Source organism: Homalodisca vitripennis, chromosome 7 (assembly GCF_021130785.1).
Source record: "Homalodisca vitripennis isolate AUS2020 chromosome 7, UT_GWSS_2.1, whole genome shotgun sequence".
Lineage (NCBI taxonomy): Eukaryota > Metazoa > Arthropoda > Insecta > Hemiptera > Cicadellidae > Homalodisca > Homalodisca vitripennis.
In genome coordinates, this window is record NC_060213.1 from 135,049,208 (window position 1) to 135,121,296 (window position 72,089).

The window sequence follows — 72,089 nt, forward strand, 5'->3', positions numbered from 1 at the left end:
TCATCATCTGATGATTCCAGTTGTAATAGTTAAAGTTGGAATATTCTTATCAATCATGCTTGTCTCAGTGGAAATAGTACACGAATCTGCAAGAAATCATCATCATCTGATGATTCCAGTTGTAATATTGAATGATGTAATATTCTTATCAACCATGCTTGTTTCGATGGAAAGTGTCACATTAAACTGCAAGAAATCATCACCATCGGATGATTCCAGTTGTAATATTGAAAGATGTAATATTCTTATCAATCACGCTTGTCTCAGTGGAAAGTGCCACATTAAACTGCAAGAAATCATCACCATCTGATGATTCCAGTTGTAATATTGAAAGATGGAATATTCTTATCAATCATGCTTGTCTCAGTGGAAAGAGTACATGAAACTGGAAGAAATCATCATCATCTGATTATTCCAGTTGTAATATTGAAAGATGGAATATTCTTATCAATCATGCTTGTCTCAGTGGAAAGAGTACATGAAACTGCAAGAAATCATCACCATCTGATGATTCCAGTTGTAATATTGAAAGATGGAATATTCTTATCAATCATGCTTGTCTCAGTGGAAAGAGTACATGAAACTGGAAGAAATCATCACCATCGGATGATTCCAGTTGTAATATTGAAAGATGGAATATTCTTATCAATCATGCTTGTCTCAGTGGAAAGAGTACATGAAACTGGAAGAAATCATCACCATCGGATGATTCCAGTTGTAATAGTGAAAGATGGAATATTCTTATCAATCATGCTTGTCTCAATGGAAAGAGTCACATTAAACTGCAAGAAATCATCACCATCGGATAATTCCAGTTGTAATAGTGAAAGATGGAATATTCTTATCAATCATGCTTGTCTCAGTGGAAAGATTACATGAAACTGGAAGAAATCATCACCATCGGATGATTCCAGTTGTAATAGTGAAAGATGGAATATTCTTATGAATTATGCTTGTCTCAGTGAAAAGTGCTACATGAATATCTCTTTTTCGTAGACGCTTATTATTCAAAATAAAACAAACCTAATAATTATGATCCCAACTGATGTGAATCCCAATAATTTCACAGTCACTTTCTGCTGTGTAAAACTTTCAACTTTCCCTCTGTTGGTATTTGTATTTGGTAAAAGAGGGTGGCGATTCATATTTTCTGAAAACATTTCCAAACACGAGACCCAAATTGAAGCAATAAACCACTGGGCTGAGTCGACAGAGCGGATTCCGCACTTGTTACATTTACTCGGTGTGTTTTTGTGATAAGCAGTAAGTGGGCAAATAGCGGCGAGGCACGGCGGTGGCTCGGGCGATACAGCACAATTTGGCGGCAAGATGCGCGCCATTTTGTCCATTTGTCAGTGAGGATTAAGTGTCCGGCGAACAGCAAGGGGTGCACGACGTGTCCCTAAGTTTGAAATTAAACTGATTTTTTTTAAGTAGATTGAGTGTAAGGTTAAGAGTTTTTTTTTATTTTTTTATATTTTTTTTTTTTTTGTTAGTTACGTTTCTTTTCTAGAAATGACATTGTTTTATATATCAAAAATAAAACAGACGATTTTGTAACATACACCGGTACTTTGGTATTGTCCGAAACCCACTCTGTCCCTATCTACTACTTTTCATTACGCGATATAAGTAGGTTTACATTTGATCGTAAATATGTTACTAGTAATACCAGGGCCGTAGCCTGCTTTGGTGGGCCCCGTCCATCGGCACGGCTCCTTCAAATAGTCTTGTGTCGAGGTCCGGGCCGGGCCCCCCTGAGATCCCGGATCCCAACAAAAACCGGTCTGAGTACGGGCCTAGTACCAAAGTTAAAGTTAACCTTTACGAATGCTCTTGTGGTTTGAACTTCAATTTGGGTACCATCTCGAGGGATATTTTTCTTTTTTTCGCCACAGGGGTGGTGCCGAAGCCTGCACTGATTGCAAGGATTGTTTCTTATCGGTACTTTCCCAATCTCAGATCACGTGCCAAATCGTTCAACGTGATCTGACGTCGGAATAGTCTGATGCGCCGCCTGGCACTTTTAGCGAAAAGAGAAAAAAATCATATTGATCTACATTAAGTCGAAATAATAACTATTTTACTAGTGTTGCTGTTGGTGTTAAACATAATAAATCGATATTACGAAGGATTCAAGAAAACGTAACGTATACAAAAGGACAGATACCCTTTGAGCTATTGACCTCAAAATACATAGCGTTCTTCCTTGGACCCAGTTTCAAGTCTCTAGGTCTCTCCCATCAAGAGAATCGTCAAGATAAACCGACAGCCCTTAGAGCTATTGACCTCAAAATACATAGCGTTCTTCCTTGGACCCAGTTTCAAGTCTCTAGGTCTCTCCCATCAAGAGAATCGTCAAGATAAACCGACAGCCCTTAGAGCTATTGACCTCAAAATACATAGCGTTCTTCCTTGGACCCAGTTTCAAGTCTCTAGGTCTCTCCCATCAAGAGAATCGTCAAGATAAACCGACAGCCCTTAGAGCTATTGACCTCAAAATACATAGCGTTCTTCCTTGGACCCAGTTTCAAGTCTCTAGGTCTCTCCCATCAAGAGAATCGTCAAGATAAACCGACAGCCCTTAGAGCTATTGACCTCAAAATACATAGCGTTCTTCCTTGGACCCAGTTTCAAGTCTCTAGGTCTCTCCCATCAAGAGAATCGTCAAGATAAACCGACAGCCCTTAGAGCTATTGACCTCAAAATACATAGCGTTCTTCCTTGGACCCAGTTTCAAGTCTCTAGGTCTCTCCCATCAAGAGAATCGTCAAGATAAACCGACAGCCCTTAGAGCTATTGACCTCAAAATACATAGCGTTCTTCCTTGGACCCAGTTTCAAGTCTCTAGGTCTCTCCCATCAAGAGAATCGTCAAGATAAACCGACAGCCCTTAGAGCTATTGACCTCAAAATACATAGCGTTCTTCCTTGGACCCAGTTTCAAGTCTCTAGGTCTCTCCCATCAAGAGAATCGTCAAGATAAACCGACAGCCCTTAGAGCTATTGACCTCAAAATACATAGCGTTCTTCCTTGGACCCAGTTTCAAGTCTCTAGGTCTCTCCCATCAAGAGAATCGTCAAGATAAACCGACAGCCCTTAGAGCTATTGACCTCAAAATACATAGCGTTCTTCCTTGGACCCAGTTTCAAGTCTCTAGGTCTCTCCCATCAAGAGAATCGTCAAGATAAACCGACAGCCCTTAGAGCTATTGACCTCAAAATACATAGCGTTCTTCCTTGGACCCAGTTTCAAGTCTCTAGGTCTCTCCCATCAAGAGAATCGTCAAGATAAACCGACAGCCCTTAGAGCTATTGACCTCAAAATACATAGCGTTCTTCCTTGGACCCAGTTTCAAGTCTCTAGGTCTCTCCCATCAAGAGAATCGTCAAGATAAACCGACAGCCCTTAGAGCTATTGACCTCAAAATACATAGCGTTCTTCCTTGGACCCAGTTTCAAGTCTCTAGGTCTCTCCATCAAGATAAACCGAATCGCCATCAAGAGAATCGTCAAGATAAACCGACAGCCCTTAGAGCTATTGACCTCAAAATACATAGCGTTCTTCCTTGGACCCAGTTTCAAGTCTCTAGGTCTCTCCCATCAAGAGAATCGTCAAGATAAACCGACAGCCCTTAGAGCTATTAATCTCAAAATCAATAGCGTTCTCCTTTGGACCCAGTTTCAATTCTCCAGGTTCCCATCAAGAGTTATCACACAGATGGACAGACAGCCCTTAGAGCTATTAATCTCAAAATCAGTAGCGTTCTCCTTTGGACCCAGTTTCAATTCTCTAGGACCTTCCCATCAAGAGTTATCATACAGATGGACAGACAGCCCTTAGATCTATTAATCTCAAAATCAATAGCGTTCTTCTTTGGACCCAGTTTCAAGTCTCTAGGACTCTTCCATCAAGAGTTATCACACAGATGGACAGACAGCCCTTAGAGCTATTAATCTCAAAATCAATAGCGTTCTCCTTTGGACCCAGTTTCAATTCTCTAGGACCTTCCCATCAAGAGTTATCATACAGATGGACAGACAGCCCTTAGAGCTATTAATCTCAAAATCAATAGCGTTCTTCTTTGGACCAAGTTTCAAGTCTCTAGGACTCTTCCATCAAGAGTTATCACACAGATGGACAGACAGCCTTTAGAGCTATTAATCTCAAAATCAATAGCGTTCTTCTTTGGACCCAGTTTCAAGTCTCTAGGACTCTTCCATCAAGAGTTATCACACAGATGGACAGACAGCCTTTAGAGCTATTAATCTCAAAATCAATAGCGTTCTCCTTTGGACCCAGTTTCAATTCTCTAGGACCTTCCCATCAAGAGTTATCACACAGATGGACAGACAGCCCTTAGAGCTATTAATCTCAAAATCAATAGCGTTCTCCTTTGGACCCAGTTTCAATTCTCTAGGTCCTTCACATCAAGAGTTATCATACAAATGGACAGACAGCCCTTAGAGCTATTAATCTCAAAATCAATAGCGTTCTCCTTTGGACCCAGTTTCAATTCTCTAGGACCTTCCCTTCTATAGTCATCGCACAGATGGACGGACAACCCTTTGAGCTATTGACCTCAAAGTAAATTGCTTTCTTGGACTGAGAGAAACGTGTATAGCGTCTATAAAGTCCCAGTCCGAAGGGCTGGACGATGCTATGTTTAAAAAAAGGACTTGTCGGGTTTACTTAAATATTAAAGAATACTTCCACAACGTCTGTATTACTAGTTATAAGGAATATAGTGGGAAAACAATTAACAAAATTGTATAATTTTGAATAACATACAAACGTACTAGCCGCCGTCATTTTGCAACACTCTGGTTTACATATTCTTGCAATGTTACCGATTTTATTTTTATTCGAAGTTTACTGAATTTTAAATTAAAATATAGGGTGAGGTAGACCACCCATCCACGACGTATAAGCGGCTGAACCAAGAAACCTCCATCTTCGTTTAAACGAAACCCTCATATTTCGACCCCAAAAAATTCAAGTAAAGTATTTTTAACACTCAAATATAGCACTTTTGGAGGTTTGGTGTAATTTATGAAAGATTTTTAAATGTTAAGGTAGGTCGTCCCGTATCTCGTGTTAAAGTTTTCTCTCTGTTCACTGATAATCAACTTTTGATGATTATATTGGATCATCAAAAGTTATCAATGTATTTCGCTTCTTTTTACAGGATGGTCCAAAATGTCAAAGTTTACGGTTTCACGGTGTTTTACTTTTAACAAGTTAGAAATTTGTGCAAGGTTGCTAAAGAAGTACTCTTTCTAAAAAAAATTAAGTGACTTTTCAGCAAATTTCAATTTTTTAAATAGTCCAAATTTAGGATGTTTCAATGCCGTAAAATCTAAAATAAATCGAAAAGCAATGTATGACTTTCATTACACCTATTACATACACAGCTCTCTCGGAAACTAAATTTTCTACGACGTTTTGTCTGGAAATAAATTTACTATAATATCTGTTCAAAGAAATGCATTATTTAAAATATATAAAAAAATAATAGGCCATAAACGTTGATAAACACATTTCTCAAATTCTCACCTTTCATCAAGCTTCTGGTCACAGTAACAGTCGAAACAACCGACTGGCCCTCATTGCAAAGCTGTGTTTGCAAAGCTTTGGCGTGTTTTCAACAGCTGTTATTTTTTATTTCACAACCGTTGTCTAACAAGTCACAATCCTGTCGCTTATCAGTCGACACATTGCGCAACATTCTGCAAATAATATCCCCGGCAATATTTTCTGTTTCGCCCACCTCCGCTAAGCCGGGTCGCCGGCTCTGCCAGTGCTTGCAATTCATTAGTCAGTCGGTGTTCCGTCGGTGATATAGATTACACGCTACACTCCGAGATCTTCAACGTAACTTGAAATATTTACTGATTATATGAAAAAAATATTATTGCTGTAAAAAAATACACAATTGTCTAGTAATTTTTCATTTGTTTCACACTCTACATCAAGGTGTAAAAATATAAATGTTCTAAAAATGTACAAAAATGTTCTAAAAGTATAAATATTTTAATAATTTTCAAAAAATTAATCAGCTCAATAAATCTTGATAATATATTTGTATAGATAAAAGGATAATAAATATACATATAAAAGTACGTAAGACTTTAGTCATATTTTTAAAGGATATAATAATTTTGAAAAAAAATACTAGATTACAAATACAAATATTTTAGCTGATAATTTATATTAAACTGTCAAATTATTTGCATTTATACCTCGCGATGGCATCTTGGGTACTTAAATGCTTCGTGAAATAAATTTAAAATTATTGGTTATTCGTGTTTTTTCTTTACAGTCAAAATTTATTTTTCAATAAGAAGACCTCTTTCTTCAATATAGTATCAACAATAAATATTATTTGTGTGTAGTTTATTATTGACGTAGGGTTTGAAAGAATACTATATTTTCGGAAATTTACCACCGTTAATGTGATAGAACACTACATTTCGGAGATTCTACCCTCTTCTTCAGATCCCAAAAAACCTTAAGACATATTGGGATCTTTGTTTTATTGGGATCAACAAAAACATAAAATGCACCTCCCGGCCTAAATTACATAATGTTATTCTATTTCATAAATTAGCATAAAGTTTTAGGAACAAGGTGTGTCCAAACTAGAGGCCTAGGTTCGAATCACAAACGTTTCAACTATAACTTGTGGCGTATGGTGTTATGCTTCAGTTAACAAAACCGTTATGTTCCAATTTGTTTTCAAAAATATGTTCATATTTTAAAAATGGCAGACTAAAACAACAACAAAATTTTTCTTTACATAAAACTCGGTATTTTTTACTAATTTAATACTAATTAATAAAACCAACAAATTCTTAATCTGTAATTAATTGTCTTTAAAATGGCATATCACATAAACACACCACAATTTCTCAATCCCACAAAAATTAATATTTAAAAAGTTAAAATGGGCATAATAATATAACTAGAAAAATGTAAATGGAAGGTTACATCATGTGATACCTCACTTAAAACTTAAGTCTGTCTCTCTGTCCGGATCTCGAAACCGTGTAAATCTTAGCAACATCGAGTTCGACGATGATGCATGTCACTTTATTGGTCTTACGGTAACCATGATGGCAACGAGAAAAAGCAGAACGAATCAATTTGTAAACAAACTGAATCCAATCATTTGAGATTTTATCGCGTGACTTTAACTCATACAGTAGAAAAAAGAGTGAAAAGTCAATGTTAAAACTCAATAACAAGACTTAATTTCACCATTGCAACTCACTCTTCAGCTAACCGGAACTTTTATTATTTGAACAATGCTATGAAACGTAGTTTAATGAACACAAGTGGGGATGCATTTTGTGGCGAGATATTCCGTGGAAGATTTCTTCTATCACATTAAAATTTCCGTGATACTTCAGATAACTATTTTTTTTTTTCGAAAATGGGGGTCTTTTTCGTTTAAGGGCCAGCACAAAAGACCCTAGCTTGCCTATTCAAAACTCAGATCACGCGACGCTTGCCCGCTGCGCAGCGCTTTGAGCTGCTTGCTCTTTTAGAAAAAAAATTAACTCGAGCTTGCAAAGTCCAAGCCCAGATCAACTCACCACGCTTTATTGAACAAGAAAAACTAAGTATAACTCACAGAACTAACGCAGGTTTCATTACAGGCAAAAGATAAGCGGCGCGCGTTTATCACTGATAAGATAAGACGAGTTTATACTAGAAGTAGTACCTGGACTACTGCCCTAAGAACTAATAACACCAAAAAAAAAAACGATTAAATGCACTGTCAGTCAGGAATAGTATGTTTGTAAGGTGCTGGCCCTTAAACGAAAAAGACCCGAAAATGGAACAATGGAATTCGGCTGAGCGTCATTGGAGGCTACGGCTCTGTAGGCTGACCAGTTTCTTTTCCCTGCTGGAGAGGATGTAAAATTTTCTTTATAATTGCCCGTCTTGAAGGTTACGTAAAAGTAAAGTAAAGATGCCTTATTTTACGAGGCGAAGTTAGGGCTAAGAAGCTCTCTCTAACCCAACCTGGGAGCCAACGGCTTAAAGGTGACTTCCGAACCACCACCAAAGACCGGGCAGGCGGGCTGCTTGCAAGGACAGGATCGCTCAGCGGTCAACCATCCAAGCAGCAGCCAAGCTCGACGTCCTTCTATCTATTTACGGGACATTTTAAGAATGAAATGAGGTGTAGATTTTAAGTGCAGGAAAAGTTAAGTGCGGCTCAGTCTGTATTTCTTCCATAGGCTCGGAATTATGTTTGGAGTGACGTCTGAATCAGAATTCCCTGTGGCTCTCGCTTGTTTTATTACAGTAGAATGTAAGCTTTTGAAAATTGTATTAAAGTAATGCAATCGCTTTTATTTTTATTTATTAAAAAACACACGTTTATTATAACACCTCTGTGAAAATGAGAATATACAGAACAGCAGAATTTGTTGATAATTCCACGAGGAGTTGAAGGCATTTCCAAGAAAGTTTGAGATATTGTGTAATCAGGCCACGGAAGAACTGATGCAGACAGGATAAGAAAGTGTTACGATATTTAAATAAAATAAGACTAAAGGAAGTAACCTTTTTTCTATTTCTAAACTTTTGAATTTTTTTAAGTAATGTTTTGCTTAACATATAAAATATTCTTAAATTGCCGTTTTTCTTAGAGCTTGTTCTTGGACTGATCAAAAAATTTTATTCATTCTTATCTGATCAAGGAAGTCATCTTTAAAAGAAATTACTCTGAATTTTAATAAAATAATGAATCGGCTAAAACCAACTGCACAATTCTAAGATTTTTACAATTTCAAAAAGCCAGAACGGCACTTCTCTGTTTTCTAAATTTGTATTCGTTTGTATTAACCAGCACATCGTTTTCTAATTTCCTACTTGGACATTTTGGGTTTGGTCGGGAAGATGGATACCACTGTGGACTAGCTCCACCAATATTATAACCACAGAATATTTCAAATAAACCAGATATGCAATAACATATGTATTTTAAAACATTGTAAATACTGAATTGGTCCAAATTATGAATTATCCGAACTTAAAATTAAATATAATAATATGAATACAAGTTTTGCATCAAAAATGCTCGGCTTATGAAAACATCTGTACATTTTCTAACGTGCATTTTCCCCACATGACTATAATGAGGCAAAATAATTTACTGTTCGTCCCGTTGTTCATGATTTGTCATGAATCCCATTCGCTCTACAAAAAGTGATAAAACATCAGCCGGTCGACCAGGGGTGGCGCGACCGGATATCCGGTTTGTACTCTGTTATCACCGCCCGCACCACCGTCATGTCGGTACACGCCAGCCAGTCTCGCTCGTCAAATCATGTCAACCTTCCAACAATGATCTGTAATTAGCCTGACCTTTCATTCCCCGCCATTTCTTGTCCGATCTTTTTATAATTAAGGGGTATACAGTATAGAAAATTATTTCGGAGAGGGTTGAGACTTGGGGAGGGGTTTAGGAGGTATAGTATACCCTCCAAATCTATGGGCTTCCTCCAAGAAATTGTTGATTATCAACACGTAATAAATGTGTTCTAGCTTTAACATTCTACTAGGTTCAATTTCAATTTTTTTTTTTCAAAACCTGCCTCCTGAGTGCATACATCTTTGGTGATATGCGTGTAAGTCAGTGCTATGAGTACGCTTGCAGCCTTTGGATACTCAATTCAAGAATTCTTTATTGTCCTGAAATTGAATAGTTTTACAAAATTTTATTTCTGGAGTTTTTTTGGAGTTTGTCTGGTGCACACTGGGTCGTCTTCCTTCATTGGCCACAAGCCTTTTTGGTGCCTTTTGTCAACCGTCTGAGTTTTTAAACGACCCAGAGCTCGCTCTAACACGACCTTGCAATGGCCTTCTGCGGAGTAATGTACATTGGAGCCAATGCACTTGCAGATTCTACGGACATCGTTGGTAGATCTTATTGTATTAAAACTAAAAACTAAGAATGTCTTATTTTAACATGCTAAGAAACTCTGTCTAACACAACCTGGGGACCAACGGCTTGAAGGTGACTTCCGAACCACCACCAATGGCCGGGCAGGCGGGCTGCCTGCAAGGACAGGATCGCTCAGCGGTCACTCATCCAAGCAGCAGCCACGCTCGACGTTGCTTTATTTGGTTATCTTGCGATAACCGCCGTAACAGTTACACTGCCATTGGCTATTAGTTATTGGTTCAGTGTTAGCGGATCCCACCACTCGAGAAGCTTGAAAAATGTCATTTCTGTCTGTCTATATGTTCTGTCTGGCCTGATATCTCGAAAACAGAATGACCTATATGCTTGAAATTTTGCATGAAGCTTCATTTCAATAAATAGTCAACACTGAGATTAATGACGGTGCATGTTTTTCCATGGAATTTGGTTGAGCATTAGCGAATATTATTAAATTAATCTTATGTTTAACAAGTATAGCAACGAGTAAATAGTAGAAAAACAAATATTTAAACAAACTGGATCCAATCGTATCAGATTCTAACATGTTACTTTTAGTCATAGAGTAGTTCTTCCTGTTCAGTCGGTAAAGTTTGTAGATTTTTCAAAACTGAAATATTATTTATTTATTCTTATAAGCTTTAGATGTGCTAAATATCTTGAAACCGTTCAATATAAACAAAGTAAGAAATGTTCCAGAACAGTTTTTTTTTTTACTTTTTCTGCACGCTTATAAATAATGGAATTGTGAATTTGGTTGAACAGACTCCATATTGAATCAAAATGGCGCCAAGCTGGCCAACAAACGTAGCCGAGATATTTATGAGATCTATTTTCTTACCAAGTTTCAATTAGTTTGGGATTTGGGGGGGGGGCAATTATGGTTTCCACGTCGCTTAAATAGACTTTTGAACATGGGGTGGTTTGGGATTCTAGAGGTCATGTTCGGTGAATTTATGTAGAAATCTTTTAAGAGCTACCACGAGGACACAAAACCACCACCAATGGCTGGGCAGGCGGGTTGCTTGCAAGGACAGGATCGCTTAGCGGTCACCCATCCAAGCAGCAACCACGCTTGACGTTGCTTGATCCGGTTATCTTGAGATAACCGTTGTACCCGCTACACTGCGCCATTGGCAAATACGCCTTTTGCGCTTTTCCAACACCCCAGAATGGGCGCAGCCTACCTGTCCCAGAGTCCGGCCCTAGCCGTCAACCCCACAGACGAAGAGGACTGCGCCAGCTTCTACTGGTCATCACACTACCAAACGACTAACCTGCCAAGGGTGGGCGTTGGCTAAAAAGAAGAAGAATCCTGATAAAACAACCGTTCTCTCATTAAAATCGCAAAGAAAAAATCAAACATGGTTCATTACTAAGATATAAGGATGTATAATTGAGCATTTCACTACACCAACATATTTTTTTTTTTTTTTTTTTTTTTTTTTTTAACCAATAATTACATGAAAACGCATAAAGTTAAATTGGAAGCTATATGAATGAATCAGTTGAAAGTAACATCTTGTTGAATTCTAAAAAGAAAAATAAGCCATGTTGACCTTAATAAATGTTAAGAATATCAACGAGAATACCGATTAGACGAACAAAGACGCCGAGTCGGAAGACGTCGTAGGGCTTTGTAACGTGATATCACGCTTATGACCATTTGAAATTATGTGTTATCATTGCGGTTCATTGCATTTCCCTGAGGAACGGGTTTTTAGTCGCATAAATAGAAATTCTTTTGGTGACTGTTGCTTTTATGGACGAATTTTAATGGAGCAACAGAAATTTTCAAATAATTAGTACGCCTTTTTTAAACCGTCACCCACATTCAGAATATTTTTCGTAAAAATATAAGAAACATAAACGCATCTTTTGCTCCAGCGTCGTTTAATGCAGAAGATGACAGAACAATAAATAGCCGTTGCAATTATAGTTTTATCGTTTGCAGACAATTATGTCATAAAATGAATACAAAATACGATTTATCAGAAAAAATGCCGAGCAAAGCTCGGTTTCCTGATATTTAGTTCTAATAGCATACCATTTATTAAATATTGAGAATTGTCTTATCTTGTCACACGAAGTTTTTATACCAACCCTCACACCAGTACACTGTTTACACTACGTGGAAATTACTCAGTTCAAACCGAAATCAATCAACCGATCGTAGAGCAGTCAGTAGAACAAAGTCGTCTCATTAATTATTTCTCAGTGATACCAACCTAGTAACAATGATAAGGAATGCGACAAGTGTATTTAATGTTTGACAAAAATAAAAATTCCCCTTTTCTCTCACCGCCGGGTGACGGATGTCCGCGGGTAGCTCGCTATCGCCTGTGTTTATACCGGTAATGATATGTGTCACATCATCCCCCTCCCCCACCCACCCCCTCACCGGTCTCGTCACGTTTGTTGCGTCAGTTTGTCTGCAAAAACTGCGTCATGTATTGTTAATCGTGGCGGCACTTCGGTTTTTTTGTACTTGGGGTCGCCCAATGTTTCAGTTGATTGTGTTGGCGCACATCTCTGTAGCTAATATTTGGATATTCACTCTAAATGATAAATAATATTTAAAAAATGTTAAGAGGTATTTCATAACGATCGTTTTAAAGATTACTTTGCAATTGTGGAACGGGTTAATTCAAATTGAATGCTGAGTTTAGCTCCAGTTCACCTTCCTTTTAGTGCAGCGTCTGGAATCTGACACTGTCAGACTTGATTCTTGGAATCTGGAGTCAAGTTCGTCCAAAATACCCTGGGGTACACTATATGTTGTAGTCTATGTGTCTCTGATGTCAAAACGATGCAAAGAGTTCGTTTTGAGCTATTCGTTGCCGAAAATATTTGGATCTCTTCAGACGAACTTGAGTTCAAATTCCAGGAGTCAAGTCTGTGACAGCTTCAGATTTCAGACGCTGCACTAAGAGGAAGGTGAACTGGAGCTAAATTCAGTATTCACAGATTATTTTATGATTATAAATCTTTACCTAGAAATAAGCAAACCGTAAACAGGAAAGCAACTGTTTATAACAGGATTTCGAACTATAATGATCGAATCGTTAAATAAGTACAATACTAAGGGAGATCGGTCTAAAATAACACACTGATATCCACTCTGACTCCAATAAAAAAGTCAGAAAATGAACAAAAAGCAGTTTGAACCAGTTCGCCTTTCATCAAAGAGCTAAAAGTTTAAAATACAATATTTGAAATGGCAAAAGAAACAAAAAGAGAAACTCTCGATGCATATAAAGAGGGATTTTGTATACCAATAACGAAGAAGATGATGCAGCTTGCGTGTACTCTAATGAATTATAATCAAGGTCCAAAGCTTGGGGACTGTGGGTACAATGTATCAGATGCAAACTTTGGGCTCATGTAGAATGTATACGATTTGAAAAACTATTTTTGTATTTGTGTATTTTGCTCATGGCTCTTTTAAATAACTCCATATAAAAAGTGTTTTTGTTTCAAAATTTTTACATAATGAGTGTAATTAATAAATCTCAAATAATAAGTTAGGTACTATGTCAAAAATGACATAATGTCATTTTATATGGCCTTGTATATGTCACAAATGACAAGTTGCACACTATACAAATTATTTAAAACCCAATTTAACAAACGTTTTAACAACGTTTCAAACAAAGTTACAGTTGAAATTCAAACTGGTATGTCATTTTAGACTGGTCTCCCCTTCGTGTCAAGGGTTGGTATCTCAACTTCTCTGGTGCGCATGGCATGTGTGGTACAGTTTTGTACTGTGTAAGGCTTATACTCCTGCTGATTGTTCTGAAAATACTTGGTATCCCTTAACGTAAAAACTCGTTCGATTTATCAAAAAGGAGTTAGATTTTGGTGAGTTTATCACTATACTTTGATTCTAAATTTAATAACTATTGTGCTCGCTCAACCATGTGCCTTTAGGGTTTTTGATGCCTGAAAAAGAGCGTAAATTCCAATCATCAAAAGTAACGCTGGTGAATGACCAAAGTCCAGTTATGCTTCTAATTTATCCATCTGCAATAACACACTTTGAAAATTTGCCGTACTGATTGATTTTGAAGCTAATTACTTCTGCATAAGTAAAGTATCAAATCAGCATTTTCGCATACAACAAAGAGCATGCATTTAACAGTGCGTAGAAATTATTGATAATAGTGTTTACATTGATTAGTGAATACATTCAGAAGAAGTTGAGGGAAGCGTTTTAATTCGAATTTTAAAAGTGTTTATTAATTCAAACATTCAATTACCACACATTGCCATGCTACACGAACAAGCGCGACATAAAGGTTCCTTAGTTATTACAAGAATAAAAAAGCTGTTAATTCTTAGATCCTGTATTTAACTACAATTTTTATACCTTTTATTCTAGGTACTATGTATAAAAATAGTACATCATTTTTCTATACATAATACAATAAAACACTAACGGAATAACACTGAGTAGTAAGAATTACAAAATATTGTATTTATGTATCTTAATTAAATATATTTATGATGCAGAAAAATCTAAATTTTAAGGTTAGAACTCGCAATCTATTCGACAATTTTATTGTTACTTATCAACAAGCAAGAATTAAAAATAACACTACATAATATTAATATTCATAATAGTAAATGCTTTACCTAGCTTGCTGTATTCTCTGTTATTGATAATGGGAAGTGAATGTTAATTACTAGGTTTAACTACAAACAAACATTCTATACTGATATTACCCTGTATTTGGTTTACACGAAGCTTTCTACAAGAGATGGATACCACGTCTAGAGTTGTAATTGGGTAAAGGTTTATCATTTCCATAGAGATTAAAATTTAAAACCAGTAATCTAATGAAGATAACACCACTGTTTATAACATAACAATGCTTATCTTTTTAGATAACATTCCTGGAGATAGGATTTGTGATCTGAACTACCTGAGTAAGAAACCTAACAGAAAGACGTTGACCTTTACTTGTCTATAATATATTGAACCGGTTTTATCATTACTTTAAAAAAAAAGCCAACCCCTTCTATGAATTTAAAATTAACACAAAACTGGTACATAACATAATGATTTTTCTTCTTTTTTTTCAAGTGTCAATAATCATTTATTGTTGTTCCACATGGTACATGCATTGACACAGTCAATAAGGTTTACGATAATGCCATTAAGTTTACAGGCCATAATACCACTTCTATATAGAAATGTAAATACATATGCATTTTAAAATGTTCTAAATTATGTTTTTAAATTAAAACGTAATGCTAAAATTAATAAGAGCAACAAATAACAATAACAAACAACAATAAAAACAACAAATGTTTAAAACAAAAACATTGGATTATTAAAATGTAAGGTAAATTAGACTTCAGCCATTTCACAAGACAACTTCTGAAATTTCTTAAAGTAGTGGTAACTGCATCTGGTGGTAGTAGGTTAATAAGTTTTACAGTGATGTAGATGTAGCTGTTGTGAGTTTTACTTAAACTAAAGTGCTCGAAGTCTTTTAAGTTCCAAGATCTAGTACTATAATTATGAACATAACCTCTGAAATTGTACAAATTAGGATTTTCTTTAAGGTGAACTGGGCATTGCAAAATAAATATACATAGAAGAATAAGAATTCCTAGTTTAACATAGACAGGCCTACTAGAATATCTATAATTTATACTTCTAAGACTCGTAATGCCTTTCTTTGAGTCTTAAAAAGTTAATTTTGCACGAGTAGAGTTGCCCCACAAACTGCCATAAGAAAGGCGGGCAGTAAATAAAGCAAAGTAAGCATTATTAACTAGATTTTGGCTATTACAGTACTTTAATTTCTTCAATAGAAAAATCACCATTGACCGGCGAGAGCAAAGAGAGTTTACATGAACCTACCAATACAGATTAGAATCTAGGTTTATGCCAAGCAGTTTACTGATTTACTGTCCACATTCGAGCTTAAACCAAAGACAATCTCCTCAATTTTTTTTCATAAGTTACTCTTAACTTGTTAGCATCAAAAAAGGAGTTATAAAAAATGGATTCTATTCGCCACCATTTTGTTACTAGAGTTTAAAGAATGTGTAAGTATCATTCATGCTAAGGAAGCTAATATATTTCTCAGTAGATCGGAAAATCCCATACTCTACTATATAATAAACCAAATAAAACACGTAAACATGCTTATGGATAGCTTAATCGTAAACTATGACTTTAAAATTTCTTTAAACATGTAGCTGACACCTTTATAGACTTTATTTTAATGCCAATCAAATTCTTCAAGTACGAAAAATGGATTACTTTTAAGAGGTGGTGTGACACCGACGAAAATAAGAACTTTCATTGCTCCTATTTTCATTACGATCAAGAACAATTCTATACCAAAACCGTACCCACCTCTTTCCCTTTTTTCTTTTTTTTAATATCATAAAATGATTTCAAGTAGTAAAAAAATGTTTAAAAAGACTTCTTATTGACAGCGAATTCTACCGTTTACAAACGAAATTAATAACGATTATAGTAAAGTTACTTTTGGCGGAGTAAATTTTGATTTTAATTTATAATAAATATGATTTCATTGTAAGTATCAATTGACTGTCGTGTACAGTATTGTACTTTGGATCTATTCCAATTTTTATTTCGTTTTGAGAAAGTTTTGTGAAGCAAAAGTCCTAATAATATTTATTATACATGGAAAGTTGCCTTTGCTTGTTTTGCTTTCACGCGTAAACTATTCACCCGATTGTTCTATTCATACCCTGGGATGAATATAGGCCTATTCATATTTTTTAATCTCTCAGCGCTATGCACCACTAGTCTTTAAAGTGGTGAAAAACCCCATCTTTGTCTCTAAATGTATTAATTATTAATCGAAAGAACCTGTCTAATATAAACTACTGTTCTGTGTAAACATTGTTTATTATTTTCTATTTGTTTACAATTATGGTGAGTAAATCATTTTAGGAGTATACATACTTCATTTTATATTTCAGCCATTAGCTAAGTACTCATCTACCTTAGAAAATGTGCTAGGAGATGGCCAGAATTTAACTCCGAGGACTTCCTTTGAAGAAGTCAACAAGAACTATGCTAGATGAAATTTTGCCGGACTGTTCTTTTGAACTTTTGTACCAATTCTAGCTCAAAATCTTCTAAAATACATTAAAAACTTTCTCTGTAAATTTAAAGACTGATATAAAACTTAGTTGGGTTCTCTTTTGATAGAAATAGATTTCTCCATCATGTACTATTTATAGTCTTCATTGGGAGAGAGGAAATATCAGATATGGAACGAAAAATACCAAGATCGGAGTACATTAAAATGACCACAAATAGACGTTTTTAAAGATATTTGTTGATCGTGGCAAGAAGGCAAACTCAACGTTTTCTTTGGAAATGTAATTCACTCGAACCAGAAGTGTTCGTACAGGTGCAAAACTATGAAATTGCGTGTGAAATCGCGGGTAACTGCTAGTAAATAATAAAATAATAATGTTTCAATCACCCATACATAAAAATACGGATATTTGACGCTCAAAATCCATACTCCAATTTTTGTTCTAATGTTCCTCACTAATCGCTTTTCACTGATGAGCTAATTAAGAATTTAGGGAACCCAAAATATTGTACTATAAATAAGAGATTCCTTAACAAAATCAGTTTCACTCGGAAGAGATGAAGCTAAATCAGAAAAAGTAAATACCTCTTATGACATCATTTTAGTTCTCACTATCTTTACAACTAAAGTTCAAAATATAATTACTCAGTTAGGTTCTATCTAGAGTAAAGTACTTCACGAGTGTAAGTTTTAAGAACAATCCTTCACATTTGTCACGAATATAGTTTAACTTTACGGGAGGTTTTAAAATCAACGTTATTCATAATACTCGGTTCCCTTCCACTCCGGATCGTTTTTTTAACGAAACTCCAACATCGCCCTCGCCAACTCCCCTCGCGGTTCGAGTGACCGGACAACGGCGGTGTAAATACAGAGAGAGATAGAGGGAGTTCTACCCCAAAATAAAATCACCCTTACCCTACATATCCCTCCCTTATCAGCCCTTCCCTCTAGGTACGATCAACCACTTCCACTGTGCAATCGTAGCTCGTAGCTAAACGTCACGGTGGTGTAAGAGACACGGTGATCGTTTGTTATCGTTGATCTGTTACACGGGAGCAATTGTTGGACGCTGAAGAAGGATACAGTATGTCCCATATAGTCTCTAAAAGAGCCGACGTAAAGTGTTTTAATGCTCAGTCTTTAATCCTGGAGGCGTCGATCGACCCATTTGGTGTCGATCGCGGAACTTCCAAAGTGCGATCGATCCCGATGTGGTCGATTCGTATATTTCCGCTACAAGCATTATTGTCGGTCAAAGACCTTTAAGTTATACATCAATCAAAAGCCTATGAGTTGTTTTAAATGTTTATGGTCTACTGATTTTGTTTTATCCTGTTTCTATTTGACACTTGTATTTGTGATTTTGTTGTACACTTTTGTATTGCGGAGATGCTTTGTAAACAAATAATTTTGTTCTTTGTTCGGAAGTTTTTTTATTAGAATTGAGCCAAGTTTGTCTTACACAGTTGATATAATACCTGTCCTTGTGTAAACTTTCCCCATACATGGTATACCTCAAGGCTCAATATTGTGCACATTCTTTTTTAATATTTACGGTCGTTTAGTGAACAAATTGGTTGCTTCATACATTACTATGGACATCAGCGCCCATCATATCATTCGGTTACTCTTTATTTTTATTCTTACATACCTTCACTTTTTCTATGTTGCTTGAAATATACATTTTTTTCAGAATTGCTAAAGACAGTTCTCACGTCGGACTGAGAATTTATCTATGATTTATTATAAACTAGCTGTTCCCCGCGGCTGTAGAAACGTATTGATTTTTAGTTTATATCCATCCGAAAACTATTTAATGACTATGTAATTAAAGAATGATATATTAATGATCCCGAACAATGGAGGCAACCATATTTAAGTTCATATTATATATATTAGTCACAAAATTTTAATTTCTGATTGCCATTATTTGCTCCCCTCCAATTCCTTAGGGCGCTCTTTCTTTAAATATTTTCAAACAGTCGGAATACCCCTATGTGTGCAAGTTAGCATAAAATCAACATTGTACATAAATAAGGTAATCGTAGATAAATTAAGTTACAAAATTTTTTGTTGTTTTTTATTGTCATATTAATATGTAAAATGGGCGCTGCACCCATTTGAGCATGCGCAAAAATCTAAATCAAATATCAAAAGGGATTTCTTGGAAAAATCAGATTCGCCAATTATGAAAAATACGACCTAACTAAACAATTAATCGATCCGAGTAAGGCCATACAACTCTTAATTGGTTAATATAAAAAACTGTGACTTTTTAACGCGAACGTAGTATTGTCATTTAATAACCTAGCACTATTTATATATCAAATACATGAAGTGCTAGGTTATAGCAAATAATATATTAGTATGGCTGTTTGAATGACTGTATACGATTACAGCAATTTAAAATGGTATCAACTATGCGATGTAAATATGTAGTGGAATAACCGAAACGACCAATGATAAACCAAGACCGAAAGGGACGCAGCTATTGCGCCCACTAGGACGTACAATTGGCAACAAAACTCGCTGTGCGGTAATGTCGAGGTGGCGTTAAAAGTGACAAACACGCCCAAGTGTCTGAGGGACTCCTACCGAGCTGTCAGGAGGGGTGAGAGAGAGTGGACCTCACTGTCACCGGCCAATAATTAAACTTACCCCTCCTAACACCCGCGCATGTATACGACTACACCGCGCTCCGTATAAAATTAAATATAAAAATTTCAAAGCGGCAGGTAATTATATAAAATGCCGGGGCTGCGTGGTCGGGGCGGCGCATGAAATAATAATTAAACCGGCCAGCGAGTGGGTCTGACACCGGACTCTAAATTATTTAAAACAACCCTATTAAAAAACCCTATTTCCTTTCGTCCCGCGGCCTCAGCGCGGCGAAAATCGATAAATAAATTATATTAGGGCCGGCGAAATAAAAACATCGTCCGATCGCAAGTTAAATATTTAATACCTATCTGATCCCCCTGTTGTTTTTCCGACCGACCGTTTTTTTATTCATACCCTTTTTCTATTATGTATTTTATTACAAATGTGCTCTCGCGGCGCCCCCGGCCAGTTTGGTGGTCGGTGACATCGACTTCGCTACTGGACTTTATTATTGACCACTCGGTTGTCTTTGACAGACGCCCACGTGACGTGATCACCTCAGTTGACTGTGGTGACATAACCCTACTTCCCCAGCTACGTGCTCGAGTAGTTTTAATATTTGAGCCGAGTGAACGTAAGTAATTACTATCGAATTGTAGACCTATCAGTTTTTTAACAAGAATATTGGACGAATTTGTTTTGAATCACATAGTGTCCGTGATGTAAAATCTCAACATCAGTTTTGGTTTTAATTTGAACACTGAACATCAAATTCAACCTATCGGAACAATCGTTTACAGCTGTACAAGAAAAAAGTACAAACCCAACGCTCCCTTAATTATAGGTCAGCTTTTTGATACAGTGCCATGAAGGACTTAACTTAAGGAAGTAACCATATATTGTGAGGGCGTTTATGTACAGTTGGCTTTTTGAATGTTAACGAATCAGGCAGTGAAGTTGTACGAAATATTTAGGAGTTATGCTTATGTGTAATAATATACATTATAAACTCATATTTCTCCAAATACAGGCCCATCAGTGTAAAGTAAACGTGTCTTATTTTACCAGGCGAAGCTAGGGCTAAGACACCCTCTCTAACACTTAACTTGGGGACCAACGGCTTAAAGGTGACTTCCGAACCACCACCAATGGCCGGGCAGGAGGGCTGCTTGCAAGGACAGGATCGCTCAGCGGTCATCCATCGAAAGCCGCAGCCACGCTCGACGTTGCTTGATCCTGCGATAACGGTTGTATTCGCTACACTACGCCATTTGGAGTATCTCAGGGCTCAGTATTGGACCCATTCTTTTTAATATTTATGTCCTGAAACTCACGCTTGCCACTCTATACTTGCGTCACTGCTGAGATGTGTCAACAAACTGACGTTTATGAAGCTTAAACTCATTAACAGTTTGGCCTGCACGCTGACCCAATTGTTCATAAATATCAGACTTAAATTGTATCTCTGAGAAATAAACACCTCTTCATGAAATTCAAATACAAGATGCGTTTTTGCTATGGATCCAGTGTATGAAAACCTAACTCGATTTTGGTACATAAGGAATTCAAAAGGTATGTTAACATACAATAGTATGTTTAATTAATGTGTCTGATAGAGAATCATATTTATCAATTTTCAAAGAATTTAAAATAATGACTCTTCCAAACCTGTATATTTATTGCTGCTTGATCGATGTTAAGGAATCTTTAAATACCCTTTTTACAGGAAACCCATCTTCTTGACTTTAGAATTAGTAAGATTAGAAAAGACCAGAAGTAGTCATATATGTACGTATGAAGATTAAATTATTCAATAAACTGCCTAAGAATGCATGAGGTGTGCCCTGAAACAGTTCAAAAAAGTAATAGATAGATAGTTGAAGGATAATATTTTTACTCCATTTACAAATGATTGGCCTGTGATGTTAGTACATTAAGTTTTTAACGTTTGAATTTTAATTATATGTTTGTTTTATTTTAATACGGTAACTATTATATATTTTTGTTATTATTTTAAATTAATCTAAAATCACATTGTTGTCTTTTCTAAGTGTGTTATCTAAAGAACAAAGTTTATAATATATTTTAATTAGGCCATTATTTATTTTTGTAATCCCATTTTATTGTTACTTTGAGATTATACTGTCTGTTCAACAATAAATAATTGTAATTGTACATTTTGTTAAATATGAACAAAATAATTATAAGCCTATGACTTTGTCAATTACACTGTTTGTGTTTAAAGACAATAAAAGATTCTTTATTCTTGGTTCTTAATATTATATCATTGTTCCGTCCGAGGGCTTTACAGTCACAATTTAACACAATTCAAATATTGTAGAATAATTCCCCAGATTGTACTGAATAGTTCATTCTTCATTTGAAATTACCACATTCGTAGAGTAACTGGCAGTGAAAGACATAGCAACCTTTTGTTGTGACAAAACACACATTTCTTTCTGAAATTGAATTTTGTACCGGGAACTGTGGAAAGAGGGTTACAGCTATTGTCTCTACATTTCCAATAAATAGTTAAGTACTAACGTAGTCTTTGAAGATTTATTGACATTTATGCATATATTAGAAAAAAATCCAACTTTTTTGTAATCCCAATAAGGTTGATCCTCATAAGTTGTGTACTGTAGTTACATCAATTTGAAGTCACCTTGTTATATTTTATGTGAATAATGCACATCTCATTAAACCGTTATAAAATACTCTAAAACATATGTTAAACTGTAGCTGAAGTGTTCGATGTTCAATTACTTGCTATTGGGTGAACTTTTATTTATAACTTATATATTTGGGAGTTCCGATGGCCTAGCGGTCTAAGACATTGGATAGCGCAGGTTAAAATCCTGTCTGTGACTGTTGCACTTCTTATCAGTACTATCGACCTTGTACTGTATCGACTCTCCCCCTTATTCTGTTTGATAAGATCCTCGCACAGGCCAGTGGCCCATGAGGACGGACAGAATAAGGCTTAAAAGGGAATATAGGGCTTCTCCTTTAAAATATAGATATAATGGGATTGTACGTTTTTAGATCGCCAATGCGTACAGTTGGAGGAATTAAGCTGTGCTCGTAGGGCCATAATACTACCCTTTCAACAAATAAACGCTATCTGTGTGGCGGGTTGCGTTTACGTGCTAGCCGCTGAGATGAAGGCACACAATCGCTTTAACGACTTTAAACTCACGATTTCGATTTGCAGATTAGTATTGACAAATACGTTATTTTCAAAAACACGTTAAACAACACTATAACAACTGAAAAACCAGGATAAGTCCTATTATTGCTACTATTTGGTATTATCTTGTTATTTAATTGCACCACAATCATCACTGTCACAAAACAGACTGATTTTAGCGAGTGTGGTGAGTTATTCGGGCCAATACGATTCCTAAAAGAAGGGTTTTACCCATGAGTCACAGGAAATATTTTCGGGACTCAGCGCATAATGCTACCCCGCCCCACCCGCCTATCACCACACACTCAAGGTCGCGCGCGCATCTAAAGTCCTCGAACTGTACTTTAATTTGGCAAAAGATCGTGCTGCTGACATTTTGATGCAGTTTGAGGATGGCCGATTTATAAAGAACTCCTTTTGAATGAAAGGGAGACATCTACGCCAGTAAAAAAGGGCGTAATCCATTTGAATAGTTCGGTAATGACCTTATTTTGATGGATTAAATTTAAAATTTTAGTTATGTATCAGTTGTGTATGTTGCGTATCAGACTTAATTAATGTAACATGTTCAATACTTTCCTGTTCAACAGTGATCATTGTTTCTTTCTTTTTTTCGCAAGATATCGCGCAACCACAAGTGGCAACAGATGTTATCATTCGATGAAATATCTACTCATAGACTGCTACATAATCTTAGGTTGAAGTTGCCCATATGTTTATAGTGACGTTTTGTTGGAAAATACAACAGCGTCCCCGTTTCTTAGAACTTGTCCAACGCTCTACCTTTTTTTAGAGCAGCTCGCACGAAAATAATCCGATGGTGGTTGTGTCTCATTTCCCTTCTGCATCAAGCGCTCAACACTGTTGCCAGTTTTACGTGTACGGAAAAGTACTGACCCTTCTCAACATATGTTACAATAAAAAACATCAGTTTCTACTATAAACAAACTTACGTACTTTAGGTTCCATTCATTTTTAGCAGAGAGCGTGTAAATTAAGCGGCCAGTAGTGACCACAGCTACGTCATAGCAGGACCAGCTGGTAATCAACAGCGATGTGGCAACACCGCCTCAAACATCATAGGACTACTTTCGTGCGGGTTACTTTAGCGAGGTTCCGCAGAGAAACTCCAACAGTCCTAGCCCGAGTTACTGTTTGTGTTGGGATGTGGACCGATCTTAACCTCTAGAACACTTTTGAGTGATACATGACTTATTTGTACACAATTTCAAATTTAACGCAAATATTATTTTCTAAATTATCTTGGATAGAATTTTTAACTCACGAGGAAAGAGTGATTTGAAATTGTAAATTTATTCACAAAAATGACAGTTTTAGGGATATTTCCGTAAGAGCGATTTCTCTAGTTAAATTAATAAAGGACATCTTGAATTTTGTAAAGCCCTTACACATTGTTATAACTGTTAAAATTTAAAGTGGTACAAATTAATATAGTGTGGTCTCCATGTTGAGGGGTTTGTGGCACAGACCCAAATTTGAAACATGTTATCGTAGAGGTGAAAAGTTAATTGCATCAAATTCCAAACTTGTCAACTTTTGCAGAGTACAGCGAAACTCCAGAACTATTATTACAATATTACTTATGTTATATCAGTGCTTTTGAGCGAAATATTTAATCTTTACGTATGATGAAACCCCGTTAGCAGCACAGTACAAGTACAGTGGTACAGGGCGTGTTCAGTGTAAAGTGAGAGATAAAACGGCAATAGACGCAGAAGAGAGGAGAGATAAATTGCGCCTGCGATGAAGTCAGAGCGTTGTTTTAATTGAGCACATTATCAAAAGGGCAGCTCGAGCCGAGGGGAAGAATGCGAGGGCTCCCGGGAATGTTTTTGATGTGGGAGGATAGAAATCACCTGTTGAGCCGACTCCTCCACCAGGGACTTTCTCCATTATGTGTCTCAATTTCACACCTTTGCGTTTCCACACATTTTATTCATGTTTTGTCTGTTATTTTAGTGGTATTTGTGACGTATCCTGTAACCAACTGGTTTTGGTGTTAATAAATTTTAGTAATAATGCTAATGGTAATTAGTAAGAATAATTTAAGTAAAAATAATTTTAATTAAAGAAAACAGAATATTTTCTGGACATTTGGCATCGCTCAGTGATACCAAAAAAATTACTTTTGTATAACTTTTATTATAATGTTCGGAAAAATCCTATTCTATTCACAATCCTTCCGTTGTAAAAACCAAACTTCCAACTGAGTTTTAACTAAATACTAACTTCTCTAATAATGTTTCGTTCTCTTCATAATTAAAAACCAACACTGTATAGTATAATTTCCAGTGGATACTATGAGACAAAAATGCGTTAGAATTTATTTTTGGTAATTAAAGATGCAGAATGGCACAAAAATTTTAATTTCTTAAAGTACTTTTACTACTAAAAAATGAAAGACACATGATTTATGTGATGATTCAAAATGCATATAAATGAAGCGAAGCAAGAAAAATTTTAAATTGTAATATTTAAAAATATATTTACACTTGATTTTTATTAATACTTTCTATTGTACTTTTTATTGCAGTTTATAATACTTTAATTTCAATCGTAGGAAACATAAAATTTTGATTTATTTCTTAAGTATATCAATAAATAATTAATGGTTTTATAACTATTCTTTAAAAACAAAACTGATTGCTAGTATTATCGTTACAGCCTCTACGGACCTATAATTATTGAACAAAAATAAACCAAAAACCTAGTCCCTCATTGTTTAGTACTTTTTACATAAAATGTGATGAGAAATGATCCATTACAAAGACGTAGCTAGCGAGGGGGTCCAATGTTCCGACCCCCTCAATTTTCAATTTGTTCAATTACTTTTTTAGTAAACGATTACTATTATTATTTAAATAATTCCGTATTTCTTACATGTACTGCTGAAAGATCGTTCTCAACAAAGAAACGGGTCAAGAACTTTTTTAAGAAACGAATGGGGCCTTACTCTCTGTCCACTACAGGAAAATATCAGTTGTCTGGACCCCCCAAAATTTTTTCCTGGCTACATTCTTGCCCATTACAAAAGTTCTATCAACATCAACACTTTATTCCAAATGTTATACACAGTGCCCTCCAAGGATTTGGAAACCACGAAACACAGCTTAGTTTTGATCAAAAACTCTGCATGATAACAAAACCGGAAATTTTATGTGTATAAGTTAGAATTCGAAATTAATTAACTGTCATCAAAGTCTTTTGGTTTATACTGTTGAAACATTGCTCACACAATTATCTTCTTGAAACATTTCGGCCTCACTATGGATAGTCATCTACAGTCAATGGATGTTAAACCGAAACCGAAATTCTGATGACATGAAATATTTCAAGAAGAAAATTGTGTAAGCAATGTTTCGATGCAGTATGAACCGGAAAACTTTGATGTCAGATATGATTCTGACTGCGTAAACCTAAGAACTAACAAATTAATTCAAGTTTATTTTGAAATTACACAGATGAACTAATATGTGTGAAAATAAAATTTTAACTCTCTACAAGGAATTAAAATAATTATTAACATAAATACAACTAGAAGACACAATATTTATTATACAACATGTGACATTTCATAAATCAATCATGCATTATTTATCAAACATTTAATGTAAGGCACCTACGATAACTTCCTTTTCATGTGTTAACATAATTATGAGTCGATTCTTTTTTTATTTCCAATGAATTTATAATATTCATCCTCACATTTATCCTAATTAGCAATTTTATCCAAATTAGTTAAAACACTATTATTATTGATCAAATAATTATTATTTATCCTTCCCTTATCCATATAACGTGAAAGTTTAACCAAAACAAATGTGTTTATTTTTTTATAATAATTTTCAAAAGCAATCAATTCAATTATTATATTGATATGTGTTTCAACAACAAGAAGACTTCAAGAAGGAAAGCTATGCTGAACTAGATTAATTATGAATTTAAACTACTCTTTCCTGTTCCATCATTCTACTTCTCATTCTAACTGGGCTAGTTTTAAAATTTGAGCAGTGACTCTTGGCCCTTTATTTCCCCTTAATTGAGTGGTTGAATACTAAAAGTTCAACATGTTATCAGGCTAAAAGAGCTACAGAGACAGATTTTCCTTTTTGAAGCCCATTATTATACATACGTGATGAAGAACTTTAAAAAGTTGGTGATACCAGAATATTTATTGACTATCATTATATTATCACCAGAAAGAACTGTAAATTGTTATCTATAACTAAATTCAAGAGACTTATCTGTGACTTCATTCTAAATTCCCCGAATTTTAGAATTGAATTCAGAAAAATGTTTTAAAATTAATTTTTAATAATAAAAATTATTTTTTACCTGTCTTATGAGTCTCTAACAATTTCCAAAGTATCCAAAATGGTCAACAGGTTCAGCCATCCCTTTGTATTGTGACCCTACTATTTTAGAAGGTTAATCAACCAAAAAGAAGGATCAGTTCTATTAACATTACAATTAAAATGTAAATAATAAATGGATGTTAAACCGAAACCGAAATTCTGATGACATGAAATATTTCAAGAAGAAAATTGTGTAAGCAATGTTTCGATGCAGTATGAACCGGAAAACTTTGATGTCAGATATGATTCTGACTGCGTAAACCTAAGAACTAACAAATTAATTCAAGTTTATTTTGAAATTACACAGATGAACTAATATGTGTGAAAATAAATTTTAACTCTCTACAAGGAATTAAAATAATTATTAACATAAATACAACTAGAAGACACAGTATTTATTATACAACATGTGACATTTAATAAATCATGCATTATTTATCAAACATTTAATGTATGGCACCTACGATAACTTCCTTTTCATGTGTTAACATAATTATGAGTCGATTCTTTTTTTATTTCCAATGAATTTATAATATTCATCCTCACATTTATCCTAATTAGCAATTTTATCCAAATTAGTTAAAACACTATTATTATTGATCAAATAATTATTATTTATCCTTCCCTTATCCATATAACGTGAAAGTTTAACCAAAACAAATGTGTTTATTTTTTATAATAATTTTCAAAAGCAATCAATCAATTCAATTATTATATTGATATGTGTTTCAACAACAAGAAGACTTCAAGAAGGAAAGCTATGCTGAACTAGATTAATTATGAATTTAAACTACTCTTTCCTGTTCCATCATTCTACTTCTCATTCTAACTGGGCTAGTTTTAAAATTTGAGCAGTGACTCTTGGCCCTTTATTTCCCCTTAATTGAGTGGTTGAATACTAAAAGTTCAACATGTTATCAGGCTAAAAGAGCTACAGAGACAGATTTTCCTTTTTCAAGCCCATTATTATACATACGTGATGAAGAACTTTAAAAAGTTGGTGATACCAGAATATTTATTGACTATCATTATATTATCACCAGAAAGAACTGTAAATTGTTATCTATAACTAAATTCAAGAGACTTATCTGTGACTTCATTCTAAATTCCCCGAATTTTAGAATTTAATTCAAAAAAATGTTTTAAAATTAATTTTTAATAAATAATTAAAAATTATTTTTACCTGTCTTATGAGTCTCTAACAATTTCCAAAGTATCCAAAATGGTCAACAGGTTCAGCCATCCCTTTGTAATGTGACCCTACTATTTTAGCAGGTTAATCAACCAAAAAGAAGGATCAGTTCTATTAACATTACAATTAAAATGTAAATAATAAAATTTGGCCCCTAAAGTTTTTTAATGTTTCTAATACGAAATCCCAAATTATAACCTTTTTCATTCTTCTTCATTTATTTTAATTAACGTGTAAAAATTTAAATATAAAGAAATCATAAACTATGTAAAAAAAAGGAGTCTTCAGGTTTAATTATATTTTCATAATTGAAGTTTTCATAACATAAAAGGGAACTGGGATTATTATTTCAAAAATATCATACGTGACATACTTATGTTACGGATTGTTAATTTTATGTATGCATTGATTGTTAATTTTATTAATTGTTATGTTTGTTAATTGTTATATTTTTTCATTGTTATATATTGTTAATTGTTATATTTAGATTAAGACACATTGATAAACAACAAGCTATCTTACATCAAATTTGCACTGAAGTCAAATGTCTACTATTTTATTTATATCATTGTGCTACCATTTAATTGACTAATGTGACAAAGCCTATTGTAACATATGTTATTTAACGGCAATAAACGAATTGAATTGAATTGATTTTGTCACAAAACACTTGACATACTCCTGCAAGTTGTTTAATGATCAGCTGTTTAATAATATAAAATAAAACCAACATGGGTTTAGTCAAGCTAAAATAATACCATATTATTTTTTTTTGTTCTGGCTGTTGAATACTTACAAACAATAAGTAAAGTTCATTGCTTGCTATATATAAAGTAATTTATTAGACAATATGCAATATCTTTATTAAAATAATCTTGGAGATTAGTATTAGGGTCAAGTTACAAATTATTACATTGTAAGTTATTTAGAACAACTCTCCAGTATTGGTGTTTATTTTACTGATATGAAGTTACATTTTCTACTTCCTAACCCTCCAGGCAACCCAATGCTTCTGACAATTTTTAATTTTGAAGCGCAGCCTAGAGTCCTGAGTTTTTTATCTTTAAGAAATTTTTAATTTCATTACTTAAATTATTGTTATGCTAACCCAACTGTTATGGAGGTAAAACTTATAGCAATATACACTAATTTTTTAGTTACAAACACCTGGTAAGCTGCTCAGTGGCGTATCTAGGACTTGGCTTTAGGGGGGGGGGGTGGAAGGAATGAATCTGATTGAAGAGAAACCACACCGAAGGGTATGGATAAATCTAAATGTAAATAAATCAGATAGGTTTAGTTCAAAGTAAAAAATTAACTGCTGTATTTTAAACAAGTTCGGTTGTTGTTTTACGTATAATTTTTTTACTATTTAGGACTTTTAGGGGTTCATCCCCCTCAACCTCCTTTTAGTTACGTCACTGATCTTACGTATCCTCCCTTATTATTTATCAACCTTTAAAATATGCAGTGTTTAAACCAAAAGAACAGCAGGACACCATACTCATTTTACACTTTATTTAAATAATTAGAAAGGAATCTCTTATTCAAAGACAATCCAGGGTAGTCTTAGGTCTGGCCATCGGATGGCACTGTGAACACTGTCTCAGAGATACTTCTGTACTCTTAGTGGTCTTAAAATACAAGACTCTCTTTACTCTTTTTACTCTTTGTGTTTAAAGAACAATGAACAATATTGTACACAACTGTTGTGTTATGACTGCCAAAACGTATGATATTGAAGTAAATTAAGGCACAAATGATATTTGTATGCCAAGGTGTGATATGTACATAACATGTCTTTGTAAAAAAAACCCACTAGTATTAAAAACATTCTAGGTTAACTATAAAAGGTGGATAATCAGCTGTTTTTATAGAACTTTTATAAGACCCACACTTGCAAACCATGACACCCATATGTTTAATTAATACGTGGTGTGACAAATATTATTCTTCTGACTAAGAGTTTAAAAACCTGTTACAAAACATTTATTGCATACTAAACCCAATATTCTATCAAACAAATTTGGCCAAGCAATTTCCAGGCCAAAGTTTACACTATACGCTAAAGCTACATTTACATTTTCAGGCCCTTTGATGATTAATAATCTTACCGTAAAATTTAAATAAATCTTTCATAACATTTAATACCACTAATAAACAATTACACATTTTCCAATATTTATTTTATTTTTTGCAAGGCCTTTCAAAATCAAAGATTCCATTGTCAGACAACTTCACAAATCTTTGATTTCGAAAGGCATCGCAAAAATAAAATTAATAATGGAAAATGTGTAATCATGTACTAGTAGTGTTCCATTAATACCTTTGCAGTCTCCAAGAACCATCTTCTTTCGTAACAATGTTTATTTACTATATTAATTAGCCGTCAGTTCTCAAAAACAATTTGTTTCTACCACTGTGTGATCATTGCATTTAAAAATAATTTTTCTGGAATTTTGTGTAGTTTTATACATCTTTTCCACCAATATTCTTTCATTTTAACATGTGGGAATCTTAGATTGGAATGTGAGTAGTTACCAATAACTTGAAAGCAATTTTAAACATACATATTGAGTATTGATAAATAATTAATTTCCACAATCATATTTTTGATCAGAGTAGTCAGGTAGAAGACCCCATAGTACTTACAAAATACATCATTATAACATTTATTGTAACAATTTTTTTAACCATGATTACGTAATGCAGAATTTAACAGGGATTTTCAACTAATATGGAGTTGTACACATATTTTTAATGCGAGAAAAACGTATTCAGATTTTTTCAGTGAGATTTAAGTAGTAGCATAGATAAAAATGTAATCATATTTTATCTGTAGTAGTAGCAGTGGCAAGGGATGAGGGGGTAACACCCTCAGAAGCCCTAAAAGTAAAAAAAATATTCATGTAAGAACCATCCAACTTGTTTTAAATACAGTAGTTAAATATTTAAATTTGAATTAAGCTCTTGAAAATTATACTAGCTAACCATATGAGACTTTGCATAAGAGAGGAGATCCGTGTTCCATATTACACAAACTTTGCTAGTCAAAAAATTATTCTTTTTCATTATTAAGTTGATTATTAATTATCTCTTGAATATAAAGTAAAAGTAAAGAATGTCTTATTTTACAAGGCGAAGTTAGGGCTAAGAAGCCCTCTCTAACACTTAACCTGGGGACCAACGGCTTAAAGGTGACTTCCGAACCACCACCAATGGCCGGGCAGGCGGGCAGCTTGCAAGGACAGGATCGCTCAGCGGTCAGCTATCCAAGCAGCAGCCACGCTCGACGTTGCTTGATCTGGTTATTTTGCGATAACCGCCGTCTTTATTCTGTTATTGAACTCCGTGTTATTAAGCTTTTTTAAATGTTATTTTTGTACATAAATTATTGATGCTGATTTAAAGTATATTATTTTTGTTACATAGTATCTTGTTATTAATTTACTATATATTTATTGTAAGAATTAATTGTTAATACTATTAACAGAAAAACATCTGGTTTTTAAAAATAATTAATTAAAGGTTGCTCATGAGAGAAAATCAACCACATCAAAATAAAGAGTAATTAGTTTATATTGACTACAGGCAAACCTGTTTAGGCTTTTGTAGTTAATGTTGTATTGTGAGTAAATTGAATTGAGGATTGAATTTAATTTATTTAAATCTTCATTTGTTCAGATTTATTTCGTACCCTCCAATGTGATGTGCTCTTTAATCAGATCCACCCCCCCCCCTCCAAAAAAAGTGCTAGACACACCACTGGGTAGTAACTTTGTGACTTTGGAAGGGAATAGACAATCATAGGGGTTTGTGTGGTAGAACTTTTGTTTGATAAAGCTAGTTCTGTTCAGTGACTTGTAAATACAACCGTATATTTGTTGTTTAGAGTTGTAACTTACTTTAATTTTTAGCAATGATCTCGTTTTTATGAATTGTTTTACAATAATTAAATGTTGAGCATTTTTATTATTGTCATAATTTACACAATTTAACAACATTTTCTGTGACATAGCTGTCCAAATGTTTCACCTTTAAAGGTTATTAAAACACAGACTAAGTTTTCTTAAGATTCATCTAATAAGCCTTTCAGTACTGTGAAAAAAGCAACTTAATCATCCTTAAAATAATTAAAAGTTTTCTCTTGATTACACATTTCATACCATTCAATTAGACTAATAAGAGATAAGAGTGATTTCATGAAACTTGAAATATTAAAAATATAATCTATGAATAAGATATACCCAGTAATCAAAAACAGATATAAGCCTTATTTTGATAGAGCTAGAGATTACAGATTAGATAAAACCTTAATATCGGCCAATATTCACTACAAAACCTCCAATATGAAATAAGAAAGTAAAACAGTATCTTGGCAGATGCCATAACCTTACTTGTTTCTAATCTTTATCAAATTAAAGAAATTTTAATAGTAGGGCTTTAAAAGCTATATTTTTATTGTGTACTCATCTTCCAAGCTCTACCAGAATATTGCAAAGTATACAGATTGGTGCTGTGTTTATCAGAACATCCAGTTAGTTCAATGAATGGCCACTGCAGCAGCACAATCCAGTGTTGTGAAATCACCTCACTCACTATTTTCTCTATTTTATGTTTTCTACTTTATGTTTAATACTCCAGAATTAAACTAATTTGTTTCACCAATTTATTAGTTTTTGTTTATAGAATTACAATAGCCATCTGTTAAATATTGTAACACAATGAATTCACAAACTAATACTTTATATCGTTTGAACTGAAATAAAACAGTAATAACAAGCAAACAAAAATAAGTTGTTTAAGGTGTCAGATACATTAGTGAGAAGTATTAACTAATTTATTACTGAATACAGACAAAATTGTGATTTATTCATGTGTTTAAAACAGACAGTTTCACTCATTTATATTATATTGATTAGGACAAAGTAGGTGACACAAACTGTTAAAATTAACTTGTACATCTCAATCATATAAAGAATCTCTAACAATATTCATTTCATGATGACAAAAATGAATGTAATCAAAACATAGATTGAATCTAAATTTTTTTTATTTTTACAACCAATGTAATAATTTCAAATAAGCTACCTTCCTATTATTTAGAACTCTTTTCTTTTTCCAAATAAAATTGCTCCAACTTTGAAAATGTTGGATTGAAAATTTTGAAAAGGTGATATTGTAACAGATATATACAAAGATTACCTTATATAAATGTTATTTTCTGAAAAAATATTTGGTCTTAATTATTTGGCAAACGCCATCAACTTTGGTGATACAACCCAAATTAATACAAAAGTGTTAAATTTTGAACATGTGAAAAACATTCTCACTATATTCCTTATTTGAAAGAAGATGGAGGGAAAAGATTGTGTCATCTCAAATTTTCTGTTTTTTTCTTTAATCAGTTTTAGATGACATATATGAAACATACATCACATTATCTCTCTTTCATTCTATATTTTCACATCAATTTTGTTGCTGGTTCGTAAAGGTATCCAAAGAAAAATTACGCATATTTTTATACTGCAAAACCTTTATTTAAAAAACAATAACTATTCAATTTCAACTACTTCTTTATTCCCCTCTTTCAGCTGCTTTCTTTTCTTGGAGTCTTTAGAGGAAGCCAAATCGTCGGCCATTTTTGTCATGTGCTCAACCTAAAAATTAAAAACAAAAAATCACAATTAAAATTTTTTCATGAGGAGAGATTGTTCTTAGGTGGCTATTGAGCATTTATTTGATATTTTTTCCATAAACTGTCTGTATCATATGGTGTAAATTACGGAGGATTCTACATCAGCATCCAATTCAGAGGATACTTTGCAAGATCATGGTCATCAGATGACCTTTACTTGCCTACTGCATGTACATGTTTGTAATGTATGCATGTTACATTTTAGTAATAAGTCACATGTCCTTCTAAGCACCTGACTCGGTAAAATTATGTAATTTTTGAAATAAGGTTTTTGTAAACTCTGTAAAAATTACTTCAGTTGTGATAACCAAACAGTACAATTAATAATCTTTGTTCAGTAAGACATTGAAATGAAGCCATGCCCACTGACGATAACAGCAAGCATTTGCACGTTCTATAGTATTTTTTTCCTCAGATAGCAGGCCATTTTTTAGTGTTTTGTACCCGTACTTTAAACATTTTGTAAAAAATACATTTTTACTACAAACCTATATGGGTATGTAACACATTGTGTTTTCAGGAAATTTGGAGACAGTATAGTATAAAAACATTATGTATAAACCATGTTAAAAATTACTAAAAAATTGTTCTTTTTTTTAACTGGTGGGGCCGCCCCTGGTGAAGTGTGGTAGGTAATACTATAAATATTAGAATCTGAGACAGCCAATTTATTCTTCATTTTATCTAGTTTCAGAAAATATAGCTACTATAATGGTATCCATGTTCTCTTGAAGAAAGATTATATATTGTACAAACCACAAATAGTACACGAAAGGTTAAATCTGGTAAGAAGGATATGATTGTTTTAAAATTTACAAAATATATAATTCTTACACTAAACATTTCCAAACATAGCAAAATTTAGAAAATTATATGGACCACAAAACAATAAATTAATTAATAACGAATGTCTAAATCTTTTTGTTGTTGAAAAGTGGTGGGATGTACCTAAAACATTTATTAGTATAGGTACAATTATTTTCAAAAACTAACAAAATAACATAATTCTTACACTAAATATTTACAAAATATACCAAAATTTATAGAATTAAATGCACTAGACAACAATAAATAAGTTAATAACCTATTTCTAAATTTTTTTTAAGTGGTTGGACCTAAATTTGTTACTATGGATACAATTATTTAAAAAATTAACAAAAAAATATAATTTTTCACTCCAAAATATTTCCAAAAAACATACCAAAATTTAGCATAAACAAAACATTTTATATAGCCTAAAACAAAGCTATAACAAGCTATAGTATTGCTGATGACACATCCCTCGTAGTCTCCAGTAAGAGTAAACCACAGCTGGAGAATCAAATTTTCATAGACGGGAGCTCATTATTTCAGTGGCTGGAGGAAAACTCTTTATGTATTAATACAGCAAAGACCAAGCTAGTTGATTTTGCAATCAGAAACCAGTTGGATAATGAATGTTTGAATATTATCATAGGGGATACCGAGTTTAGTCCGTCAGCCACTGTTAATTATCTTGGTGTTGTTTTTGACCGTAATCTGAACTTCTCAAACCATATTGAGAAAGTTACAGGTAAGCTAAGTAGCAGTATTTTTTTATTGTCTCGACTTGCCTGTTTGAAAAAGTGCTGACATCCTCTTGTTGGCTTATCATGGTTGTTTTTACCCTTATTTATCTTATGCAGTACCAATTTGGGGCCATGAAAGCATCAAGACGCAGTATGTTTTCAGGTTGCAGAAGAGAGCTGTTCGGGTAGTTTTTCACTTGGCCAGAAATCAGTCATGCAGATCGCTATTTCGAGAGAAAGGCATACTCACTTTTCCATCAATATACATCCTCAACAGCCTGACATTTCTAATCAAGAATTTTGGTTTATTTACTTCTCATATTACACATACTCATAGATACCAACTCCGTCACAACAATAACATAACCCTACCTCGCCATAGCACCACTTTTTTTCAAAAATAAAACATATTCCTCCTGCATATCATTGTTTAATTCTCTACCACAGTATCTAAAGAATGTTAAGGAGCCCAACAAATTCAAAAGCCAATTGAGACTTTTTTAATTCAAAAGGAATATTACAGTGTCCAGGATTACTTACTTGAGAAGAAAGACTAGTTTTAGTATGTTATGTTTTGGTTCTGTATGTAATGTTAAATTTAGTAATTTAGATAATTTTACTTTAATTTGACCTCTGCCTGTGCAATCCTTATATTGTTTGTGGCAATAAATGATTTTACTTTGACTATAAACTAATGTAATAAATTATACCCATTATACAACACTAATTTTAAAAATGGCTAGATGAAGTTGATCTTTTTTGCAAGTTTTATGATGTCACTGTGACATCTCTGTTGCCAAAACAGCAAAACAAATTTCACCATTGAAATCAGCAATTGAGGCGGGTCACAGCAAAACTGGTCACGTGCAAAAATCGAAATTTTTCAGGAAAAAAATAACTTATTTTTTATATATTTGGATATTAACTTAGGTGGTACTTTATTTAAGAAATGTATTGAATACTTAGAATGTATTTGAAACACATGTTTTTATCTGTTTCTTCACAACTGGCTCGTAAAATTACTTTCAATATTGCAATTGGCGTGTTTTGCTGTGGCAGAGTAAAATGGCCAGTTTTGCCGCAGCCATTGTTGAATCATATTGATGGAACCTTTAAATAAAAGACATATTTGACAGTAAAACGTTTTTTTAATTGACTAACAACCTTGACAAAGTTAAAAGTATTCCTTTTACAGTTGAAAATATGTTACTTCAAAAATTAAGGCACTCAGATAAAGATTTCTTAGATTCCTTAGACCTTCTCAGACAACAAGGTCTACGTCCTGATCATCATCCTGTTTGTTTTCTTCACAGTACTCTTCATTACCACCATCCACATCACCATCATCTGGAGCTTGATATTTAGATTGAAGAACCTAGACGAGAAATTCATTTTGTGGAAGATTCATCCATGTATCTCCATAATGTTTTTGTAATAGCTTTTCAACATCGCTCAGTTTTGCTTTCTTTACTGGACATCTACAAAGTATCTCTGACAGTAACAATTTATTTCATTTCCTTCCTTTCTTTGTAACAGATTTGTTAATACCATGGTCACTATTGGAGGACCATTCTCATCTTGCCATTACTGTATTTTTCCCCCTTTCAAGAACAAAACGCTTTACTTGAGAAAACTTGAAGTGCCAGTTTTTTGTGTGTAGAACATTTTTCCATGTCATTGATTTCCAGTCCTAGTTTGCAAAGTCTTGTTAAAAACTGTCCCGTGGTCCTTAAAAACATCCACATACTTGTGTGGGTTTGAAATGACAGGGATATTTTTCACGACTTTTTCTATCCTACCAAACACCCGATCGGAGGGGAGAAATGAATGTCCTGGGATTGGAAAAGCTACTTCAAGCTAATTGACATGAAATTGAGCAATGTTACACAGAAAATATCAACACATTGCGATCATTGTTGAATTCCTGTTTTGACCTCCACAGCCATCGGCACATAAACATACAGTCGTGCAACCTTTCAGATCTAATGAACCTAGACAGTGAAATACTAATGAGCTAATTTCATTAGAGCCTTTCGGGAAGTCATTTTCGTTCCATGTGTAGATTAAAGTATTTTTTACAGTCATTTTATCATTTGAAGCACCTACAAGGATGGTGAAATTATAAGTATATAACTGCCTGCTGTGATAAAACAGCTTGATCTAGCACTTATGGCACAACCATGTTCTTTTGGCAATCAAAGGATACAATTACTAATCCGTCCCTTTTCTCTCTCAGCTTAGAGAAAAAGGCCTTCCCTCTCAGCTTATGGACTCTGAACTCAATCATAATTTTTGAACGATTGTCTTTATCGGTTTCTGATTTAAGCTTCTCCTTGTATTCCATACATTTGGAACGTGCATCTGTGACAGGAGTGCCAAAGCCTATGTTGTATTCTAGAGTAAATATGTTCCTAAAAAAAGAACATTTGGCTTTCAGATGCTCGGGACTTTCATTATAAGCTCTAAAACGTTATGCAATGCTCAAGTTGCCTGGCAAATACTTCCTGATAATAGATTTTTCTCTTCAGTATAGTGTTTCACTACAGTCTTTAAGGGATTCTATAAATCTTTCGACATTCTCTCTCTTGTTAGAAAATGTTGTGGCCAATCTGTCCCTCCACGGTTTATCCTGAGGCATTGAACCTGTTTCTAAATAGTTTCTAGCTGTTCTCTGAACTCTATCCTTTGATATCTTTAATACTCCCAAAAATGCTTTCCGACATACCTGGACTTTGAAATGTGCTGTGTTTTTAACTTTAACAAAATAGTTCACTGATACACTTTTACTCACACCATTGCCTTTAGACGTTTTCCGTTTGGGGCTTTGGACTTCAATGTTTTTTAGTATAAAACAGTCCTGCACAATCCTGTCGCTTGATTTGTAGAAAATATCGTGAAAGTCCTTTATCATGCATTTTAATTTTTACATCTAAATGTCTTCTTTCCTTTATGGTCACACTCAGGATAGGATGGCGCCAGCTTGGGTTGGTGTCTGAAACAAAACAACATATTTTCCTCTCTGGTTAACTTACAAAAATGATATAAAAATATTATGGTTTACTACTTATTTATGTATTATTTAATAATAATAATAATAATAATAATAATAATAATAATAACCTTTATTGCGTCAAACAATTATTACATTGCATGCATGCGTCAAGTACATTCATAATAATATACAGTTCCATTGCAGTTATTGCTATTTAATTGTATAACAGAACTGGGGGTTTATTTTTATTCGTGTTTTCAATAGTTTTCAATAATTTTAATCCCAGCAACTCAACATGAACTCTTCAACGGAGTAAAACGCCTTTGACACCAGGAGGTGTTTTAATCGAGATTTGAATAGTTTAGAATCAATGAGATGTTTTATTCCCTCAGACAGCTTGTTTATCAGTTTCACACCAACTTGGGACGGCAAGTGTTCAAATGCACTCGTTCTATGTTGAACAATCCGAAAGTTGTCCCTGCCTCTTGTCTCGTATTGGTGGACGTCACTGCCTTGGATCAACTCGCATTTAAGTCGACAGTATAGAACGACGTCGAGAATATAGAGACAGGGTAAAGTTAACAATCCAAGCTCTATGAAGGCATCTTTGCACGACTCTCTGAAATTCAATTTGTAAATAATTCTGATAGCTTTCTTTTGAGCTCTAAATACTCTTTCGAATTTGTATTTAGAACAGCTGCCCCACAATCTTAAGCCATAAGACAAATATGGATGTATCAGGCCAAAGTAGGCAGTTTTTAATACATCAATAGAACAGAATTTTGCAAGGTTACGCAAAACATAAATGCCAGAAGCAACCTTGGAGCAGATGCTGTCAATGTGAAAGTCCCATGTCAGTCCTCGATCAAGGTACATTCCAAGGAACTTAACGGATTCGGCCTCTTCCAAGAGAACATCGTCCATCATTACTGCGGGACGATACTCCTGTTCTTGTCGATGCCGAAGGCAAAAATTTATTGAGTTTGATTTTGAGCTGTTTGTTTTCAGATTGAGTCTTGAGAAATGTTCGATGCATGAATTTAAATCGATAAATGATTTCACTTCAAGATCAGTTTTATATTTCGATTTAATACAGAGAGTCGTGTCAGCTTTAATAATAGGAAATATGGTAATTATTAATTTAAACTACCTGATCATAGTCTATGATTACAGGTTAGGTAGGTTAGGTTATAATGCATAACTTGAGCCATTAACTTACCTTTTGCGTTTTGCTTCATTCCTTTTCCATTCCTCGGGATTGAATTTCCTTCTTCTCCCTTTTCATTTTGGAGACAGTTCTATAACTTAATCCATTTTAAATTCTTATTATTTTAATCTAAAAACACAGTAAAGCAGTCATAACAATCAGCCTAAACAGAATAAGAGAACACACTTCTCTTGTAAACAATCACGTGATCAAAAGATGCAACCCTATTGGTCGCCTGCAAATGGCAAGTTTTGCAGCAACTGCCAGGATGAAAAAGGCAAGTTTTGTTACAACCTTCATAAGTCATTGTACTTTTTAAGCGCCAAATAGCCAGTTTTTGCATAAACAGACCGTACAGGCTTGCGTATTGGATGACATATAATAATATCCAACCAAAACCTTAATTTTGAAAAAAATTGCACTTGGCCAGTTTTGCTATGACCCGCCTAAATTCTTCCTCTTTGAAATGGTTTATGAATAGTGGTGATAGTATTCATTTATATACGTTGATTTATATAATTATGTAGATTGCCACCCATAAATCAATTCAGATCGACATTATAATGAGGACTGCTAGTTCTAGGGCTATAATGTATATTCTAATAATTACATTAAGCTTAAATTTTAATGGCACTAGTGGCACTTTTAATCAAAATGTTGTTTTTCAGTAAAAAGGTTAAAACCAGTTCTATTTTACAAATGAATCTTTCCTCCAATGTGATTGATCTAATTCACTATCAATAGAAGAAACAAAAACATCAGTGTATCTGCTATCTATCCTTTTTTGAATCCTTGACAAATCCTGGGAAAGTTTTCTTTGGTCAACACAATGGATAAGTTGTGATCAATGGAAGAAATCATTACATCTACATTTATTTCCTTCATCTGTATTCTATTACTACAGAGCGAAAGCAGATAAATATTCCAAGACATAGGTTGAATTGAACTTTACCTCAAACAAAACTTTTCAATTTCAAGCAACTGATTTAAATTATCAAAAATTGAGAAATAAACAACTTGACTATTCTTGATGTTTTTTGCTTTATAAAAATGTTTTCAAACCCTTAACTCTTCAGCACTAATGCCCTTAAGATTTTTCAAAGCATTTTTTTACTTGGTGTCTACATAATTAAATACCAAATTACAGTGCACAAATATTTAAAGATACCTTTCATTATGTGTATTCAATATAACTTTTCCTTTAAAGCATATGTCTATGAATACTCTCAACACTGTTGAATGGTTTTTTTAGTGAAGAAGGAAAATGTTAATATAATTTGAATAAATACTATTCATTTGAGTGTAGAAGATCTGTACTAACCATGGACGGATTTCGACGCACCAACAGTTTCACATCTTCAGCATTTATCGTTGACCTCTTCGCATGTCTGAAACATTATGTACATTAATATTACAATGTGACTTATTTCTAAATCTAAATATTTCTAAAGAGAACTTTCCCCTATGACAATGAGGCAGAAAATTTTAAATTTGACTTTCTAAAGGCTCTACATAAATATGAAACAACAGGAAATGTGCAAGACAAAGAGATCATGGTAGAAAGGAAAGAAAAATTATGACAAGAAACTCAGACAATTAAACCAAAACGCAAATGCAAACTACATCAAATCAGCTGATAACAAGAGTAAAGCCCTATGGAGCCTTATAAACAATGAAAAAAGAGGAAAAAAACCCAAGTAAAATATCCACAAATGCATATTAAAATTAATAACAGAGAGACTGATAGCCCTCAGGAAATAGCTGAACATTTTAATACTTATTTTACTAATGTAGCCGAGCTGACGCTGAAAAAGAATAGACAGGTCATAGGGAACCATGACATAAATGCACCTGACCTTCGAACAGAAATAATCTGCCAAGAGTCCCTTAATTCTTACACCAACAAACAATGACGAGGTCAGGATATTATAAACTCCCTTAAAATCAAAACAGTCAAGTGGAATGGATGGAATACTCATCTAAGCTTGTCAAATACTGCAGAAAAGAACTGACTCCACCTCTTGTAAGTATAATAAACAAATCATTCAGCCTAGGCCAGTTTCCCTCTGCACTAAAGTTGTCGAAAGTATACCCGAAGCACAAAAAAGGATTTACAAACGATGTGCAAAATTATCGTCCTATCTCCCTGATTTCTACATTTTCAAAGATATTATTGAAAAAGTTGTCCTCATCAGACTTATGACACACCTCAAGAAAGCTAAATTTTAATCAACGACTGCCAGCATGGATTCTCAAAGGGAAAATCTACCATTTCTGCCATAATCAGCCTAATTGAAGACATTATTGACCAAATAGACAAAGGACAATACATCTCCGCACTTCTTCTCGATTATAGTAAGGCATTCGACTGTTTGGGACATGACCTCATCTTAAGGAAACTAACATTACTGGGAAATCACAGACACAGCAAATAAATGGTTTGCAAGCTACCTATCAGGACGAACCCAAGTAGTTGAGGTACAGACAACCACACTTGGAATTACAAAAACACACCAGTCAAAACCACTTTCTATTCTCCGAGGAGTTCCACAAGGGTCTGTACTGGGCCCTGTCCTCTTTATTCTATTTGTAAATGATTTCCCAACACATACCCAAGATAATAATACATCATGTGTAATGTACGCAGACGACACAACACTCCTGAAAGGAATCTCACTGCAGAAGGTGTTTGTGCAGCTGCTACAGCCTCTCTAAACAAGGCTCTGAATTATTGTAAAACAAATGACTGGCCATAAACCCACAAAAAAAAACAATACAAATTAATTTCAGTAAGAAAAGAGACACTACTCCCAGCATCGCCAAATGTAACAGTTGAAAATCATGTAAAATTTCTTTGGAGTCATTCTGGACAGAAACCTAACCTGGACTGAGCAAGTGAACAATGTCTGCAAAAAATTAGCATCTGGAATATATGTTGTTCGACGCATTAAATGGATCAGCAACTTGGAATCAGCCAAAACAGCTTACTACTCATTAGTAGAAACTCACTTGAGGTATGGACTTGCGGTTTGGGGTGGCTCCTCAGTTGGAAACCTTAATAGAGTTCTTACCCTACAGAAAAAAGCCATCCGAGTTTTGGCTGACTTAGAACCAAGGCAGAGCTGCAGACATGCCTTCCAGACACTCCAGATAATGACTGTTACTGCGCTATACATCCAAGAAGTTATCATGTATGCACACCAGAAGAATCTCAAAACTGGAAAGGACCTTCATCACTACAACACACGTTATGCAACAAGCTACACTCTAACCCATACACCGCACAGCACTTTTCGAGGAGAAACCAACCTACATTGGGCGAAAGCTATGGAACCATCTACCACAACCATTAAGAGAGCTTCAGGGTAACCCTTTTAAAAAAAGCACTCCATGACTTGCTTGTTGGACAGCCTTTCTACACCATTTGACGAATTCTTGAACCAAGACTGGAGGCCTCAACTGGAACTCAACAATCGCTCTCAAATGTGATGCATCATCGGACTCAAAAATTATTTTTCCAAAACAAGTTTATCTAATTTCTGACTCTATTACTGTTCTTGATGAATATGCTAATAAAGAAGTTTGTCTATTGTCTATTGTCTATTGTCTATTGTCTATTGATCTATTGTCTATTGTCTATTGTCTATTGTCTATTGTCTATTGTCTAAATCATAGTATTTCTAAATCTAGAGATTCTAAAATGTTATCAAATGTAAAGCAATCAAAGTCCTAAGTCTTTGACTTGACTTGCCTGATCGATCATTCCCGTACATCAAAACTCGAATGACCAATCACCAATTCCATTCCTAATATTTCCTACGCTCAACTACGGTCTGCTCTATGCTATTGTTAAAGCGTGAAAAGGGGGAGTGGGGTGGGGAAGCTACATGTGGTCGCGCCGCCCCCTGTAAGCATTTTGTTTTCACATTTTGCTATCACAAAAAATAACAATGGTATAAACTTTCATTTATGGGGAACAGTATGTAATTAGTAGTCATTAATTGATCAGACTTCATATATTTTATGTCTGATCAATACACAAAAACAATGTAAAGATTATAAAAATACTCCATTGGCGATTGGATTGTTTATGGTATGGTTATGATGTTATTTAATGGGACTGAATTAAATTTCAATGATGATGCATTATTAAAAGATTGCAAAGCTATTGGAACAGTTCAATTGACTTAAACTTAAGAGTGTCCAAATGTTGTATCACTACTTGAACTGTAGGTCGGGATCAGCATCTCTTGGAATCCAAGGATCACGGAATCCCAGGATTTGCTAACGTTCAAATAAATAGTTACCCAACAAAAACACACACAATACAAGGAATACAACGTTTGAGTGCCCACCTGATTGTGATGTGTCATATGAAACTGCTGCTCTCCCATCATAGAGTTACAACTGAACTCATGGTAAGTTACATCAAATGGCATGTGATGTATGTGACATAGAGGTTGCAGATTTAGCTGACGTGGTTGGACTGTGACACATAAGTAATTGTTTGATAGTAAAGGAGGACAACATAAATCTGATATGATTTATAAAAGAGATGTCAATTTGTGTATCATTTATGTTCAGGTAAGTGACGAATGAATTAAACACTGTAAAATTGGCCAAGTATAATATGGCTGTTTCAGAAGAAAATTTATGGATGGTAATAAGGCTGCTGCCACCAATGTTTTACTATTAATCGCAAATGGTGACACATTCTCTTTATCAGTTTCTTTCCAAAAACAATTAGACCAGTTTGTTAAATAAGTCACTTGAAAACTACCATATATCTTGACATATTTTCCATGTTGATTACCAAACTTTATTAAAAATTAATTCTAGTTTTTTAGGTTAAGTAAGGATTTTACTAACTTAGCAAATGCTTCAAGATCCTCTGCATAAATTTTCAGTTTCTTCCAAATCAGTTCCGCAATGAGTTGCTTCGCTTGCTTGTCGATCTGTAATTCACCAAGGAGTGTGTTGTTTTCACACACAAACTTGCATATTTTTGAAACTTCATAATAACAGGCCAACTTCAGTTTCTAAAGACAAAAATAAAAGACAATGAGTGATGGAATAGTAGTTAATAGTTGGTTACTTTACTTTTTTTTTTTTTTTTTTTTTTTTTTTTTTTTTTTTTTTTTTTTTTTTTTTTTGCAAGGCTTTGAAAAATAACATACTTTGTTGCCCCTCAGTAAACTTAAGCAGTGCAAAACTTAATGTATTTTTTATTACCTCCCACCAAGGGAACTCAGGATTCAGATGATAATTACAGAGCTGGTTTCGATGTTATGGAAACTGCCTCATATGCAGAACAATACAAAGTTGCTACAAAACATAAATAGTGGATGTATTTAGCATACATATAAACATCATGGTGCATGATTTATCCTAAGCTGGCTGCAATGTACGGTACAACTATCTCAAGGAGGGGGGGAATCTGATGCGATCCAGAAATTACAGAACACTGCTATTTGGCACGTGTACCATCTTGCAAGGACGATCATGTGACCTGCTTTCTGGACGCAGTGAATCTTCTTCATATAGATGTAGAAGACATGCTGCACTGTGCATGAGAAGCTTAAAACCAGAGTGCCTCATTATCTTAGCAAGAAACTCCATTATCGAGGGGGGGTTGCCCTGTAGAACACACGTCAAGACAAAAAGCTCCACTTTACCAGGGTCACCTTGAAAGTTGGTCAAAGAAGTTTTTCTTCCTTTGTGTTTGCGCAACCATAATCACATCGCATCTTAATCACTTTTAAAATCGTATGGCAGTAAATAAGATCTAATATACATATCAAAGCTGTTGTTCTTTGGCCTTTATTTAATTTTCTTCCCTTATGCTTGTAAACACATTACTCTCACAGTCAAGTCTGTAGGCAGACAACTGATGGCTATAACGCTTCCATGTGATCTACATATTTCTTTTTTTGTGTGTTTTTTTACAAGATCTGTGTAGTTTGTATTCTATTTGGTCTATAGTTATTCTCATCAGTTAATTTATCTTAGTCAGCCTATTTTATTTATAGGGACAATGAATTAAAAATTTAGATGGTAGATAAAGTAATTCTGAATAGTATGAGTGATAGAGTTTTTTTCCCCTTAATATCAGTTGGAGATGATGTTTGTGATTTTTCACTATTGTAACATTATTTCACAAATCTTAATACTTATTTATTATTCCACTGCATAATCACTACTTTCTGTAATTTAATTAGTTGTTATTTATTTTGTTGATGTTATATTTAAGTTGCATGAAAATGTTGTGAAATTATTGTATATTGGCGGATGCCGTTGAAATAATAATAATAATAAATAATAAATAGAAATGTGCAGTTTTACTTTTAAAAGTAAATACTGTACATACATATTGTACACCACCATGTATTTACAACACATTATTTAGTTTGTAGGTATTAACTGATAGAATTATATATAAATAATTTAAGTCTTGTTTACAAATTATGGCTGCAGTATAGTAAGTGGCCACCACCACATTCGAATCAGGGTACAATACTAAATTATTAATTATTAAAATGCTTAAACTATTGAAAAAAAAAAACATTCTAATTGTAGTTATTTATAATATTTATTGCCTACTCTTTTTAATGTATTCAATAACAATATTACTCTAAATTCATTCAAACAAAGTAAAATTATTTGTATGGTATTTTTTTATAATGGCTACAAGTACAATGGTGATGCACATATGTTATTCGTGTCAGACCTTCAAAATAGTAAAAAGTAACTAAATATTTTACACTGTTTTTGTTTGTTACATTTTATAAATACACAGAACCTCAATTGATTTTTATACACCATTAAATTATTACCTGTTTAGATATAAAACAGTTGATCTGTACCTACTTTAATTTGAAATACCTATAACTTCATTTACAATTTATGAGATTGTCACTATGTGTGTTATATTAGTTATTTTAATTTCAAATATGATTGTTATTACGAATATAGATATGTTACTGTGATTTATTGATATAGATTATAGTTATACTATAATTATTATACATATATTGATTAGACGTATATTCAATATATGAATGCTTATCGTACTCTACCCTATAGGCCTAATATATACGTTCAGAATAAACTGAAATGTTTCTGAAATCAGCATATTTTGAACAAAATTTAATATTTTGGAATATTGTAACACACTCAGTTACTTATGGGATGGAAATTAGACAAATTTTTTAGTTAGACCAACATTTTTGAAAAATTACAGGTCCCTATACAAAGTTTTAAAAATTGTGGGGTTTTCAATTTCTTCTACAACTTATCTGAAAAATGTATATACCATGTTACATTTTGAACGTTGTTTCAAATAGTTTTTCATAAACATACTACCAGTAACCACTACAGAAAATTGACAAGTTCTAGGATTAAATAGTTAACTTACTTCTTCTACACTTAAAGAATCAGCAGCCATTGAAAATGCATAAAGCAAGAATTAAATACGAGTGTCCTATGTCTTTTGTTACTATAGGAATAAGAGCGAACTAAACTTTCATTTACCACCAACCATAACCTAACTTTAATTTCAGTTGTCACATAACGTTTATTGCAAACCGTAAATTAAATTTAAAACAGAAGTTAAAGAATAAATATTAACTTGAATACATTGTACATTGTAATTGATTACATTGTATTTTTTATTTTGTTCAATTCAATTTACTTCAACTAAGCTAGTTCAAATAAACATTGTAACTAACAACAAAATTTTTTTCCTAATTTGCCATTTTAAAGCATTTAAAGGCAGGCTAAAATTCTAAAGCATGCTACTTCGTTGGTCTCTAACATGTGGCTCCTGATGTACATAATTTAGATATGTTATGATTTGTTTTATGATAATATAGTAACGGACATTAAACCCCTCTCAAATATTAGCTACAAACATATACATCTCTTTGGTATATACATGCCCTATCATGATTAATTATTTAATACCCTGGATAAACTAGGGACAGGAATTTTGGATTGTGAATGTGTTAGGAAAATCTTGCAAGGGACCCGTCAGGCTTGCCTATCGCTGATGTTTTGGCTGCGGTTCATCTCATTGTTCATCATCAATCCATGTGACTCATTTAGAAGAATGGCTAACGTTGCAGAAATTAACCAGCGATCATTACCTAGGATCCTAAAGGACAATAAAATGCAACCGTGCCGGATCTCACTACATCAAGAATGGATGGAGATAACTACTTTCTAAGAACGAACTTTTATTTGTGGGCCCGTGATAAAATGAACAGCGATGGATATTGTTGCTCAATGTTTTATAGTGCAACGAAGCAAACTTACGGAGTAATTCAGAGGTAAACCATCACAACATGAGGTTCTGGGCTTTTGAGAATTCCCACTGGATGAGAGAAATGGGTAACCAAAGGTACTGAACCCTCAATACTTGGTGCGGTATTATTGGTATCCAAATTGTTGTCCGAATTTTTCTAAGGACACATGGATGGAAATAGAGTGTACAACAACTTCCTCATCGATTACTTGCCTAATTTATTGTGTGAGTACTCCTGAACAAACTATCCAACTCACGATGGGGCTCCAGCTCTCTACTCATAAGCAGTTGAGCAAATTCTGGATGAGGAATATCCTCAAAATAGAATGGAAGATGTGAACCAATCAACTAACCATCCAGATTCCCGGATTTAACGTGCATGAACGTTAACGTGCACTAACGAGGCAAGTAAAAATACTTGATCTATGCATCAAGGCCAATAACTCAAGAGACGGTGATGCAGCGAATAAGGGATCCTGTTCAATCAATAAACGGATAAGAGGGTTTAAGGACTGTATAAAACCCTAGTTCTAGTTTTAAACTCTGTTTTGAAAACAATGGATTACAGTTTGAATGTCTGTAGATAATATTAGTTGAATAAAATAATTGTTCAACCGAAATAGTTATGACATAGATAATTATAGGAATAATGATTACTTAAATTACAGTACCTAACGGAAAACAAAAGGTTAAAAAAATTGTTAAAAATTAATTCACTAAGAACCTACGGCAAATACAGGAGTGTAAAATACTGTAATGCAAGAAAACGTGATAAACATTCGTATTTTTAGTGCTATTTATCGATCACAAAAGATAAAAACCAAACTTTCAATATAAAAAATTGATAAATACTTCTACGAGTTTGAAATATCATAAATTTTATAACTATTTTTGAATATTGAAAGTGCGCTGAAAAGTGACAACTATTACATAACGTAGCTGTGATGGGAAGGGTTGATTCAATGCAAATGTTGAGTTTAGCTCCAGTCCACATTCCTCTCTAGTGCAGCATCTGAAATCTGATGCTATTGCATACTTGACTCCTGAAATCTGGAGGCATGTGCGTCTGAAGGGTTCCAAACATAGTCTACGATGAAGGAGCTCAAAACGAACTCTGTATCGTTTCGACATCAGAGAAACCTAGACTACAAAATGTAGTGCAATCTGGGTAAAAAAATTCTCATTGTCTCGTCAACTGTGCACCTGACATTTGCACCTGCACATTCTGGCAATGTTGGGTTCTAGGGGATAGGCTGACCTTAGTTCGGGCGACCCCCAATGAACTAAGAAAGTACCCCCTCAAGGGTGGCACTCTAGTGCCACTCAAGACCATGGGGGATCAGAATCCAACCAATGGTTGGGCTCGGATAAACGCTTGTTAAGATGCATAAGATAGCAATGCTGTCAACAGAACCCGAGGATCGAGGATAGTGCACCGATTGTGCACTCTGCGGCGGCGGTTGTACGCCTCGCAGTAGTGGTGCAAGATCGGACATGGCCATTCTCGACTGGACTATCCAGAATCGTACCACACAAGCAACCCGTGCATAAGGGATGCATGGCGCATGGGTAGTTGGAGTTCCCCTACATGTGAATAGGGGATGCCTACTCTGACTGGTTGGACCCTCTATGGATCCAGAAATCAAAAACCCAATCTTGATGTGGAAAGTTTACAGCAGGCAGTTGTATCTGACAGTTTGGGTGTCTGTCTGTTCATCATGCTCAATTATCATCGATGAAGATTCAGCAGTTGGTATTGTTGATGTAGAGGTTGAGCAGATCAGCTGAGGACGCGAGTTATGGCAACTTATCATAGGTATCAAGGTCCTTCAGGCCAATCTGCAGCACAGTAAAGCTGCTTCAGCTGTGTTTTGCAGATGCTTTTTAGCAGAAGAATTTCACGTGGCCCTGACACAAGAACCCTGGATTTGTAAGGGTAAAATATCAGGACTTCCCATGACAGGGGTTTAAAATTGTTACCGCCCATGTTAACCCTTTGCACTCGAGAGTAAAATTTTTGGTCACTACCAAAAACTCGGGCCTCTATTGAACAAGCACTGGCGAAAACCTCGGAGCCCTTTTTATAAATTTTGTAAAGGTTTTGTTAAAAAGTTGTAACTTTTTTATTTTAGCAGATAGAGTTATAATTTTGGTTTTGTTTTATTTCTTATAAAATTCAATATTGTTAAAAAGTATATATTTGTAATTACCTTATTTTTAATACCTTTTTTCACTTATAAATATAAAAATTTTTCAAAAACTTTTACAAAAGTTAATTTTTAGCTGTTATAACTTTAAAAAATTGCATTGGCATTATATAAACTATTATTATTTCTAGGTTCCTTACATAATTGTAAATATGCACATAAAATTTCATAAACGTACCTCTATAAACAAAAATTGTGTAGGCAGTTTTGTAATTTCCGACAATTTCCCCAAATAGTGAGTTATTTGTCAAATGATTGAATATTTACTTTTTTATACCTTTTTATGCCCGTAATACTGGTACTTTGGGATTATACCGACCACACCAGTATGATGAACAGAAAAATATAAATTTATAGAAACAAACACGATAGAACGAAAAAATAACTCTTTAATTACAAAATTACAACGATTATCAATGGGGTCAGATTCCGTTATATGCCCCCAACGCTTAAACCTTTTTCAATGAACTTAGAACGTTATAAAACGATGTAGTTGAGTAACAGAACTAACATTCCATCAATCAACAAGCATTTCCAGGTACTGTGATCGGTATTATTGCCGCTGTTATCTTATCTTTCTCGAGAATCCCGATTACGGCAGGCCGCGCGGCATCACATGATTATTTAAGTTTTTTGAACGGTACATAATTGCCTTTCCATTACAATTCAATTTATATTTCTGATCAGCCCCTCTAGAATTTGATATTTTACTGATAGGTACTATCTCGACGGATCTTTTTCTTTCGTTGACATCAGCGCGGGCTTCGGCAGTACACTCGCATTTTGGGTGGCAGAGTGTGATCAAGAATAAAAACAAGTTTTGTGTGTTTTTTTCAATAAAGAGCTTAGTTTTTGTTTGGTAATGTTTTTTTGTTGAATTTTTGTGTTTGGAGAAATGTAGGGGTAAAACACGGAAGTACAACAAAGCGACGCACCAGCTGAACGGGCGGCGAGACTCTGCAATCACGTTATCTACTAGACCGCTCGACTTTGACCTCTGTCTGAGGATGGGGAGGGGTTTAAGATAAGACAATTCCTGTTTTATTTTGACGAAATATTGTTCTACGCTAATATAGTAATCAGTAGAAGCAAAGTGTCAAATAACGATTCAATGTCTGGGTGTGGGTCGGTATAATACCAAAATACCTCCCTCACTTTCACTTTTGGCATCGTCAGATGATTCCGAATCTGATATGTTACTGACAAAAATATCACTTCAGATCGTCAACATAACCTTATTGACTGAAATAACTTATCAGACTAAACAAGGTCTTTTATAGTGTTACTTGTTCGTTTAGCTAGACAATTGAAAACAGCTACTGTAACAAACATCATACCAGTTGTGTAATGAAAACATAAAAAACAATAGTTTTTTTTTACTCCAATTTATTGCCCACGATTTTTTCTATCAATTTTAATAATTTATTGATCTTCAGCTGACTGACAAAACAGTTTTACCTAGTGTTTTCTAGTCCGCTATTTTCTTCGAATTGTTTGTTCAAAAGTTTTATTTAAGTGTTTTTAATTATTGTTTTTAACTTTTTACCGTGTTTAGATTGTATTTGTTTGATTAATTCACAAGATTCGTTCACACAAGAAATTTGATGTTCAATTCAAATATTGTAAACAAAGGCTTAACCTAAAATGTTTTAAAACCTACTCCTACCGCTATGACAGCCAGCCAGGCTAATGAATTGTTCCAGCTCGGACAAAGTTCGACGTTAGACATGAATGAAATGCTAACTGTTCCTCTTCCCGATAACAACAACGACTTCGTGAATCCAAAAAAGCGACATATTACTAAAACTGCAAATGCTTCTCCACCTCCTAAGAAGTACTACCTCGATGTGAGTGAGATTCATTCAAAAAACCGATTCAAGATACTTGAACCAACCCATACCAATGTTGCAGATCATAGCTACTGTCTTCCTTCCTCACAACAAGGACATGAAATGGAACAAGGATCTCCTGATGATATAAAGAAAAATAAATCACGATCTAAGATCCCACCAATATTTTTGCGTGACGTAAATAACCACCAAGAAATAATAAAAGATATTAAGTGTAATGTAATATCAAGTTTCACAATGAAATCAAAGCTAAATCGATCAAGATAAACCTAACAGAAATAAAATGACTACAGGAAACTAACTAACTTTTATGAAACAAATCAAGTAAAGTTTTTCACGTTTAAAACCTTCCCAGGACAAAAAACCTTGAAGTGATCATTCGTAATGTTCCCTACTCTCTAACTGACGAAGAAATCAATCAAGAGTTATGTGACATGGGTTACCCGACCCATTAAAGTATCAAGATTGTTCAACAAAAACAAAAGTCCAATGCCACTCTGTTTTGTAGAGCTGGAGAATTCGGAAAGTGGTTCGTGATATTATGAACCTTGAAACAATTGTTTCACGCCATAGTTAAAGTGGAAATTAAAAGGAAGTCAAAAAAACATCCCACAGTGTCTGAGATGCCAAGACTTTGGTCACACAAAAAACTTCTGCAAAACTGGACCCTCGCTGTGTGCGGTGCTCGGGATCCCATCTCTATTCAGACTGCCGGTCAGTAAAAGAAACCAAACCAGTGTGTGTTAACTGCGGCGAGGAACATACTTCAAAATTACAGGAGGTGTAAATACTACCAGGGCATCAAGCAGAAATTGACCGGTCGCAAGAAATCCTCCATAGGGAACGACCAAGAATCTCGTCCACAAGTTACAACGACACGACCCGAAAAACTCAACGAACCTAGGGAAAACTCAACCAAAATCATCTCCACCTCGATCTCCGTTGAATATGAACTCCCCCAGCTATGCTGAGGTGGCTCATCCGTCGTACATTCCTTCAACTGCAAACTCCGTAGAGGATCCACAATCTCTGGAAGCAGGTAAACATCTCAGGTCTTGACGAAATAATAAGCAATGTAGTAAAAATACTCATACCCAGTTGAAAAAGGTTATTCAGCAGGTTATTGCTTCTTTCTTTAAAAATGCCCGTGACTAACAATCAGGCCCAACTCTCTTTAAAAACTTTAATTGTTCTCAATTGGAATGCCAATGGCTTGAAAGACAAAAAACATCTCTTTACAGATTTCCTAGTAAGACATAATATAGATGTTGCATGTGTCACTGAAACTCAACTTCCTGCCCAATGATAAAATTTAAAATAAGTGGCTATTCTATTTACAGACAGGACGAGTGGCTCCTCATGCCTCTGGGGGTGTCGCAATTTTGATCAAAAGAAACATAAAACACCACGAATTTCTTGCTCCCCAGTTACAAAGTTTAGAAAGCTGTTTCCATAAAAATAATTTTACAAAATGGAACTCAACTTTTTCATTAGTATCAGCATACTTACCTCCTAACAAACGTTTTGTTGATGAAGATTTTAATAGAATTTCTATAATAATAGTCCTACTATTTTAATGGGAGATCTAAACAGTAAAAAACACTTTATGGGGATGTCGCACTAATAACCCAAAGGGTAATAAATTGAATGACTACTTGATGCGTACAACTATTAATATATCTGCTCCTGTAGAACCAACATTTTATCCGTGGCAGAGAAACCAGCAACCTGACATATTAGATATTGTTTTGTTTAATAATTTCAATGAACCGATAGTACAGCAAACCTTATGCGAGTTAACGTCTGACCACTTACCAGTAATTGTAACTTTTTCAATTAAACCCGATTTTTACCAATCCTCCATTGAAACTAATAAATGGTAAAGTTGACTGGGCTGTATTTCATAACGAATTAGAAACTATATAATTATCTTTGCCGAATTGTTTACAGTCTTTCGAAAGATATTGACAACTGTGTACTACAATTCACTGAGCTGATTAAAAATTCGGTTAAAAAAGCAGTCGCAAAACAATCACAAACCATGTTTTGTCCTAATCGCCCTCCGCAAAGAATTCTTAATTTAATTAAAGAAAAACATGTTTTTAGGAGACGGTGGCAGAGACACAGGCATCCAGAAGATCGCATGCAGCTTAACAGGCTCATCAGGAAAATAAAATCAGAATTAGATATTTTCAAAATTAATGACTATCAGAAATATTTGAGTGAAATAAACCCAGGCGATAGTTCAATGTGGCTGGCAACCAAAAGAATTCTCAGAACGCCTTCTACGATCCCTCCCCTTCAACAAGGCCAGGAGACGTACCAGAGTGACTCTGAAAAATGTGAGGTTTTTGCGAATTATTTTGAAAATGCTTTTTCCCCTAACCCTACTGTTAATTTGCAAACTGAAGATGAAGTCAACAGGTTTTTTAAATAGCACAATCTTATCTGCTGAGCTTCCCACTCAGTATATCTCAACATCTGAAATTAGAAATGTTATCCAATACCTACCGTTGAGGAAAGCTCCTGGGTATGACTTGATAACAAACTTAATATTAAAGGAACTCCCGCCAACAGCCCATCAGCTATTAAAAAACTTTATTTTAATGCATGCCTACACGTTGGTTACTTTCCTAAATCCTGGAAAACATGCTGAAGTTATTGTTATCCACAAGCCCGGTAAGCCTGTTAGAAATCCCTCTAGTTACAGACCCATCAGCCTACTACCCACTCTGGCAAAAGTATTTGAAAAGCTAATACAGAAGAGACTATGCAGATTCATTGAAGATGCTCAATGTATTCCTCCCCACCAATTCGGTTTTAGGGCAAAACATTCTACTACGCAGCAACTTGCGAGGTTAACACAAACAATAGTGCAAAGGGTTTGAAAAATAAAAGACACTCTGCTGCTTTGTTTCTGGATGTTGCTCAGGCCTTTGACAAAGTATGGCACAAAGGCCTTCTGTATAAGCTATTTCAAACTGGACTTCCAAATTTACTTGCAAAACATCATCGAATCATTTTTAGAAAACCGGACTTTTTCAGTAAAAAATAAATTCTACTCATTCCACTGTTCGACAGATCCGGGCTGGTGTGCCACAAGGCTCAATTTTAGGACCTATCCTGTTTAATATGTTCATGCATGACCTACCCATTCCAGCTCATTCTACGCTTGCTCTTTTCGCTGATGACACTGCCTTGATTTCCCAACATTCAAGACATTGACACAGCAGTTGACATGCTTCAGACTGGATACAGACCTACTGTTGGATTGGTTCGTTAATTGGAAAATCGCACTTAACCCTCTAAAATGTGAAGCGAAAATATTTTCGCTAAGAAAATTCAATCCCTTAAGGAATATAGAAATTCAAGATAACATCATTACCATGGAATGAAAATGACAGAACTGTTAAATATTTGGGTGTCTTATTAGACTCTAAACTTACTTATAAACAGCACATAAATTCAAAATTAAATCAAGCAAACACAAGATTGGCACAAATGTACCCAATTATCAATAGAAGATCATCTCTTAAACTTAAATGCGCTCTTTTATAATCTACCAAGGAATATTCAGACCCCTCTTAACTTTATGCTTGTCCAGTTTGGGGTCCTTGCCTCCATAAATCAAAAATGAACAAACTTCAAGTATTCCAAAACAAGTTTTTTGAGAATAGCAACAAATTCTCCATGGTTTGTTAGAAACCGACAGATTCATAATGAATTAGAAATTCCGACCATCTGTGACTACATCCGAAAACTAAGTGCTACATTTCTAGAAACTCTGGACCAATCAACAGGTGCTGTCCATTTTATACATTGGCCAAAGAACTGTCAACAGAAGACTGAAAGCACGTCTTGCTCAAGACATTTTATTATAATTTGAAACTTACATTGTTTGTCAAGTACTAATTTTACTGTTTATTTTCTGTTAACTGTATTATGTTATAGGGTGTTCTCCATTGGAGCAAACCCACTAATGTTAATATTTCTATGTTCTTTTGGCATCGTCAGATGATTCCGAATCTGATATGTTACTGACAAAAATATCACTCAGATCGTCAACATAACCTTATTGACTGAAATAACTTATCAGACTAAACAAAACAATGAAGTGATCAGCTGTTGAAGTTGGGATCAAATCAGCTGACGAAAATGGTGAAGTTGACAAACCTCTACAACACAATGTAAAACTGCAAAATCACCGCCATAGTGTATAAAGGTTTACTACGTTTTTACATCCAACAACTATCCAGCTTGCGTATTTCGCAAATTTACCGCATTTGGATAATTTATAAAGCCAGTATAAAGGATTTACCAAACGTCCGACATTTAGGACGTCCGAGGTTTTGGCCTAAACAGCAAACGTCGGAGTGCAACGGGTTAATAATGCCAGAGCTTGTATTGATGTAATCAACAAGGTGAACGGCATACCTGTTCTGAAATGTTGTTCCAGAGATCCCTCCACCGCCAGGCTGTTGGGTCTGGCACTGGACGAACCCTGGTGACTTCATCATCATCTTCCATATAATGACGTGAATTCCACACCATCCAGATGGCTGCTTTGGTCGATCATGCTAGGAGGAATGGTGTGGAATTTTTAATTGGCTGCGATTCTAATTTGCATAGTAAGGCGTTGGGTAGCACTAACAGAAACAACAGAAGTAAGTTGCTCCTGGAGTATATGTCCCAAAATCAAGTGATAGAAAATGTGGGTAATGTTCCTACCCGTTTCACACCCAGGCACATAGGAAAGTGATAGACGTGACCATAATTACAGTGGGTATAGTTAATCGGATACATGGTTGGCATGTCTGATGAGCCTTCCTTCTCTGATCTTGCTCACTTCTGTTTTAAAATAGGAGACCTGGAACTTGAAACATTTCAGTATATAAATCCCGAAAATAGAAATTGAGATCATATAAGGAAAACCTATTAGTGCAACTAGAATATGACGGTAGTAACCAGAAACAAATTGGCAGTACAGCTAGACAAATCTGCCAACAGTCTGACTTCTGCAATTAATAAAATGAAATGCCTTTATTAAAGAGGCGGAGTTATGGCGTGTTCCAAAAGCCTGAACAGTAAACGACATATTAAAAATTCTCGATCTATGAATTGGAATTGATAGTAAAGTAGCTCCCCTTCTAGCAGGATATTAGCCTGGGTATATCCTCCAAGAGCCTGGATGAAACTTTGCACTGACATTAACAGTGTGCAGGGTTGTGCAAGAATTCAGAAGCTACTAGCAAAAAATCCCATCTCACCGCATTACGATAGGAACACATTTTTCCGGACTGTATCATTTATGACTAGCATCAACCACTCAGCTGCAAAAGGAGATCAGGGCGCCACTTACAATGGATTTTGGCATGTTGTGTATTAACCTTCAGAAGGATTGAGTGGGTGATTAATTCGTTTAGTCAATATAAAGCTCCTGGGAGAGATGGAGTGAGACCGGTTTGCTTGCGGCAGGGGCTGGATATTCTCCTTCCCTTGCTGTGCAGACTGTTCAGGGCCTTTGTGGCATTCAGGTACATTCTTCTGTCCTGGAGGGTATCCAGGGTATTGTTTATACCTAAGCCTGGATCGACTTAAGTCCTTTAAGCCGACTTTCTGTCCTCCTTTCTTCTCAAAACCATGGAAAAGATTATTGCTGGGTTTTTTTGGGAGATATCTCCCTTGGAGTGCCCTCTACATCCAAATCAGCATCCTTGATCTCTACACCCAGGAAGATCATGCGACTCAGCCCTGCATCAATTGGTATGCAGGATGAGAAGGTGCTAGCAGCGAAAGATGTAGCCATGGGTGTCTTTCTGGACATCTGAGCTTTTGACAATACAGGCACACAAGCGATTGTCAATGCAGAGACGTGGTATTAATGGCCAATTACGTGACTGGATAAGGGCCCTACTCGCAGATAGAGTGGTTACTACCACTCTTACGGGAGCGAGCATCAGTGCAAGACTGAGGACCCAGGGTGGTATCCTTTTCCCTCTTCTTTGAAACCTAGTTATGAACAACCTGCTCAAGTCTTTAAACAGTAGTAGTGTCTTTCCATAGAGTATGCATATGAAACTGTGACTCTTGTGTGTTGTATGTTTTAAACACAACAGTCATGGCGACTAGTGGCTAAACGAGACATTTTTCAACCTAGGTTTATATGTAATTTCTTGTATAAAATTATAAGTACTGTCACCCACAGAAGTTTGTTACACCCTGTATATTTTACTTATCTTTTTAAAAAAATATAAAAAATCTACACAAATTTAGTGTGCTCTCTGAAATACTTCCTTATAATACAAGACATAGAAATGATTTTAACATAAAAAAGCACAAGCTTCCTTTTTTCAAGAGAAAAACACAACACATATGGGAACAGTTTTAGAAAATACTACCTATTGCGATGGTGGGAAGGGTAGATTTAATGTGAATTTTGAGTGAAGTTCCATTTCACCTTCCTCTCAGTGCAGCATCTGAGATCTAACACTGATACTTATCGCCACTTTTTTTGGATCTCTTCAGATGAACACGACTCCAGATTTCAGGAGTCAAATCTGTAACAGGCGTCAGATCCCAGATGCTGCTCTGAGAGGAAGGTAAACTGGAACTTAACTCAACATTCACTCATAACAATGTATATTACGCAAAAAGCCAATTTCATACAGAAAGAAAAATAAATATAGCATTCATGGATCGTTCAAACCATGGAAGGAACACATTGAGCAGAAATATGATATTAATAAAGCGTGTGAGGCTGATTCCACATATGGAGTGAAACAAAGGTTTAGTAACGTTAGCTCAATTTACCTTTGGGGCACAAATGGTTAAAAAGCACAAACATGAAGGACTAAACAAATACGCATACCTATTTAAAACAACACCATAATCTATATACAGCTTTTGTTCCAAAAAATTATTGAATCCTTAATACAATAAAACAATATCATTTTGTAATCTGTCCCCTTTAGTATTAAGATTTAACCTCAGCTATTATCTAGATTAATGTATGTACACTGAGAAAATACATAAAAAACGGAGAATTATAATACAAACTTACATTTTTACAGTAAATTAGGTTATTTTCAAAAAGGAAATAAGAACTTCAACGCAATTAACATATGTATTTTAAATATTTACATATTGTTTTATTTTAAAAAACATGGATTAACGCTTCTGGCATACATTGTCATATAAAGCCTAAGGTTTATAATAAATAACTCTTACCTTGGGACCCACTAAAACTAATCATTCTTTACAAAATTCTCTAGACTATATCGGAAATCATTCGACAGCGTTCAACCGACTTTCACACAATGGCAAAGCATAGCTTAAGTCTAAGGGAGAAATGCAATTCTTAAAAGTTAACTTAAAGCGATAGAAATTTGGTTTTCATTAGTAAAGTCTGTCACAGCCAATTTTTGTTGAGTATTTCACTAAAAGTTCAAGATACGAAAAATTGAAGCTTATCTCCAGGTCAGTCCCAATAAAAAAATTGACTCGGTACTGTTCGAAAAGACCATTTAAAAATGAAATGAAAACGGAATTGTACAATAAATAATCCGATACTGATACTATGTACCAGTTTTTTGTGTAAGTAATTGTACAAGTGCAAACAACTTTAAGTATCTTGAACAAAAGAACAAAGTATGTTTGCTTTATTGTATGAAGAAATATTTTTCATATGAAAATTCTACCTCAGCGCTTTATAACCCATGGCTATAACATTAGATTTATGTGCCAAAGTAATAATCTGTATATCAAAATTAATCTAATACTCTGTAAGTATACGATTGCCTAAATATTCAAAGGCATTTGGATTATTTTTAAGTAGCCTATATTTTTAAAGAAATAGGCTACTGCCTATTAATATTTTAAAACGTTATTACGTTGTAGAACAAATTAATTTATAGGACTAATTAAGATAAACTCCTGTAAGATAAAATTCTACTTCCGTTAAATTAAAAATATGTTTAAATATATTTCTTATTCACAATTACAGAAAAAAAACATACTTTTGTTATACTTCTTAGGCAGATAATTGAGTTAATAACTAAACTGATTAAAAGGTCATGTTAATATTTTTTATTTGAAATTTTTTTTAACTAACAAAAGCAAATTTTCAAGTCTTAGATTATTTTATGTACAACAAAATTTTGGATGTTTACAAATAAATCATCTCAAACAAAAATAGACAGACGAAATGGACACTCTGTGTGTGCTAATCTGTGACTAAAAACTTGAACACATGCCATTATATACTTACATTATATATTTATAATTAGTTATTAATTCATTCCTATAGATTTAAATTTCAGACACAAGAAAGCTCAAACTAGAGTTTAGAAGTGTGATACGTAGATAGAAGTTAAAATAGTATGTATAAGATATATGACTAAAAAAGGAACCGACGAAAGCATTTCGATTTAAAAATTACCAGCTATCAAGGAATGGAAAATGAAGGTTTGAAATACAGCTGCGATAAAGATAAATAAAATAATACTACAGTATGATATATAGGTAAAAATAATAAATATTTTAAAGTGATTGTACAAATTTTTATACAATGTTCACAAGGCAGAGGAGTATACTGTTCAATTAATACTTTAGAACCATGAAAAGTACATACATATCTGTAACTGATAAATAGAACATTTACAAAATTTTACAATACATACTTGAAATATCCACCTTTATACTCCTAAGTATCTTTTCTACTTCATTTGACCAACATTAGATTTTAAAATGTTGAAAATTAATCGCACATTAACATATATAGTAAATGCTTAGATTCTGTATCAATACACTTCAATTTAAAATCATTTAAGGACAAACTAGCATTTTCTGCCATCGATGGAATTATTGAAAAAAAGTCAACAATTTATTGTCGCTAAAGTTTTTACTCCCTTCTAGTGACATAAAATTAAAAATATAACATTTTTACGTGTGTTTTTTAAAAATAAATAATTAGTTTATAGAAGTAATTATTTGACGTAATATTTTTAAACATGTCTTCTTTGTTTTCTTATACTGTTTTTGTTATAAGCTGTTGTTACTGAATTAATATTTCGGCAATATCCCACTTGACAGTGCATTATTTTATAAAGATTCAGTAATATATTTTTGACTAATAACTACCATAATAGGCTGCCTTCCACAGACATTTTCTTTTGATTTAGTCATTTTTGTGCTCTGAAAGTAAAAATAAATAAATTTATTAAAAATAGTATTTAATCTTAATGGATATGTAACATCTATGATGTTTAAAAGCATTTTATAACATTATATCATTACTATATTGTTGTTACAAACATTAATAAAATACATAATGAGTTTTAATAACCCTTAAAAATACATGGTTTAAAGGTGGGCAATTTTTATAGTACTATGAAAAATAAGGGTAAGCAATTTTTCATCGTGTCCTACAAGAGTTAAACAAAAATGGTAGAAGGTTCGTGCTATGATATGATTGACAAAGACACCATTAAAAGTGTTAGAGAGCAATCCATGGCATGCCTAAAATTCAGGACTTGGAACAATCCTGTAATATCACCAAGTAATAAATATGAAGTATTATTTTATAACATTTCTTTCCAATTATCGTAATTTGGCAATTTATGACACTTCATCAGTGGACTTCTAAAAACTTATTAGTTTCTGGTTATCAAACATTAGTTGATTGATTATGGTTATTACAATATTCACACAAAAAGGTTACAATTTTAATTTCACACTAAATAGTAGTATATAGGTTGGTGATAAATTGTATTCAGAGCTGAACTGATGCATTTATACGTAAGTCCGAGTTCTTGACATCTATGTAGCAAAAAGGGTTTGACCATGTAGCAGAAAGTGTGGTACAAAAAGGGTTAAAAACTTATTTTCTAAATATTACAATTACATTGAATAATAAACTAATTAAAACTATGTCTCTCTGAATCACTACAATTTCCAGAAAATAGTTCTAAAACTGATTTTAATAAATCTAGACAATGTTAATTTAAGTTAAACAATTAACTTAATACACACAAAATGATCTTTCCATCATTAAAATGAGTTGTTAAATAAACACAATTAAAAACAATTACTACTCAGACCACAAAATGATTGTGTGTATTTGTTAACAATGCACAAATTGTGATTATAGTATATTAAAAAATAAATGTACAACGTTTTTATAAGTTAGTCAGTATTCAGAAATTTCATGTTATTCTTCTTACACTACGTAATTAATTTACAGAGCACAATACATTTTAGAAACACCTTAAAACAGTTAAACAAATACGTAAAAACGAAAATGACAACAAGTTCGATACTATACTTCTGGACAAAAAAGACATCTCACTACTGCCTTGTGAACGAGAATTCACCTAACGCATACTGAGTCTAAACAACAAACAGCTGTAAAAAAACAGGCACATGTTCGTCAACCGTATGACAGTGCTTAACTGTTCACAATCAAACCAATAAACATAAGTTCCAACAGAAAATACAGACGGAAGGGCGTGGTGCCCCACTTGTGATGTGTCCGTTTTACAAGATTGTGCACTTTAATTTCTTCCGTTTGCCCTTGTCCTTTCCCCTTCCGTTGCTCGTCTTATTGTCTTCCACTTTTCTCGATCGAATTTCCCGCATCAGGTCAAAAAATACCTGCAACACGAGCAAAAACATTTACTACAAATCCTCACAAACAATTTGTTTATTGACACTATACTTGTGATTCTATAATATTTATAATCCTTAAGTTTCATTAACTGTCCCGGGATTAAGAACAGTTACAAATAATAAATTATTAACATACCTTTTATTTCCGAGTGTTTCTCAGTTTACACAATAACTTAGGTAAATAAATCTATATATATAAAAATGAATGTTTGTGTGTTTGTCCTTTATGGAATCGTACACTATTTCACCGATCATTATGAAAATTTGAATGTATATGTACTTTTCGACGGAGAAGGTTTATATGCTATACTCATTTATAAAACTCACCACGAGGTGGCGCTGCAAAATATAAAAGTTTTCAAAGCGCCTGCACATTATAAGCTGCAATTACGAGACAGTTACGTATATTAATTTGCCAAAGACTATTTGAAGGCACTAAGTTAGAATATATTATGTTTGTCTTTATGATAAATATATGGTTGAACTTAAAGTTTGACTGTTAGACCGCTTTATAATAAAATACATGTACTTGTATATGGCTATATAATAAGCATACACAGATTTTCTTGATCGTGACAACAAGGCAAACTCTACATCGGTGTTAGAAATATAATGCACTTGAACCAGAAGTGCAAATACATGGTCAAGGCTTACGTAAAGCGTGCGAAGGCGCGGGAAACAGCTAGTACAATATAAAATAAGATTTAAAACTACACAAACATAAACTGAAAATCACAACAAACTAAATCAAGAAATAATGGTTTCAACTAATCTTCTTATCATTAATTCAATTTGGTACTAACTAAAAAAAAGTAAAAAAAAAGTAAAGAATGTCTTATTTTACCAGGCGAAGTTAGGGCTAAGAAGCCCTCTCTAACACTTAACCTGGGGACCAACGGCTTAAAGGTGACTTCCGAACCACCACCAATGGCCGGGCAGGCGGGCCGCTTGCAAGGACAGGATCGCTCAGCGGTCACCTGTCCAAGCAGCAGCCACGCTCGGCGTTGCTTGATCTGGTTATCTTGCGATAACCGCCGTACCCACTACACTGCGCCATTGGCAACTATAATCTGATCATTCACAAAACCCTTAATTCTATTTATAAAACATTTATCAACGAGTTGTTTAAAGTGGTCTGGAAGACTGATAAACAATTTAGGACCAAAGTAGGAGAACCTCTTCCTCCACAACTCCAACTTAACTGTCTAAAAGTGGAGTGAAGCCACAACATGGTAGGTCCCGAATTGAGAGACCTTCCCGGTACAGGAATCTCCCATTGGTGTCCCATATTTTTACTATGGGACACCAAAATGTATTTTTATCTGTGGGCTCTAGCCCTATCTCTCTCACAATGGAATTTTGTTTACTAAATTTCTTTAGATAAAACATAATTTTATTATGATTTGTTTCACTGGTTCTTGTATTTTGGATTATATTTTATGCCTTTTTACAATTATTTTTGGTAGAATAGCAAAGCTCCAACCTAGGCTATTCTACATGTCCATTTTTTACGTCTTGATAAGAATTCTTTTTACTATAAATATTTATGGATACCAAATAGGCCTACGTGCCTATTCGTATATTTTCTAATACTTTCGATGAAATATTATTTGTAAATAATTATTTTATTTTATGAGTTATTAACTGCTTACTATCTTTCAAAAAGGCTATGTTTAGGCTTATTCATAGACATGTGTTCTAACAAAATATGCTATAAAACAAATGTTTTTAAAATATTTTTACAAAAAAAAAAACTGTATGCAATATTTTTTGTGAAAATATGTCAACGGGCACCCTGTTACATATTAAATTATATTTAATTTATTTAGTCCAAATACTTTTATTTTCTATTTATTTTCCATGACCTAATTAGTTTTAAATGTGGAATATATTTTCAATAACAATTAAAAATTCAGTATAGGGCTTAATTTGTATTTTGTGTTCTGGTTTTTCACTAAAAATTTGTGTTTCCATGGTATTTTTATCTTCTTTTTTGCCTCTAAAAACTTTATAGCTTTATCTATATATATTGTTGTTTTTTAGCAGGGTATACTTTTTACAATATAAAAATAATTTAATTTGGAATATTTACACTCACTAAAGTATATACAAAAAATACAACAATTTGTAACTAATGCCTTTTTTACAAAACATATTGCAGAAATTATAATTAAATTTCTAATTATAATGTATTTTTTTATAATATTCTACACATTTCGGCTAATTGGAATTTTCTTACAAGGTTTTGTTTTGTTAAAAAGTGGTCTAAGTTACAATCATGGTAAAAAAGTTCCTAGTTCTCATTCTTTTTATGACAACATATAGTAAAACGTAACATTTTAAAATTATAGTAACTGGTTCTTATACTGTACTACGTTTTATGAGAAAAACATTATTTGCTATTATATATATATATATATATATATATATATATATATATATATATATATATATATATATATATATATATATATTAAACAGGTTTAGTATTTTGTACAGGTCATTTGAAAAAAGTCTTGCAACACAAAAACCAGACCCCATCCAAGATATTTAGCATGGCTGCAGTGCCAAGGTTAAACTTAGTAACCCAAAGTTCTAGCTCAGAACTAACTGGTAATTATGGAATGATGATGCAATGATGCAAGGTAGAAGTATACCACATCACATGTCACATAACAGGCTTTGCTGAAATTGCACGCAAAATTTCAAGTAAGCTTCATACAAATTGCATAATTGTACTCAGTTTGTTTACATGTTTGTTTATTCTGCAATTTTTTCATTGCCACCATGGTTACCAACATAAAAAAATTCACTAACCCTCAGCCAAATGATCAAACTCGATGTTGCCTATATAGAAAAGTTCATGATCGTGCTGACAGACAAACAAATCAACAATTTTCAGCTCCTCGAGTGATAAGCTTTGCTGACACTCAGCCTATAATGGACCAAAAATTGTTTTTATTATTTTAGTTCAAAAAGAAAAGCATTTCCCTATTTTACATTTCCGATAGGAACCATATTGGTTCTGACACAATAGAAAATTTCTCAGAACTCTCTAGGTTAATTTTAGTTGTTGACCTATAATAAACTAGTGTTGCTTCCAGAAAAAATTGCTCTAATCTAGTAACAAGGTCACGTCTCATTCGTCCATTACACTCATCTCTCATTGAGGTCAAGTGCGTGAAAGAACCATGTGATGTTCTAATTTCGTCTCAATGAAGAATTCACATTCCATTCACCTCACACAAAGTTTTACTATAAAAAAAACTCAAAACCAAGGTAATTGGTATTCATCCTAAAAAAAAAAAAACAAAAATCAATGCAGACAAAATCATACTGTAAAAATTTATAAGGAAAGTTTATGCAAATGTTTCTTTTAGAACCTTTCGTTTTTACTATAATTCTTTGTGGAGTCATTTACCTTAGAAAATCTAAATCTCAAAAAAATGTTTCAATAAGTTTTTTTTTCAAGCAATTCAAATCCTTCAAACCATATATTTTCATTGAACAAAGTGAAACTAATACTGTAAATAATATCTCTCTAGTACAAATTCCTCTATTCTATACTCTGGAATCAACCTTTAATTAGATTATCAGTCAATTCACCTCTGTTATGGCTGGTATGTGGTAAAAGTTTGTCTGAATTTAAACAGTGCTGATCTCTAGACAAATTTTAAAATATTACCTCATCTAATAATCATGTATCAGTAAAAATTCAAGCTATAATCCCTACCAGATTGGTACTGTCACCTTTTTAGATAGATTTAAAGAGATATTTTTTGCTCTCAAGAAGTACATGCATAATTTTTTTTTTCTGTGGGAATTTTATAAATTGTTTTTATTACATTTACTTTTATCACTTTTTTTAATTAGTAATAATTTAATTAACTTGTATATTTATCTATTGAACAACAATACTTTAAATTAAATGTAATGCATTTTACATAAGATGAAGTATTTTTGGCAAAATTATCAATTTCACTATGTTTACATAAAATTGCATGTACACTAATTGCAAATTTCGCAGGCTAGTTACTAGTCTAGTGCTACGATTTGGCGAATACTAGTAATTTAAATAAACCAGGGTCGACCGCACTAGCCAACTGTTCAAAAATGGAGGATACCCTGTCAGAATTTTTCAGAAGCCTTAAGAATGCAATAATCCTACAGAGAAAACGTATTACCAAGTCAGATAAACAGAAATGAAATAATTTACTTATAGCAACTACATTTTGGAGAGGAATAAAAGTAATCCACCCAAAGGGTGGTCTAGAATGAAGAGATTTAAGCCAAAAGAAAGTGTTAAAAAATATCACAAAAACCAGGATGGTAGTCAGCATCATGTCCCTAACTCATCAATGCCCCAGGAACATGAAAAGTTTGTGTTTAACAGTTTAATTCAAACAGTATTTCCACTTGATGGTACATTACTGTTATCATACTGCTTGTATGCTTACATGATTTAATTTTAAGCCCCTCTATTGCCATCGACTGTTGTAGATATAATACATATATAAAAATGTTATTCTCTGAAAATGACAGTAGCACACCTTGTCCACGTTGTCTCTGGTCTTAGCTGAAGTCTCAACGTACGGAACACCCCATTCCTGCGCTCTTGCGTGAGCTTCCGCCAGTGCCACCTTGCGTTTCTCATCCAGGTCGCCCTTGTTGCCAACGAGTAAAAACGGTATGTTCTCATCATTCTTCACACGCAGAATTTGTTCTCTGGAACAAATATAACTTTCTTTTAGTGTCAGCCTCAGATGAACCTCTTCATCTCGGATTTATCCATGGAGGGCAACTAGGAACTTATTGTCATGATGCTTTCCCCCTCCCACAACTTGAAAACCATTATAACTCCAGATTTTCCAATACAATACATTTTTGATTCATTAAAAAAACTCAATTTACAGGATGAGTTTTAAATTTTCATCCCCTTATTAGTATGTACTTTTCGTAAGAACTGAGTGTATTGAAACGAACTTGACTATGATCCCATAAGTCATTGTTAAACAGTTTGTCTTATTTATGGTGACAGTTTTACAAGATATCTTCATTTTTAATATATAGCTTACACACTTCCAAATCTCCTTCAATAAATGAACACATACTAGAATAAATTAAACACCTTGCAAAATCCTGGGAAAACAAAATGTAAAACAGAACTGATAAAAAACTGAAAGATTATAGTAAACTTATATATTTTTCATTCTAAATTATTTTAATACAAGGTACAATCAAATATATTACTTATCCAATAAAAAATACATCTGCAATACTTTTTAAAATATGTTGGGATAATATGTAAAACTCAATTTGCAAATAAAAAGGTTTTGTGTTTATTTTAAATTCATATTATTTTTAGAAATTGTAGTCTAGCATATTAAATATATATATATTCTACAATTTCATACTTATATTTCAATTGCCATTATTTGGCAATTTTCATTTATGCTAAACAAATGTTTTGGTAGAAACTAGGGATCCAAAAGTTGCAACTATACAAAAAGTTTTATAAAAATAACAATATAATTGTTAATGTTTCTTTCTACAGTAAAATTGTAGTTCCTTCACAAAACAAAATTATTTATTTGATACTATAAAATATCATATACAACAAGTATATTATTTAGTAAAAAACAACATGTCTGGATGCAATTTAAAAAGACCTTTACAAACCAGCCAAAATAGGCCTGCAAGAACAGGAAAAACAGACAGATAAAGGATAAAAAAAATTGCATTACTTAACAATTTGATTACGTTAGCCTTGCATTCAATGTTCACCTTGAAATACATAAAGTTGTCATGTTGGTATTGCAAGTTAAGAAATAAATTAATGATTTCATCTTATCAAAATTCTCAACAGCACCATACTACAGTATCTAGCTGCTCTGATATATTAATCAGTGTTGTAAAATTAAGGAAACCATGATTTCTTATCATCTTTATCAAAAACTCTGTGAAACCACACAGATAAACTGTGTATTTGATTTAACATTAGTAGTTGCAGTCATTTTTTTTTTAAATGGTGGACACTGAGTCCTACGTAACAATTACTTTTCAAAATTAAATGTACTAACAGCAGCTATGTTGTAAATTATTTTGCATGAAAAGATGGAGAATAAGATTTGGATCGGACATCTATCATGTTTTTTTTTTTTTTTTTTTTTTTTTTTTTTTTTTTTTTTTAATGTTTAATCTTACTTGAGTGTTTTTGAACACTTTAAAACATTGGATGGTACCATGAAGACGTTTTTCCTCTTAAGGTAGCCAAAAGTAGTTAAATTACATAGTTTTTTTAAATGATATGTTATATGAGAGAAAACTTAAGTATTAACATTTAAAAATGGGTGCAAAACCAAAAATGAGCGATTTGGGCAGAAAATTCTTTTAACACATTCGTTGCAGGAAATGAGGCAACTTGCGAATCTAAATTTTTACTTGCTGAAAAATTATGCCAGAATATCCAAAAAGTTCATCGAAGATGTCCGGAAACTCTTGTTGATTGGAACTGATGACATTTTTTCCAAGACTGGAATTCCATTTTTTTTATTTTATTCATGAAATAAATATAATCCTAACAAATTATATTAATCAATATCAAGGTGAAAACGGTTTTATATTAATCCAATAGCAATTTAATGACTTTGACATCACTTAAGGAAATATTGAGACTACTAATGAATGGTTAACAAGCTTTGAACCTCTCCGAAAACATCTCAGGGGATTAGGACAGAGGCTCACATATTTGTAGATTTTCCAAAGAAAAAGTAGAAAGCAAAACTATTTTGGTTGGATTATTGAGTAATCTAAGTGTCAGCAAAATTGGGCTGGAAGTTTTTTGACCCACTGGATGTGACAGAAGCACATGCAAGAAAATTTGATGATAAAACGTTACTTTGGTATTATAGACCGCAACTTGATTGACACTGATACCCTTTGTTTAAAGGTAATTATTTGGTGATGGATGATTAGAAAGTATAACATGATTTTGGATGCCATCTTTATATGTTACATCATTATTACATGAAAAAATATGACTCGAAAATTTAATCCTTGAACTGGCAGTCATCTTTTCCACAGATGGCAGGCGGTTTTTTTAATGATTTGTACCCTTACTTTAAACATTTTGTAAAAATACATTTTTATTATAAACCTTCATGTGTAATGCATTACTTTTTCAGGAAAATGTGGATATTATTATGGTATAAAAACATTATGCATGAACCTTTAAAAAATTACTACACTACAACAATTTTTTTTAACTGGGTGTATTGCTCCTGGTAAAGTTTGATAATATTAGAATCTGAGATAGCCAATTTATTCCTTATTTTATCTAGTTTCAGAAAATATATAATAGTATCCAGTAAAATATATATATCTTATATATATAAAAATCTTGAGTCACGATGTATGTTGCCAATAAACTCCAAAACGACTGAACCAATTTCAATCAAATTTCACATGTATCCGTAATTTAGTCTAACTTAGAAGATAGGATAGTTATTATCTGAATTATTCGCTTATGTCGTGAATATAAACGAATAAAATGAAGAAAAGTTTTCAAAGCGCCTGCACATTATAACCTGCAATTACGAGATAGATACGTATATTAAACAGTGAAACACTATTTGAAGGCGCTAAGTTATGATGTATAATTGTCTAAACTAAATTTTTGGTTGAACTTAAAGGTTGAGTGGTAGACCACTTTGTAATAAAATACATTATGCATGTACAATACATTTTTGACATATTTTCTTGATCGTGACATCAAGGTAAAATCTACATCGGGGTTGGAAATATAATTTACTTCAACCAGAAATGCTCATACGCGGGCAAAACTTACGAAAAGCATGCGAAGCCGCGGGAAACAGCTAGTATATATATATATATATATATATATATATATATATATATATTGTGAAAAACCACAAATAGAATACAAAAGGCTAAATTTGTTACTATGGATACGATACGCATATTTTCAAAAATTTACAAAAAATCTAATTCTTACATTAGGTAAATGTTTCCAAAATATACCAAAATTCATAGCAATTATGCATTACGACACAATAAATTAATTAATAACCAATTTTCTAAATTTTTTTATGGTTGAACGTACCTGAATTTGTAACTACGGATACAATTTTTAAAAGATATAGTTTTTACCCTTAATATTTCAAAAATATACCAAAATTTAGCATAGTGTATAGCCTAAAACAAAGCTATAACAAGCTACAAACCGACATTATAAACCATACCTATGATATGTTGATTTATGTACTATGAACTATCAAAACGTGTGTGTAAGATCGACACTATAATGCCAACTGCCACTTGTAAAATGATTTAGACTGACATTATAATATCGATTGTTAGTTCGAGGGTTAATGAAACATTTTTTAATGTGAGATATAACATTGTTTTATTAACCACCACTTTTTTTATCATGTACGTTTTTACACCTGAAGAAGAGTCAAGGTAACATTTTTTGAAACCTTAGGAAATTGACAGTGATGATGGGAACACAAAACACAGTGCTATGAGCTACAAGCCATTCCCTCTTCAGAAAAATAGGTAAATTTTTATTTTTCTTAAAATCAAACTGTCTTTAAACTTGATTCTCCACAAAAATTTCATTGGAGGAATGTACAACCTCAACTTGGTAGAATTAAAAAAAAAAAAATGTTACATAACTGTGTATTGATACTCAAATGTCAAAAAGGTGACATCAGTAGAAGCATAATCAAAGATTTAAATAAAAATGAATGAATATACCAAAATACATCTTAAGAAGTCTATAAGCAACCCTTGCTTTTACCATTCTTACAAGAGTTGTCCAAAGCAAAATAACCCACTGAAGACTTTTCTTAGCACCTTCTATGGACAGGCTACGATCAGAGAGGTTCCAACGACTGGAGCCATTGTGAAAAACTACACAGAATGTTTCAAAATTGTTTCACATCAATCTTCGCTATGTTTTTTGCCGCAGTGAAAGGGTTGACATACTGACCTAAACTCTTGTGTCGCTTGGAAGCTCTCATCCTCCGTGATGGAGAACACACACAGGAATCCCTCCCCGCTGCGGAAGTAGTTATCCCTGTGGAAACAAAGTCAATATTATTTAAAGTCAATAACAATTCATAGAAAAGACATTTTAGAATTATCAGTAATTTTGTTGGGCAGTTCCTAATTTTTTCCTTC

General features: G+C 33.7%; 2 protein-coding genes across 3 annotated transcripts; both read right to left on the reverse strand.

The window, feature by feature from the left end:
- Positions 1-33,935: 33,935 nt before the first annotated feature.
- Positions 33,936-47,620, reverse strand: LOC124366363 (centromere protein S-like). Of its 2 annotated transcripts, XM_046822864.1 has the most exons (6): positions 47,276-47,620; positions 44,731-44,900; positions 41,183-41,249; positions 39,874-39,952; positions 38,454-38,654; positions 33,936-34,077 (listed from the first exon to the last, which is right to left on the reverse strand). In XM_046822864.1, exons 1-5 carry the CDS (start codon positions 47,303-47,305, stop codon positions 38,494-38,496), a joined length of 507 nt encoding a protein of 168 aa, XP_046678820.1. In that variant the 5' UTR covers positions 47,306-47,620; the 3' UTR covers positions 33,936-34,077; positions 38,454-38,493. The 2 variants fall into 2 exon arrangements, with proteins under 2 accessions (XP_046678820.1, XP_046678821.1); XM_046822865.1 differs by lacking the exons at positions 38,454-38,654; positions 39,874-39,952 and having other exon boundaries at positions 47,276-47,617.
- Positions 47,621-59,324: 11,704 nt separating this feature from the next.
- LOC124366895 (ras-related protein Ral-a) lies at positions 59,325-71,996 on the reverse strand (the record flags this gene model as incomplete). The annotated part of the gene is made up of 3 exons (XM_046823495.1): positions 59,325-62,870; positions 67,436-67,610; positions 71,899-71,996. Coding segments are annotated over 3 exons (390 nt in total), but the record flags the coding sequence as incomplete, so codon positions are not given.
- Positions 71,997-72,089: the final 93 nt, after the last annotated feature.

Bases quoted from the DNA above. Each gene is read 5' to 3' on its own strand.
- LOC124366363 (XM_046822864.1), bottom strand. From the start codon at position 47,305: ATGGCTGCTGATTCTTTAAGTGTAGAAGAA. The intron at 41,250-44,730 runs GTTAGTAAAATC...ATAATGTTTCAG, and splicing joins GATCTTGAAGCATTTGCTAA to ACATGCGAAGAGGTCAACGA. The intron at 39,953-41,182 runs GTTAGTACAGAT...ATTAAGTTATAG, and splicing joins TGCGTCGAAATCCGTCCATG to AACTGTCTCCAAAATGAAAA.